We start from the raw sequence: 70140 nt of genomic DNA, 5'->3' as shown, positions 1-70140 counted from the left end.
GCCGTTTTCTTTGATAAGGCCTAAACATAAGTTCATTAACACAAATATAATTTTTAACCAATTTTTTATAACTTTTTCACACACTTGCAGTCTGAATTTGAGTTATATCTATCAAATTAAATGACTAGAAATGCATGTAATGACTTAAATATAGCAAACAAGAACAGGAAAGGCGAATTTTGACATGGAACATGTGATGGTATATATTGATGGTAGAAAAAGTTTCAAGGTCAAACAATGAAGCAACCGACACTTCACAATCAAACCTAACCTGTTCCTTCTCAAAACCACGATTCTTACTTGAACATGCTTCAGTTTCTAAGTAGCGTACATCATTAAATTTACGGAACCTTCTAAATTTTTTTACCACAACCTCTAGGGATCATATAATGACACCATGTTTATGTTTTCAGAATTCGCTTGCATTTTTTAGAATAAAAAAACCGACAAGTTTCATGTTTTGGGTCGAGTCTTGGCACCCTGATATTTGGAATTCCTCTTTTTTTCTTGGATATAATATTTAAACGTAGACTCATTAATGTAAATAATATTTTTGAATACAATTTCCCCAACTTTTTTAATGTTATGCAAAGGAAAAAAGAAAAGACAATAAAAGAGAATAAAATAAGAAATAATTTAAAGAATGAAAATATAGAGAAGGAAAGAAATAATAGAATGAAAATACAAAAAACAAAGTTAAATAAATAAATATAATGAAAACATAAAAAAACGAATTGTTTTGTCGGTGTTTTTTGTTTACCAAGTGTAACACTAGGCAAACCATGAGCTGACCGAGTGTATTTTCCCAAGAACTAGGCAAAGGGTTTGCTTGCCGAGTGCCTGAAAAAAAGACACTCGGCGAACGAGCATGCACTCGGCAAACAGGCCGATTCCGGTAGTGTGGATGCTAAGTCAACCTCTGCTCTGCAAATTGCACTAGCTGATCTCCTGTTTGATGAATTCGTCATTGCTCCATCAACATTAAGTTTGCAGATGCCACCTGCTGGGCGGTTTTGTTTTCACTGGCGAATTACCTACCTTTACATTCTTCTTCAATGTTTTAAATAGCGGGCCATGAAAAATAATGGTGGGCCTCTAAATCAGCTATAGCGGGGCTATAGCGGGCTAAAGCAGGCTATTTATGAAAACGGCCTTTTAACGGCACCCTGCTAAAAAGACTATAGCGGTACTATAGCCGACTATTTAAAACTATGTTCTTCTTTGATAGAAACTTGAGCTCACCGATAAGTCCATTAACAAACCCCATAATTATTACACGGCAACTGAAAATTTGATTTGAGGATTGCTTTACACCTGGCCGATCAGATCGCCCATAAAATAATGAGCACCTTGTGATGAACTCTTCACTAGTTAACGGTATCCTGGAGCTCCATTAGCCATTCCCGTGGGTCACCAGCGGCACTTCTCGAGATATGCTCACTGAACTCTTCATGAGCTAAAGCACATATGCACACACACACCGTGCCATTGTGCAGCTAATCAGCGAGTCTTTCCATTAGTCTTCTCCATCTTCGCAGATGGTGAAAAACATCTAGGCGATTAGATGAGATTGATGGTTGTGAGAAGAAGGAATTATGGAACAACAAAGTCTAAAGATGAGGCATTAGCTCAGGGATCAGGTAACTAATGGTCATATATTATTTGCCAACATAAAGTGGGTAGCTTTTCACAGAGTGCAAACTGCATGCGTCTTTTTTCAGTTCTATGTATATGTAAGTATATACATAGAAGCGCTTTAAATAGCATTAAATAATGAATATTTCCATATATTTTTTATATGTCTCGTGATATAGTTGGTGATTTTGTACAGTAGAGATTACCAAAAAGGTGACCCATGCAAAAATAGAAAATCAGCAGTTATTTGGCAAGTATGGTTATAATGGGGCTGCCATTAATGAGTATAGACTATCAACAGTTTGCTTTTTTTGTCGCCTCTGCCTATCCTCTACTCATACTTTGGGAGGCATTAATTTGTCAATCAACATCCGCTTGAACCTTCTGGATTTACTTAAATGATAAGCAAGCCCGCATACCTTAGTCTTACTACCTTCTTCTTCCCCGTATGTCTTTGTTGATTCAAAACTAGCAACTCTTCTATACACTCCTGTATGCTTGCCACACCTTCCATGGCACCAGATCCACTGAATAATGCTTCAAATTCTTCCAATATGCTACTTCGAGTGTTGTTCTTTCGTTTGGTCCTTGGTCTTCAAGTTGAGTCTTCCCTTTCCATGGAGATAATTGCCTTTTGGTTGTGGCTCCAACAAGGGAATGGCCAAGTTGGTTACCTTCAGCACATATACTCTCTTGGTGACAACCATTTTCGCGCAATTGTTTCTTCTACAAAACGTTTTCTGGAAGTTCTCCATTTTGCGTTCGGTGGTTCAGAGGCCAGATCTATACCAAGAAGTGACTTTCAGAACCAAGCTATTGAAGGAATTTCTCTCTACCTCAATACTATCTGTTATGAGGCCTTAGAAGATCTTCGAGAAAGGATAGAGATGAATTTTGTCCGTAATCAGATGGCATACCTGCGCCAAGAAGCCTATGGACAGTCCAGGACTGATCGGGTTCCTGCTGCAAGCTCGGTAAGACTGGGGTTAATATTTAGTTACGCAAGATCTGATCTGTTAGTAGTAGAAGGTTTTATCTTTTCGTGATTTGCTTTATCATCTATGCAGATGACGGATCTATACCAAGAGGCCTATGGAGAATCATCGCATGAACAGATTCCTAATATCTCAGTAAGACCAGTGTTCATATTTAGTTATTCAAGATCAGATCTGTTACTAGTACAAGGTTTTACCCTTTTGTGATTTGCTTTATCATCTATGCAGATGACAAATCTATACCAAGAGGCCTATGGAGAATCATCGCATGAACAGATTCCTAATATCTCAGTAAGACTAGTGTTCATATTTAGTTATTTAAGATCAGATCTGTTACTAGTACAAGGTTTTACCCTTTTGTGATTTGCTTTATCATCTATGCAGATGACAGAGTTATACCAAGAGGCCAATGGAGAATCATCGCATGAACAGATTCCTAATAGCTCGGTGAGAGTAATGAAAGATCTGTTAATAATTTGTGAAGTATTTTCTACTCCTTTTGATTCACCAAAATCATCTATATGCAGAAACACCTTCTTACCAAGATCAAGGCTTTGTATGCTAACAATCCGAAGCATCATGGAGAAGGCACAAGTTCTAGAAATATCCGTGTTCAAACAAGTCAAATGTGCCATGGAGAAGTCTCAAGTTCAAGAAATATCCATCCTCAAACGAGTCGTATGCTCCACCATGATACAGAGGACGAAGTATATGATTATCAGCCAACCTCCCATTTGGTCACATTGCTGGATAAGTTGAGCTTAAGAGAGAACCATAATGATGCAGTAACTCATCGTCCCTGATCATTCTTTGCATGTTCATTCGTTTATATTCCAATAAGACTCGATAGGTTTCATCCAAATATCTAGTGCAGTTCATAGCTTGAAGAGAAAATAATAATATATTTCTCTGCAGATCACGCAACGCCTATCTGATGTTCCACCTGATGAGAGAACTTTGTTCGTGACATTTTCTAATGGCTATCCACTGACCAAGGATGAACTACACGAATTTTTTATGAGGTATGCCTATCATTTCAGGTTTTATTACATATGTAAATTCACCATTATTTGTTAGGGGAGTGGTATGGTTATTGATTGCAGGTAATAAGGAGTGTAATATAGGAGTCAGCGGGAAATTAGTGAACCAAATTTCTAACATATGCACTCATTCATATACTCACCCCGAGAATTTGATGTGATGCATACAAATACTTTTTAGACAATAGGCTCGTTGAGTCCGACTTTAAATTACTAATTTTCCAAACGGCTATAGTAAAGATACAAAGTGCCGAGGAAACAACTTATAGGGCAGCAAACAAGAGCAAGCTAACAAATGTGAAACAAAAAATGCGGAGCTTGGAGACGTCAAAGTACTCACCAAAGTGAAGATAAAGGAGGAACTTGTGGAAAGTTGAATTGTAGGTCAAGCTCCAAGGTACCTGCTATCATGACCGTCTATTTGACATCATGATCATTGCAGCTGGGAGCACCGCGAGCCTACATCTGACCGTTCTTGCGTCATTACCAGGCGTGGACCAAGCCCCTATTTGGCATCTTCTGTCACCATTCTCACGTGATGAGCTGCCCCACACAACACAAGCAGATGCTCCATGCAAGATTCATGCTTCATGGTGTGTGCGCAATAGAGAGAGAGAGGATGTGAGAGAGAAGGCATGGGGAGGAGAGAGAGAAAGCGAAGAAGTACAAGAAAATGAGAGATAGAGAGAGAGGAGATGAAATGGGACTACGATGTGTGTGTGTGTGTGAGGAAGGGAGAACAAAGGTGAAATGGGACTAGGCTGTGTGTGTGAGAAAGAACATAGGTGAAATGGAAAGAGAGAGAATGCGCCATCCCCTCTCAGCATGTGAGCAGTAGAGATAGAGGTTGTGAGAGAGCAGAAATGGGGGAGAGAGAAGAAGAAGAAGATGTGAGAGATAGAGGAGAGAGGTCAAGCGTGGAGTTGTGGTGTGTGAGGATGGCTCCCTCTCTTGCTCCCCCTCGCCCGACGCCCCTCTCTTTCCCTTCTCCGGTGACCCGCCCCCTCCCCTTCTCTTGTTTGCCCTGCCTCCCCGCTCCGGGATCTCCATGTGGCTCGTCCTCATCCCCTTCTTCACCAGTTCCTTCCGCCCTCCCTGCCCCCTCCCTCGATCTCTGTTCTCTAGTGCGGTCTCTCACCAATCACTTCTGGGCACTGGATCTGGATGTCGACGATGTTTTGAGTGTTGGTAGCTCCCCCTCGCCTTCTCCCATGGTGATAGTGTGACGGCACTGCGTGACCTGGGGGCGCTGGGGTCTGACTCTGCAAGTTCGTACCTGGTGGCCACTCAGTGCTCGTAGCTCTTCGTCTCGGGGGGGGGTCGAGGTTGGGTGGTTGTGACGCCCAGATCTCTCTGCGCTCGTAGGTTACTTCATCCTACTCCTTCCCTTGGTTTGCTTGGCTCTAACCCGGTTTCACATGTGTGCTTCGTCTCGTTGGATCCTAGTGTGGGTATGATCTCGTTGGTAATGTCGATGCGGGATAGGGGGCCAGCGACGCCTTTTGCGCCCGTCTCTGCTTCTTCTACTTATGGGACGGAACCCTAATCCGGTCATCAGCTTGTGAGATGGTGGGCTCGTCTATGAGCTTGGTGGGCTCTGCACAGGGTGGTGGCCCTTTCCAAGGGTTGGATACCGCTTCGGCTATTCTTTCCCCCCTCTCCCTTTTGGGCTTCGACTCATTTCTCCCGTGAGTGGCCCAGAGCAGCCAGTTGGCCCACCTAATCTTGTTGGCCCATGTTGTGGGTATATGTGGCCCCTTCGAGGTTGTGTCGTCCTAATCCTAGGGTTTTCTGTTTCCTGCGCTAAGATTTGCAAGATTAGATCTGGTCACCTCCTTCCTCGCTCCATCTGAATCGTTCCACCCCACCTCTGACCCGCTCCTTCGCCAAGGTGCTGAAGATGGGCTAGTTGGGGGACCACAACACCAACAACAAGAGGGAACTTGATGGATTTGGTGAGGCCACTTGTGGACTCCGTGGCGCCTGAGGCTGAGTTGAGGGCTAAGTTGCAGCATGGGCAGGAGGCTCGCGAGCGTGCTACCAAGGAGCGGGAGGCGTGGGGCACACCGCCGGTTTGGTTTTGGGAATAAGAGTGGTACAAGGAGTAGTGGGCACATCAGGAGGAAAAGATGGCGGCAACTCGCTCCTCTGCTTCCCCCATCCCATCTCAATGGGAGGGCTCAGATTCGTCTGCCCTAGATAACTGGGAGGCGGCAGCATCGGGCGCCGTGCCCACTCCCCCATGCTGTTGCTCCTCGGTCGAGTGCGGATGCTGCTCTGCTTGCTCCTCCTTCTAGTGTTTATGGGTTCCAAGGGCAGTTTCGTCCCAAACCCTGTCTTGGTGTCTTCCACAACGCCTCCTAACAATCGGCCAAAGAAGTTCAATAATTTTTGGTCGAATGACAATTCTGATGGATCTAGTGATGGAATCCTCACCCGCCCCTACCAATCTCTGGATCTGCTCCACTGGTGGGTGGCTCTGGTAATAGCTCGGGTCGTCCTTCTCTCACATGCTTTGCATGTCATAGGCCGGGTCACTCTGAATCCCGTTGTATGTTTCCTCTTTTTCTATCTGATTTACTGTGTCGAAGGCCACCTCACAGTGGGTTGTACTAATCGCTCCAAACCTCCTTCAATTAAGCAATATAGACTAGGCAAGACAGGTTGTGCGTTTTTGGTTTGTATGGTGGTTTGGACATGGTTGTGGTTGCGCCTCAAACATCCTACGTTGCTATCATCTCGGTCCAATCTGCTATGTGACCCTGCAAACGATTGCGGATGAGCTAAGCGAATGGGGTCCGGATGGTTAGGACTGGTAGTTACAGTAGATTTCACAGTCAGAATTTGGGATTGCTTTCCCAGTCTCGGGAAAGTTTAAAGATGTTATCTAAGGGCACTAGTTTTACGCTTCCAATGAACCAGCTTGTATTTTTTGTCAAAAAGGTTGGGACGATGATCGATGCTTTGGCAACTTCGTGGATAACTGTGTTTTGTTAAATGATGTTCATTCGATCATGCGTAACAAGGCGTGTTTGATGGAATTTGGTGAGCTCATTGGAAAACCTATTTGTGTGGATGAAGATTCTTTGGCTAGATTAGCCTAGTTCATACGAGGAATTGGTGTAGTGCGCCAGATTGGGTCCGCGTGGTTTCACCAAGGTATACCCCAAAAGTAAAGCCTTTCAGATCAATGTTTGAGATGAGGGCCAGGTTTCTGCTCACGCTCCCCCTCGTCTTCTAAAGTGTGTACAAAATACATTGCCCCCATTGTTCTTAAGGTGGGCAACAGGGTTATGTCGTGTTGTGGTAGATATAATACAGTTGCTGGAGAAGTTCTCATCACCAACTCTTCTCTTCCCTCTCTCCCTATGTTCTTTATGGGTTTTTATAGGCTACCTAAGGGTACCCACACTGGTCTTTATAAGCATCATAGCAGATTTTGCTAGAATTCGGCTGACAATAAAAAGAAGGATCAGTTAGTCAAGTGGAAAATCATTTGCCAGCCTAAAAGCCACGATGGCCTGGGCATTATTAACACATCGATTATGAATTATTCCTTAATTGTCAAATGGTGGTGGTGCATTCTTCTTCCTTCCACTAGGACCTTTTGGTTTGATATTCTTAAAGCACAATATTTCCTTCCACTAGTGATCTGCTGGCTTCACATGATAATGGATCTCAATTTTGGCAGCTTTGAATAAGGTGAAAGATGTTTGCCGATCTTATGTGAAGTTTATTATTAAAGATGGGAAATACAGTCACTTTTGGCCTGATTGGTGGCACATGCCACCATCTTTGCTCTTCTTTCCTGGTCATTTTCTCTTTTTGTGGTAATCTTGATATTACTATCTTTGATCTTACCAATTCTGGTTGGAATTTAGCCTTTAGCTGCTCCCTATCTCCTGTAGAGTTGGAACAATGGCATAAGCTTGATGCCACTTTCCTCACACTCTCGGAGATTCTGGACTCGGTGGTCTAGCCTCATTCCCCTCGGGATTTTTTCGGTCAAATCGCTTCACCATAGTCTTATTGCTAGGTCCTGTTCTTCTAAGTTCATGGGTGTCCGGAGGGCTCGTGTTCCACTGAAAATTAAGAACTTCCTTTGGCAAGACATCCATGGGAAGCTTCGTGTTGTTGATCAAATTAGGAAGCATAATGCTCACGCTGATTCTACTTGTTATTTATGCTCTAGGCAAGAAGATTCTGACCACATTATGTTTTCATGTGACTTTGGCATTCTCCTGTGAAGTTGTACTCGGTCGTGGCTGGGTTAGCTAGGCTCCGACCGGTTTTTGCTCAATTACTGCCGCTTTTTAGTGCATTATCTGACCCTTTGAGATGCAAATTCTAGTTTGGGTTTGCTGCTGTCAGTTGGGCTCTTTGGACTACTCGTAATAAGTTTACCATCGAGCATGTGTTCCCATCGAAACCAGCTAATGTTATTTTCCAATCCATTACACTAATGCAGTAGTGGAGGCCCCTGGTTAAGAGCTATGACATCGACACCACGGACCTACTCAGCTCTCGCTTCAGGGCTACATCGAACTCGCTATCACCAAGGGTGCAGGCTCTAGCTTAGTGGACATCCGATCATCATTTACTAGTTTTCTTTTGGTACCTGGTTGTTGGCCTATGTGTCATTTTTTTATTGTTCATGTGGGATTTGTTGGTTGTTGGTTGTTCGAAAACTTGTGAGACTTCTTTAATGGTTGTAATCGGTGTTGTGAATCTCCTTTGGCTTTATCTATAAAGTCGGGAAATTGCATTTTCTCTAAAAAATAGATAGATGAGAAATGGGAGGAGGCTCTGAGAGAGAACAAAGGAGAGATAGAGGAGAAGACTAGAGAGAGAAAAGGGAAGGAATAAGAGACAATATTAAAGTTTCTTAAGAGAGGGGAGAGAGAGAATGCAGGGAGACAACATATGTGACAGAGGTACTGCTGCTAATCACAATGAATCACAGGTCATGGTTGAGATATCGAGGGAAGGGAATCTGGTACGAACGAGATAGATAGAAGGTACTATGGAGCTCAACCTTGAACAAATCACTCTCAAGAACTTGGTGTGTGTGTGTGTGGGAAAGCAATATAGGCCCACCTCTATTTCAAAGAAGGCTAAATAACACCGCATACTCATTTGTCCCCATCGTCAAAGAGGAGCCCCTGCACTCTTGCCTTGGCTCTATGGGTGTTATACCATCGGCGTGTAAAGAATCTCTCCCAGAGCATACAGTGAGGAACGGTGACAAAATATAAAGGAGGAGAAAAACAATGGGTTGTTTTGCAAACACCAAAGCAAAGTCCACATTGTGATCACAACTACCACTGACTGCCTCACAACCATGCATAGACCCATAGATTAGGAGCAAAAGTTCGGAGGTCGACGCCTCCAACAATGTAACGAGGCTATAGAGCTGCTCCGACAATCCGGGTTAATGATTTTCACCTGAAAATTGAGGAAGATGAGCATGTAACCTCAATGAGGCCTCTGGGGAAGACATTGATGTCCAAGAACATCGTTGTTATCGGCACTTACCACTGTCAAGAAAAGCTATCTTCATGGCACCGCGACACCAATCCATCTAAAGGCCTATCGCTACACCCTGAAAAGGAGAGAAGGGAACTGCTGGTCAACATGACACCCAAATCTAGGCATCATAGACGCCCCACAAACAATGACCAATCGTCAAGAAAAGCACTATATTGCCTTAGCAGCCAACTAGCACTCCACATTGCAAGATTCACCGTCAGAACACTACAGTGACCATCATCTAGGGCTGTCACCCGGCTTTCAAACCCCACGCCTTCACAAAAAAATAAGGAAGCAACTATACGTTCGCAGCCATGAGACCCAATGTCGACCAGTAGATCTCCAAGTGCGGACCACTAGTTTGCTACAAAAACCGTCTTAGATCTAGACTACCATCCTGGTCCAAAGCACCAAAATTCAACATCGACGTTGGGTGCATACTTACACACACTACTAGCTAGCAGCAGAGAGGAGGGAGATGGTGCTCCATCCAAACTTTCAAAGTGAATTGCCACATTATCGAGTCAAATGTAGGTGCGCCACTCGCTATTGAAATGAGGTGCACATGAAGAGCGTCTCGATGACACCACCTCGAGCTTCGTGAGCTCTCTGGCTGCCACTCGGCGAGGATCAGAGAGTTTTAGTGAAAAGTGTTTGGTGGGCCCGAATGGTCACCTACCATGTCGCCTCGGATGGTGTGATGCGGGAACATTGAACAGTTTACACATAAGGTATGTGATGCATAATTAATAGTAAATTTGGAAAAGTAGAGCTTTCATATAATTTGGTATGAAAAGGTAAAAGCATTAAGTTGTGACCAAACTCCACTCCCCTGTGGTCCATAATGGCATGTGTTTTTTTCATAGTGTGTTGGCAACTTTGGCGAAGGGGATGTGAGTTTAGACGAGGGGGTTAGGGTAATAGAAAATGTTGTGTCATTTCATTTCCTAGTGCTCTGTTTGGTATCTTGTATCTACAGCGAACTATGTGTGGGAATTTAGAGAGTTTGTGGAAATTGATGAGAGATTAAGTAAGAGACGCTGACACTAGTTTGGCTCTTGGAAAAGGTATCTGGTGCAACTCTTTACAACTCGAATCTGATAGTACAGAGGAGGGAATAGACCCACCTCCTCGTGTTTCCGTTGATCTTGATCACATAATATCACCAATCTTTTGCTGAGTTGAAGTAACCCCATTCACCGGTGTTAACATCAATAAGCCCAAACAACACTTTTATCGCATTGTAAATCTGCCTCATGAACCTAAAATTTCTGGGGCCCTTTTGCAAAATTGTAATCTATTAGCTATCCATACCCTTTCTTGCAAGATAAGCCAAGAATGTTTCTTTCTCTTAGACGACAATCTATTTTCCAAAAATCTGGCTTCATTAACTAAACACTTTGTAGACTCGAGTCGAGCGGAATATTCCAATGATGTCGACTACTCTACCGAAGCAGTAAGGTTCCAAACAGTTTAATTCTTGTTGTCATCGCTTGAGTGTCTTGCAAATTGACCCAAAGCAGAAAAAATAATCAATGATGTGTTCCACAAAGAGACCAAAATTTATCTTAATGTTGTTGATCCATAAATCGTACTAAAATAATTCTCTCTCCATGGTTAGGTTCCTATGCATAGAAATTTTAAAATGGATAGTGCAATGTCTTTTCTTTTGCGGACCCCAAGCCAAGTTGCATTTCAAAAGGCTGCAGTTCGGAGTGAAATTTGTGACAGAAAATCCACTTCCCAGTGACCACACTAACACATGCAGGACGAGGAACCAAACCCAAGTATCGTTCGTTAGCAAAGCATTAAATTCGTCAAGCATTGCGTCATGCCAGTGGTGATCTTTGAGAGCAGTTTTGTAAGAGGAGGGAAGAGGAGAAATGGCAGGGGTGGCCGCGAGGAAAAATAAACGGCGTGGTTGAGCGAAGCCCCTCTTGGCTCGGGTTGTCATTTTATGTGAATTAACAGGTGGAGCAACATGGACTACATGACAATGTGGAGGACTAGGCGTGGCTGGCACGGAGGGCGAGGAAGATTTGGTGGGTCGCTTGGCGGGGTGGGCGGTAGATCCGAGGTGAGCAGGCGCGGGCGATTCAAGGGGAGCAGTCGTGGGCGAACCGAGGGGAGCAGGATCAGGTGGGTCGGGCGAATCTGGCGAGGTTGAACCCGGGGAGGGCGCGTGGCATGCGGGAGGTGGGTGGGTCGGCCCAGTCGGCTCGGTGGGGAGACAGGCGGATGCGTGGAAAGAGGTTGGCGGCGGAGCAGATTGCGAGGCGGATCATGTAGGGCCGCAGGCATCTGATGTTGGTTGGTGGGCGTGGATTCCAGAGGGGATCGTGCGTAGGTGAGTGGGAGGGGCGGGATCTGGCGCGGTAGTTGCGCCTGTGACCAGGGTGTGTATGGAAAAACAGTCTCGTCAAAAATGTGTCGAGAAATGATAACGCGACGGGAGTGTAGATCGAAGCAGCGGTACCCTTTGTGCTCTAATGGGTAGCCAAGGAAAACACAACGCATAGAGCGAGGGGCTAATTTGTGAGGGCTGGTGGCATAGAGATAGGGGAAACATAAAAACCAAACACACGGAGGTGGTCATAACGAGGATGCACGCCAATGAGGAGGAAAAATGGGGTGTACGGGGTGGTCTTGTTGGAGGGGCGGCGATTGAGCAGGTGTGTGCCAGTGTGTAGAGCCTCGACCCAAAAGGGAGGTGGTAAGTTTGCGTGAATGAGAAGGGTGCGTATGACGTCGTTGGTGGTGGGAAGCATGCGCTCAGCCTTGCCGTTTTGCGGAGAAGTGTGAGGGCAAGAGAGACGATATACGATACCGTTGGTAGAGAAAAAGTCGCGGAGAGAAGTGTTGATGAAGTCCCCGCCATTGTCACACTGCATACATTTGATGAGAGTATGAAATTGGGTGAGGATATAGGTGAAGAAGCGTTGTAAGGTAGAAGAGGTGTCGGACTTGTGGCGCAAGGGGAAGGACCAAGAGTAATGGGAGTAATCATCGAGAATTATGAGATAGTATTGATAACCAGAGAAACTTACAACCGGGGAGGTCCACAAATCATAATGAATAAGTTGAAAAGGTGCACTAGTACAATTGTGGGAAGATGAAAAAGATAAACAGGGCCGCCGTCCTAATTGACATGCCATACAAGGAGAGCGGGCAGTGTTATTACAATCTAGAAAAAAATCCTTGGAGATAGAGGCAAGTGAAGGTTTGCCCGGATGGTTGAGGTGCTGGTGCCACAAGTCGCCTGGAGTGGTGAAGAAAGCAGCGCCATCGATAGACTTATTTCCATAGAACGTGTAGAGAGGACCAGCGCTACTGGACTTCAGAAGAGCATTCCGGGTTGGAAGTGCCTTCGCAGAGAAACCAGAAGGATTAAATTCAACGGAAACATTATTGTCAGTAGATAACTTTCAAAGAAAGATAAGATCTTTGACAATATGAGGGCAGACAAGAACATCGGCGAGGGAAAGGTTAGAAGGAGGAAGGGTGGTAGAACCCATGCCAATGATAGGGAGACGATCACCATTACCGACGGTAATGCTAGATGAATTATGCTTTGGAAAAGAACGAAACGTAGAGAGGTTACCAGGGTTGCCGGTGACGTGTGTGGCCACGCCGGAGTCGAGGATCCCGTCAGCTCTGTGGTGAGGAAGACTCTGCTGGCTGTAGGCGTGCTGGAACAGGGCGACGTGATCCCAGGAAGGCGGGCCGGTCTGGAACGGTGGTGTAGACAGAGGCGGCGGCGACGGCCCGGACAGCATTAGTGGATACGCTTGAGAGTGAATGCCGGGACAAGGGCCGAGCACACCGGCAGCATTGGGAGGAACCCACCCGGAGCGAGGGGCGGGGAGGGCCATGCCGTACGGAGCGAAGTACCCGGTCCAAGGGGACGGCTGAGGCGGAGCAGACCCGCTACCACCCGGGTCGGATCAGCCGCGCCCACGGCCGCCAGTGCGGCCGCGTCCATGCCCGCGGTCATCGCCGCCACGGTTGCCACTAGAGCCATGGCCCGATGGGGGGCGCGAGCCTTGCGGTCGGCGCGATCGCCGTGGTCACCATGGTCGTTGTTGGAGTGGAGGCCGCCGGAGATGGTGAGAGCAGCAGATCGGGCCTTCGCCCGGAGGTTGATGTTGTACTCGGGAAGATACAGGCGGGAGCGAGCGACGTGGAACGGCGGCAGAGGCACCGTATCGCCGAGGATGGTGCAGATGGTGTCGAAGCGGACATCCAAGCATGGAGGAGCTGCATGGTGAGGTCGTGATCCTTGACCGCGTGACCCGTATCCGCGAGGTCGTCCGCGAGGGCCTTGAGACGGCAAGCATAGTCAGAGACGGAGAGGTCTCCTTGTTTCAGGTTCCGGAACTGGCGCGTCAGGTCGAGGTACTGGGCGCCTTCGTTCGCCAGGAAGTAGTCTCGGATACAGCGCCACGCGGTGAACGCGTTGACGGCGCCGCCCATGACGAGCTCGAGAATGGAGCCAGCCAGGGTGAAGTAGAGCCAAAGGGTGAAGCGATGATCGACCGCGAGCCAGGCCGCACCAAGGTTGGGAGGAGGCGGGCGATCCACGTGATCTTGCACGCGATACTGCATGAGAACGCAGTAGAGGAAAGTTCGCCACTTGATGTAGTTGTTCTCGGCCAGATCTAGTTTGAATTTTATGTGGCTGGAGATATGATCATTGTGGAAGGAGATGAGGAGCGAGTCGGCCGGTGGTACGGCAGGGGGAGCGGGTGCAGACAGGAGGACTGGGGCGAGGTCGGAGGAGAGGGCAGCGGTGGTGCTCTGGGAAAGGGAAGGAGAGGTCCCGGGGGAGGACGAGGGGATGGCCGGAGATGGGGGCTCGCCGAAGATGTCCTCGAAGGCCATGGCGACTGATACCAAACTAAAGGGAGAAAGTGCTCACAGTTCTGTCATATTGATTATGGCAAGAGTTACAGAGATACAAATAGCCGCGGTCACCCAACGTCTCCCATGATACACGGCACGCAGGGCCAACGTGGAGAGTGGTTGTGATCCTCAAAGCTAGGAAGTAGTTACAACAATATACAGAAAACTACGTACATGCAATGACCGGGTTTAACACAATAGTCGTCGTGGTGACATCACAGAAGAGGTCCATATCAATGGCGTCACAAGGGGGTCCCAACCGTATGCCCTATCCGGGTCTTCCATGAAAGCCATGACCAACATCATAGTTTGTGAATTAAGGACTGATAACCAATGTGTTTTTCTTTGCCATGCCATGCAAGTTAATTAATACGCTTGCACGTGATCTTGTACACGCTTTTCAAACGATTCGCTGAGAGAGGAAGACCTAAGTGTGGCAGTTGGAATTGAGTGCAAACATCCCAACAATCAAGAAGGATGCTGTTGAGATCGATGGACGAACAAGGGTAGTTGGCACTAAGAGCTTTTGCAGCACACTGGAAACATGACTGATAACCTCATCGAAGATTGCAAAATGCTCAACAGGTTGCTGCTATCTTCTTTGCTAGGCGCCAGAAAAACCGTTGTGATGTCCACATAAAGGGAGGTGTGAAGAAATACACTCCAACCTCTCAATCTGTGAAGGCGCAAAATCTGAAATCTACTAGTTAAAGTGATAAATTTGATAATACATATAATTGACATAAAAGACATGAAAGGATATAATAAGGAACACAAAATGAATTTCAGGAGAAAATTCAGTAGATTTAATTCATTTCATTAGTTTTGCCTATATATGCAGTTTCTAATTTTGTTTCAAAAATTTCTTCCATGTCACAGGCACTATGGAGATATTGAAGAAATAAGTGTAGAGGAGCCAATCGAAAGTAGGCCACCATTGTACGCGCACGTTACATTTTACTCACAGATGACACTCTTCCGTGTTCTAGACGGGAATATGAGAGTCAAGTTCATGACCAGGGGAAAACATCTATGGGCTCGACAGTTTGTGCCAATGAAGAAGAAGAAAACTGATGTCTGATGACCTAAGCCTGATTTCATATCCATTCAAGAACATTTTATGCCAAGCATTCTGGAAGCATACTTGAATAGAATCTGCACTTGTAAGATTAATAGATTATTCTTGTGCAAATCTAATTCTTGTGCCTTCTGCTCCTTATTACACATTTGTATCACAGATTTATGGACATAGTTCTGATCTTCAGACGCATGACACCGCGAGGACTCAAATTTGTACTTGTTGAGTATTATAAATCCATATTGTTGGTATGAACACAATGATGTTAATCTTTAAATTCGTTCCTGGAACTGGAATGCTAATTATTATTTTGCGGGAATCCTGGAATGCTATTGTACTCTATGGTAGTCATTGTGCGACCCTAGTCAAATGTTAAGCTCCGGTTTTGTATTTTCTTTGGAAAGGATGGTACTACCTCTCGAGTCTTTTATTTTCTTGTTTAAGCTGAGCTGAGCTCCTTACCCACATGGGCCGCTGCCCTTCACCCAGTAACAACCACTGCACGAGCACGACCACGACCGTCATTGATCGCTTCCGTGGCGACGGCGACGTATGCCCCTTCAGAGTCTCCGAGTGCGTGTTAGCCTGCTATAAGCTCATCGTCACGCAGCGTAGGATGCTATACTTTTCTGTTGTAATAAGGTGTGCATGGGCCTGATGCGACAGCCGCATGCACGCACGTAGTGGAGACGTGCACAGTGCACGCACTCCTTTCTCATTGTTTCTCTCCCGGTCAGCACATATCACCGTGTGGAGGAGTCGTGGGATGGCGCGACTTGACCGGATCACAGCGAGCAGGCCGGGAGGTTAGCTAGTAGTTGTTTTCACTCAATGTAACTAAGATAAGAGAAAGAGAAAGATAACAGAAAAGCTGCGAGGTTTGCGCAGAGGAAAAACAACTCTCTCTCACTCGATGTAACTAAGATAAGAGAAAGAGAAAGATAACAGAAAAGCTGCGAGGTTTGCACAGAGGAAAAACCACTCTTTCTCCAGTTCGTGTTCATTGTTCTCGCTCGCATCTCTCTCTCGATCGCTCGTTTCGCAACGACAGTGCGCTCCCTCCCCAGATAGTGACGCTGCATTTAGAGTTTAGACATCGGCGGTCGGCTTTTCTACGGCGTCCTTTCCTTTGCCGGTGCAACCTCCAAAGCTTCTACACTAAGTGCGCTCAGCTTCTCTGTGCCAACCACCAAGATGCGACCGTGATTTCTCCGTGTTGCCGGTGGAGTTTGAGATTGGGCCGTGACTTGGAGATGTTGTAGCGTCCCTCCTGCTGTTTAGATCAACTAGTCATCAACCTGTATTTCTGCACCGGCTAGCATAAGAACGTACTTACTAAGTTTTCAATGTTATGACTACAATATCATATTACAGTTTCCCGCTTATCCATATTAAATAATATAATTTGAGTGAATTCCTCAATTTATTACCAATCTTATGTATTCTAAATTCCTCAATTATTATCAACCTTATGAATTCTAATTTGCTAGCTGCCTTGATGATAAAATAATTTTTTGGCTATCAACATGTCAAATTTATGAGAAGGGGTACAGTACAATGTCTAAGAAGAGCTGCAACTAATTAGCGTCTCTATTCCTACTGAATTTGATAGAATGCGTGGAGGCATCATACCAATAATCCAGTACCCAGAAGAAACGATCACAAATGGATGCATCATTAAGTTTTCAACTGAAACACATTATGTGAACTAATTTGGGTTGGTGGAAAATATAGGCCACCGAGCCTTTCCATCAGCAAGACATTCATTTTAAAAATGTATAATTTGTTGAGCAATATTGATTTCCCTTTTCTAAATATTTCCACATTTGCAGTTCCATTAGTGAAAAAGAATGGAAAATGTACCCAGAATTTGTGGTGTTAAATTTCTAATTTCGATCAGACATCTAATTGGTAACTAAAAGCATGTACTCCCAACGAAGGAGGACAATTTATTGAACTGTAAGCAAACTGCACAACAATAATGTTTATCTCTTCTCACTGAAGCTAGTAAAACCGAACCAATAGCACAATTTATTGAACATTAAGCAAACTGCACAACAATGTTTATTACAAATATTAAATCAAGGTGTATTCAAGAAATCGAAAATAGCTCAAATGGGCACCGAAATTGGGTTAAATAGATATCTGCACGAGATGTTCTGGAAGATAGCCTACTCGGTGAACAATTAGTATTTTTCTTATTTGCATTATTCCCGTAATTTTATCACAAACTACTAAAGCAACATTAGGACTCCTTGCCAACACTAGTAGAAAAGGGGGCTTTGGTCCAGGCCGGGTAAGCCCATTAGTCCCGGTTCAGTCCAGAACCGGGACCAATGGGTGCATTTATCCCGGTTCGTGCGGCTAAGGCATTAGTCCCGGTTCACCTGGGCCCTTTAGTCCCGGTTCGTGCCACAAACCGGGACTAAAGGGTGCGATGACCATTAGTACCAGTTGGTGCCACTAACCGGTACTAATGGACTTTGAGGCATTAGTACCGGTTCATGGCACGGACCGGTACTAAAGGTCCCATTTTCAAACTCCCCCCCCCCTGGACCGCCTTTTCAGTTTTAGAAAAAACAACCTGTTTGCAAATTTGTAGAATCCTCAAATTCCAAAAGGAAAAAAAGTTATGCTCAAATTTCAGTTTTTTTAATTTTCATTAAATCTGGTCAAACTTTGGTCAAACTACTTATTCAAGAAGTATTAATGTTACTAAATAATTATTCAAGAATATTAGTGTTATTAAATAATTATTTCAGTTTTTTTGAATTTTGGTCAAATTTGGTCAAACTATGGTCAAACTATGGTCAAACAATGGTCAAACTACTTATTCAAGAAATATTAGTGTTACTAAAAAATTATTGTTTTTTAGAACAATAGTTTCAAACTCAAACAGTGAAATGTGTGTCTTCATGCTCAAGCTAAACTCCTGAGGGTTAATAGGATTGACATCTTACTATTGTCAGGAAAACAACGAGTGCAGACTTGGAAACGAGGGAGAATAGAACCTGGAAGTTAAGCGTGCTCAGGCTGGGGGAGTGGGAGGATGGGTGACCGTCCGGGAAGTTAGATGATTTGGAATGATGAGGTGTGATTAGAGATTAAATTGAGCAGTGATGAGGGGTGATTAGAGATTAGAGGTTAAAATAATTCAGAAATTTGAAAAATTTAAAAATTTCAAAAAAAATTTCAAAAAAAATCAGAAAATTTCCTTTAGTACCGGTTGGTGTTACCAACCAGGACTAAAGGTGGACCGGCCACGTGAAGGGCCTTTAGTCTCGGTTCTGGTTTGAACCGGGACTAAAGGGTCAGGGCATTAGTACCGACCCTTTAGTCCCGGTTCAGGAACCGGGACAACAGGCCCTTTTTCTACCAGTGCAAGTCCCTGGAGCCGCTGCGCCTGCTGGTTCCTGCAGCGCCCGAGGAGTGTCTTCGTGCGTGATCTCGGGATCGAGCAGAGAGCTCTAGCCCCGTTGACCGCCTGCTCGTCCAGCGCCTCGCTGTGGGTCTCCTATATCAGATCGCTTAGGCCCAGCGCCTCCTAGGCCCAGCCAGACCCGCCGGCCTGCTGCTTCCACTGGACTGGGCCTTGGCCCAGGGTGAGCCACCCCGCCCTCTGTATGCTCCTGTTGTGGCCCAGTCCAGCAGATTTGGCCCGTTATGGGTTTTTTCCTGTTCCAACGATTTTAGCGATTTATCCGTAGATTTTCATAATTACAGAAAACCCCCTAGCCTTCATGCATATCATTCCTCACAAACCGTGCATCGGTTTAAAATGTTCTATATATGTAAAATGCTTCGAATTTTGTGTAGATCAATAATTTGCCACTTTCATCCATGTTTGAGATGTTTAAAATGATGTTTGCTTTAATTTCCTTAAATAACATGCTAAAATGATTTTATTCATAACTAAATAACCGTAGCTCCAAACCTAATAAACTTTATATGTAAATGGGGTAGAAAATTTCCTAGTTTAACATGGTGGCATCACTTTGCATGTTTGATAACTCTAAAATTATGTTTAGGGAAGAACAGTACCAAACCTTAAAATATGCACATGAGGAGTTTCCGGACTTGTTGTTTGTTGTTCCGGCCTCATTTAAACTTGCCTAGATAGGTAGTGTTCATATGCTTCATCCTTGCCATGTTAAACAACATTTAATATTGTTGGGTACATAAACGAGATTGAACTAAATAACTTGAATGTGGATGTTCCGTCAATATGCAGCTCGTTGCATATTGAGCTCCACTTAATTTGTAGTGTTGTTTGTTGCATATTGCCATGCCATGCTTCTTTAAACCGGACATGCATCATACTTGGTTGTGCATCATGCCATGTTTATGTGGTGGTTGTTTACTATGTTGTTTGCTTCTTTCCGGTGTTGCTTCTTCGGGTTAGTTCCGTTAACGTCGCGTTTGTGAGGATTCGTTCGACTACGTCCGCTTGTCTTCTTCATGGACTCGTTCTTCTTCCTTGCGGGATCTCAGGCAAGATGACCATACCCTCGAAATCACTTATATTTTTGCTTGCTAGTTGCTCGCTTTATTGCTATGCCTATGCCGCGATACCTACCACTTGCTATGTCATGTCTCCCATATTGCCATGACAAGCCTCTAACCCACCTTTCCTAGCAAACCGTTGTTTGGCTATGTTACCGCTTTGCTCATCCCCTCTTATAGCGTTGCTAGTTGCAGGTGAAGATGAAGTTTGTTCCATGTTGGAACATGGAAATGTTGGGATATCACAATATATCTTATTTAATTTAATGCATCTATATACTTGGTAAAGGGTGGAAGGCTCGGCCTTATGCCTGGTGTTTTGTTCCACTCTTGCCGCCCTAGTTTTCGTCATACCGGTGTTATGTTCCTTGATTTTGCGTTCCTTACACGGTTGGGTGTTATGGGGACCCCTTGACAGTTCGCTTTGAATAAAACTCCTCCAGCAAGGCCCAACCTTGGTTTTACCATTTGCCTCACCACAACCTACCTTTTCCCTTGGGAGTCGCGCTCCCGAGGGTCATCTTTATTTTAACCCCCCCCCCGGGCCAGTGCTTCTCTAAGTGTTGGTCCAACCTAAGCGATGTCCGGCGCCCCCTGGGCAACCAGGGTCTATGCCAACCCGACGTCTTGCTCATCCGGTGTGCCCTGAGAACGAGATATGTGCAGCTCCTATCGGGATTTGTCGGCACATTCGAGTGGCTTTACTGGTCTTGTTTTACCATTGTCGAAATGTCTTGTAACCGGGATTCCGAGCCTGAACGGGTCGTCCTGGGAGAAGGAATATCCTTCGTTGACCGTGAGAGCTTGTGATGGGCTAAGTTGGGACACCCCTACAGGGTTTTGAACTTTCGAAAGCCGTGCTCGTGGTTATGGGTGGATGGGGATTTGTTAATATCCGGTTGTAGAGAACTTGACACTTAACTTAAATAAAATGCATCAACTGCGTGTGTAGTCGTGATGGTCTCTTTCCGGCGGAGTCCAAGAAGTGAACACGGTTTTGGTGTTATGCTTGAACGTAAGTAGTTTCAGGATCACTTCTTGATCACTTCTAGTTCACGATCGTGGCTTTGCTTCTCTTCTCGCTCTTATTTGCGTATGTTAGCCACCATATATGCTTAGTGCTTGCTGCAGCTCCACCTCACTACCTTTCCCTACCCATAAGCTTAAATAGTCTTGATCTCGCGGGTGTGAGATTGCTGAGTCCTCGTGGCTCACATATTACTTCCAAAACATTTGCAGGTGCCGTTGATACCAGTGCAGATGACGCAGCTGAGCTCAAGTGGGAGCTCGATGAAGATCGTGTTCGTTGTGTTGTTTTCCTTTCCTTTCGATCAGTAGTGGAGCCTAGTTGGGGCGATCGGGGACATATGCATTTGGGGTTGTCTTTATTTTGGTTCCGTAGTCGGACCTTGTTTGTATCTGGATGTTGTAATGCTATATTTATGTATTGTGTGAAGTGGCGATTGTAAGCCAACTCTTTATCCCTTTCTTATTCAGTACATGGGATGTGTAAAGATTACCCCTCTTGCGACATGCCTACTATGCGGTTATGCCTCTAAGTCGTGCTCTGACACGTGGGAGATATAGCCACATCGTGGGTGTTACAAGGAACCAACCCGACGGCAACGCTGCTCGAAAAGAAGGGGAAGAAGGTGCTCCCCTCAGGCTCCGGCTCGTCGGAAGCAAGCCAGAGCTCCGTCTTCCCCCACTCGTTGCTCTCTCCCGCCGTCAGCAGGCGCACGGAGGCAAGGCTCTTCTCCGAGGCGGACGACGCAAGACCTCCTCTGGAGTGGCCTAGCCAGGCAGGCTCACGAGGAGCGGAGATATCAAGGCGAGGCAAACCTCACGAGGCTCTCATGACGTGAGCCATGACGATCGACACGAGACGGGTGCCAGGCGGGCGCCAGCGCGCACAGCTTCCTTGTTTCCTCTTTGGTGCAAAGGGGGCAAGCGCAACTGCGGAGTACTGAGGCCTCAGGCAAAGGTTGCCATTTCGGTGCAACAAGACCAAGACCATGGCCTGCAAGACGGAGGTCATCGTGGAGCCCAGAACAGCGTCACCACCAGAACTTTGTGCAGGCGAAGACTACTTTTGACAGGATAGCTTGTACTAGCTGTCCCCCTTCAAATTAGCCCGCCATTATTGGCTCCCTTCCCACTCGATATTTGGCAAGAGGATCAGTGCCTCTATAAATAGGTCTAGCCACCACCATAGTAGGGGATGAGATGACCTGATGGGATCTTAGCTCGAGAAAGACCACCCCCGCACACACAAGCACACTGAGCTCAAGAACGCATCAACCTCAGGAGGCGGTTCTTCCCTTGTATTGTTCATCATCAGCCCAAGAGGCAATCCACCACCACCACACTGGAGTAGGGTATTACACCACAACGGTGGCCCAAACCAGTATAAATCCCGTGTCTTTCTGTGTTGTGAGTTCGTCGAGTTCGTCCGCAAGATCTTAGAGAGCTAGAGCGTAGATCGGTTGGAGGGAAAGACTTCGCGCGCACCCCAGTGTTCGAACCTTAAGGGTTTGCCGGAACCCCACATCCCGACAGTGGTGAACTTTTGTCAAGGCCAAAATCAAAGGTGGGACTCAGCAGCGGCAATTTTTGCGGAATACATAGACACGCCCCCCCCCCCACACACACAACAAAAAAAACTATGAGATCTTCGGTTTTTCCTTTTCCTTTTCCTTTTTCTATCTATTTTTTCTTCCATTTTCTTTGTTTGTTTCTTTGGTTTTCATGGTTTTCTTTAGCCTTTTTTTCCAACACATGTCTAATTTTTTTTATACACATCTGTACATTATTCAAATGCAACACAAAACATTTCTATATATGTTAAATACTTTCCAAGTACATGATCAAATCCTTTTTTGAATATATGTTTCACTTTTTACCTTTTTGTACACATCTTATATGCCTTTAATGTTTTTCAAATACAGGATCGGCATGTTTTTCAAATATATGTTTTGGTGTACACTTTTTGTGATACAGATCTACATTTGTTGTATACATCATAAGCAGTACACATTTAACAATTTATAAATACATGATTAATATTTTTGATAATATTTGTTTGATATCTACTTTTTTCATAAAATTGTATATTTTTCATATACATCAGGAACAATGTTTCTACATGTTTAGCATTTATCAAATACTTGATCAACACTGTTCAAATATATTTTTTATGTGTACTTTGTTTATGCAAGTTGTGCATTTTCTATAAATAAAAAACATTATGGGTTGGTGTGCTACTTACGTGCACCATCGTCATTTTAAAACACATGAAACGATTTTATAAATTAATGTCCAGGTGTGTTATGTTGGTGTGCTACTTAGGGCATGTACAATGATGCTATTTTAGTACTGCCACGTAGTATAAATGATAAGGTGGAAGAGAGAGAATTCATAAGAAAAGGCTTGTCTTCTCTTATTTAAGAAAGGACAAGAGATGATTTCATAGCACAATATGTCTCATCATATTTTTAGGAATAATAGTTGTTGAAGATAAGGCTAAGAGATGACCATTGTAGACATGTTTTTTTGTCATCTTTAAATTATATTGAAAACTTAAGATAATACCATCTTATCAACCATTGTACATGCCGTTAGAGCATCTCCAACAGGCGCGGCAAAAGACGCGCCCGTGCGGTAAAGTTTGGTTTTAGCGCGTGCCGGCTGGTTCCGCGCGCTCCAGCGTTGGCGGGAACTTACCGTGCGCGGGAAGCGTTTGCGCGCGCGGGAGAAAGCGGCACACAGCGCGGTAGATTTGGCGCGCCGCTTCACGCCCGCCTATAAAATCCCGCGCTCGCCACGCGCACAGAACACATCCACACGCCCTCCCCTCTCAACCTCGCCGCTTCGCCGCTTTCCGCGCCACCATCGCGCCACCATGCCGCCGCGCCGCCGGGATTCTTCGGGCTACCGCGGCGCCCGCGAGCGCCTCAACGGCTGGTACTCCGCCGAGATCCGGTCCGGCGACGTCCGGCTCGGCCTCGGGTCGTTCCGGAGCGCGTACGAGGCGGCCCGCGTGTACGACGCGGCGGCGTGGCGCTTGGAGAGGCCTCGGTCGCAGATGAACTTCCGAAACGTCTTCACGCGCGAGCAGGCGCAGCGCGTCGCCGCTCCGCCGCGTCTCATCACCGACATGGACCGTGCTGACCACGCTCGCGGCAGCGCCGCCTCCTCATTGCCGAGGAGGACGAGCGAGCCATGGCGGAGTGGCGCCGTCGCCACCCGGAGGACGTCGCCGACGAGCGTGCCTACTGGGCAGAGAGGACGGTAAGGCGCCGCGTGGAGCGGGCGGACCGGCGTCGGCGGAAGGCATTGGCAAATGCGCAGTCCAATATTGTTGCAACAGGTGGGAGGTCGATCTTCACGTCAAACGATGAACGTTGGGACGACATGTGGCTCGATACCTCGGACAACACCGACAAGGATGATGATGGTGATGATGGTAGCGACTTGGAGTAGTTTCTATCTATGTATGCCGTAGTAGTTTCTATCTAGTTGCACCGTAGTTCTATCTATCTATAATTTCGAATTATCTATCTAGTTGCATCAATGTATAATACCTTTGTATCATTTTTTATCTATGCAATTTTTATTAAAAAATGTTGTAGAATAAGCGTGCGCTGCATTTTTTGCGCGCTGCTAGAGCAGCGCGTGCGCTGCTTTTTAGCGTGGCTACTGGAGCCAGCGCTGCGCGTGCCGCGCCAAACCAGACGATGGACGCGCGGCAAAGCAGTTTTAGCACGCGGCGCGTTCGGCGCCTGTTAAAGATGCTCTTACGTGCTCACATCCTAAAATTTCCTCGGCTGGGGGACCAAGACGGCAAGTCCTCCCGGGAACAAGTAACGGCGTTAGAAAAGAAAATGACCAAACCTACAGTAACGTACTATTTCTGTCATGCCACCGAGACATAGACGCGTCCGCGAGACAGCTGAGAGCTACAAGTCTCGCCCGCATCAATCGCTCACAAGTGGGTCGCCGCCCATTACGCATGCACTCGAGTGAGTTTCCTTCTCTGAGTTTTCAATTCGCGTATGCTCGCTGGATTTTTCCTTTCATGTGTGAGTTGAGTTCCTCCTTCTACGAGGGTCTTTTATCAGTACTATTATCTATTCCTTTTTTTCATTTTCATTTTTCTTTGTTTCATTCTTGATTCTTTTTCGTTTTTCATCTAGTTTTTCCTTTTTTGTTCCTTTTCATTATTTTTTCTATATATGTCTACTTTTTTCATAAAATTCTACATTTTTCGTATATGGCAGAAAGTTTGTTATACACGTTCAACCTTTCTAGTATCCATGACTAACATTTTCTAAAATATATGCATTCATGTCTAATTTTTTTCATGCACAGTGTACATTTTGAGTATACGTATGGAACATTTTATACATCTATAAAAATGTCAAATAAAGATTAATATTTTTTCAATATACGTTTTGATGTTTATTTTTCAACATATTATAATTATTTTATACATATGAAACATTTTTAAACAAGTTTAACATTTTCAAATACCTGAATAACTTTTTTCAAATATATGTTTTCTTGTCTACTCTTTTCATACACATTTTTTGAGGGGTTGGGGGTTCCTTCAGATGCGTGCCCGCGAGAAAGAGCTTGTGCCTGCCTGACTGCAGCATCTTGTTCATTGAGTGCATATAAATGTTCATCTTGTGTTCTTTCAGGACAGGTCGCTTTGCTTGTCCGTTTGTTTTCTTTTTTATATTTTTGAAATATTATAAATACATATATTCCCTAAAATTAATTTACTTAAAATTTTAAAAGCATTCATCATGGGCGTGTTTGGTTGCCTGCATATGGCCCAATCAGGCCCGCACGGGAAGTGAACGGGTTGTTTGGATGCCTGGTTTTACTATTAGGCCTGCACAACACGAAACTTAAAGTACCTCTGGGCCTGGCTCACTGGGAACGCACGAATCGGCAGCTTCTCCAGGGCCAACCCCGAACGGTGCACGTGGGCGGCGGCGGCTGCACGCGCGCGGGCACGCTCGAGAAGCCGCGTTGCTTCCCGAAGCGCCGGCAGTTATTAGCATCACCGCCCCTCACCGCTCCCTCTCCCCACTCTTCCCTACTCTCCCAACTCTCACCGGCGGCGGCGGATCGGGGCAGAGGAAGAAGACCACCGGACTCCATCACCGGCGAGCGGATCAGCAGTTGGACCGTGGCAATGGCAGTAAGCATTTCTCTCTCTTCGACATGCAAAACTTTATCCCGTTCGATCCGGTGATAGATTCGATCCACAGCGGAGGGGAATGGGGAATAGAGGTAGATAAGCATAGGGGTAGTTCATACTAGTTCATAGCAGTTCATACGAGTTCATAGATGCAAGATCGGAATGCAGAAGGGGGATTGGGGGATTGGGGGATAAGGAGTACACAACAGACACCGGCTGACCGCGGCGGCCGTCACCGGCGTGCGGAGCGGCTGGTCGAGTCGCTGGCCTTCATCTTCTTCCTCATCGCTGTGCGGGCCAACGGGTCGTCGTCGTCGTCCTCGGCGGAGTCGAGGTCGATCTGCCAGCTACGACGGCCTGGCCCCGGCGCCCTCGCTGGCATTCACACCGCTTCTTCTTACTCCTCCTTAGGCTCTCCACCGATGACCGTCGGTGGCGCTGACGAGGACATGCATTGGGGGTAGGGTAACGGTCCGCCCGGTCCGAGTGACGGCCAAACAACAAAAAAATACACGTTCCAGGCGTGAAGAAATTCCGAGTAATCAGTTACTCAATGCAGGACCAGCTCCAAATCACTCCATACAGTCTGGAATCCGTCAAGGCAACATGCGGAGATAAGATCACCGGGCGACCAGAGGGAGTTCATAAGTGCCTCCGTAGCACTCGACTCATCTGGGAATTCACCTCGACTCGACCCGCTCAACCTCGACCGATTCGGGGGCTGCTGACGAGGACATGCATTGGGGGTAGGGTAACAGGCCTGACCTAAAGGCCCTACCCATGGACACCGTATACTCTGTACTGGGCCCCTGGGCCAGATCGCCGTCTAGATGTACCACAACTTGAAAATCACTCGGACGCAGACAACCACTCGGAGCACGACACTTCACTCGACGAGCTCATTCCACTCGACCGTGTAACTCACTCGGATATGCAAAGACCAATAGTCGGCATGACGGTTTGTAGCTAGTGGGCAGGCATTATGGCATTGATGCTCCACCGTGTAACATAAGGGGTGAGGGGGTGGCGCACTCTATATAAGCCACCCCCACCACTAGACCAGGGGGCTCTTTTCTTCCATCTCTCTTTCTTTTTCACCATTAGTCTCAGGACTACAGGGATCTGTTCCCCTCTCATTGTAATCTCCGGATACATACTAAGATAAAACAAAGCCTCTCCGGAGCACGAGACGTAGGGTTGTTATCTCCACCGTGAGAGGCCCGAACTCGCTAAAACCACCGTGTCACCCATATGCATCTCGATAGATCATGCTCCTTTATCCTACCCCTCTTTTATTGTCAGAATCGTTACCACGACAGTTGGCGCCCACCGTGGGGCATGGCATCTATCGAGCCATGATGCCGATGGTTTTTTCATTCATCTATGTTTAGTTTTATGTTCATGCTTCACCTGACGGTTGAAGCATCTCAAAAGAAGGGGAGAAGATACATCTTCACCTGACGCTACATGCGTGCATGACCGTTCACAAACGGATCAATCAGGAGATTTCTTTCTATACTATCGTTTTATGATCTAACAATCGTCGTGGATCTAAACAAGCCCGTTGTTGTCTTCCCTGTACGAGCAGGCACCCATCCGGATCAACAACGAAATATTACGATGAATAGACTAGACAAGAGACGAGAAAGGGACTATGGCACGGTCGCTCTGCGCCAAGGGTTGCAGCCATCGTCCTCACGCACGGTCGCCAGTGCGCCGACCTGCTTCTTCCTCTCCACCGAGCTCGGCCCGCCCGGACTGCAGGCGTTTGGCGGTCCCTCTGGCAGCGCTGTAGCTCGCCTGTGGTCGAGGCGATGTGGGCGCAGGACTGGCGCAACAACGGCCACCTCATCTCTGCGACGGCCTGACATGGCGCGTTGCAGCGGCGTCCCTTGTCAACCGCGCGGCGGCGACCCCCGTGGTCGATGCGCGGGGCTGTCCATGTCAATAAGACGGAAGCTGCCGGATCGACTCGGCAGTCGGCACCACCTCGACCTCCGCCCGCACGCAGACTCTCAGGAGAACGCCGTCCTGCGCTCGGACTTGTCGCCGGCCGCCTCAGCTCGTGCTGGGTCCATGCAAAAGCCGCCGCCGCGGCCATGGCCAACCAGGGAGCTCTGTGCCCCGCCTTTTGATTCTCCTTCTAACCTTAATTCTTTTCCGATTTATTTCTTGCATGCAGGGGATAAATGTCCATGGGGAAGGGAAACTTTCCTTGCATGCATGGACGGCCTTAACTCCTGTCTAATTATCGGTAATTAACGCTTCTTGCATGCAACGTACAGGTTTGGACGTGGGCAACCTCATCAAGAATCGTAACGGCAGACGTTGACGAATTCCTGTGGACTGATGGCCTCCGGCACGACGCCCTGGCGGTTCCTCGGTCCGACGTACGGCAAGAGCTCGCTGATAACCTGTACGATAAAGTCAACAGCACACTGAAGCATCCGATGACGGCAACACCCTCTCAACCGTAAGCTGGCTCCGCCCTCACACACGACAGCGTCTCCCGCGCTGGAGGTACAAACCCGACGCGACGTGGGGACCAGCAGTTGGCCACGCCACCATGCTCAGCAGCTTCTCCCTCCGACCGTCCGACGTCGATGGTTCAGCGGCAGCCTCTGCGGGCGCTCGGCAGCTTCTCCCTCCGACCGTCCGACGTCGATGGTTCAGCGGCAGCCTCTGCGGGCGCTCGGCAGCTTTCCCTTATGTATCGTCTGCCTCCCTCCGGCATCATCCAGTGGGCAGCAACTCTCTCCAGTCGGCATGGTCGCTCGGATGGGACTAGCTCACTCAGACCAAACCGAATCACTGGCGCTCGGCCGCTCGTGTGTCCTCGCTCGGTTGGACATGTCCTTATCGCTCGGCTGCCCTGCACGCGGTGATGAAGCTGCTCGCGTCATTATCAACTTGACCGACTCGGACGTCTCGCGCGTCACCACTCCGCGAGACGCCTCTACTTCACTCAGACACCCCACGCGTCGCCACTCCGCTGGGTACTTCATCATCAACTTGACCGACTCGGCCGTCCTGCGCGTCGTCATCGGTTGGTCACCTCATAACTACTCGGCCACCCCGTGCTTCGCCAATCGGTTGGTCAACTCATAACCACTCGGGCGCTCCGCGCGTCGCCAATCGGTTGGTCACCTCATAACCACTCGGCCGCCCCGCGCGTCGCCATCGGTTGGTCACCTCATAACCAGTCGGCCGCTTCGTGCTTCGCCAATCGGTTGGTCACCTCATAACCACTCGGCCGCTCCGCGCGTCGCCAATCGGTTGGTCACCTCATCACCACTCGGCCGCTCCGCGCGTCACCAATTGGTTGGTCATCTCATAACCACTTGGCCGCCCCGCGCGTCGCCCTCGGTTGGTCACCTCATAACCACTCAGCCGCCCCGCGCGTCGCCCTTGGTTGGTCACCTCATAACCACTCGGCCGCCCCGCGCGTCGCCATCGGTTGGTCACCTCATCACCACTCGGCCGCCCTGCACGTCGTCATCGCCAAAATCCCCCAGTGTGTGACTTAGCTGTGAATCTGTTTCGCCTAAGTTCAAGAAATCTTACCGAGTGGAGAGCAAACCTCCCACTTGGGGGCTTAGCTGCAGTCCAAGGACTCGCCGAAGTTTGAAAAAATCCTACCGAGTGGAGAGCAAACCTCCCACTCGGGGGCTTAGCTGCAGTCCAGTACTCGCCTAAGTTTGAAAAAAATCCTACCGAGTGGAGAGCAAACCTCCCACTCGGGGGCTTAGCTACAGTTCAGTACTCGCCTAAGTTTGAAAAAAAATCATACCGAATGGAGAGCAAACCTCCCATTCGGGGGCTTAGCTGCAATCCAGTACTCGCCTAAGTGTTTGAAATCCTACCGAGTGGAGAGCAAGCCTCCCACTTGGAGGCTTAGCTGCAGTCCAAGGACTCGCCTAAGTAGCCAAAATCTGACTGAGACAAGAGCAAACCTCTAATTCAAGGAGCTGCATCACAAGCATAATGTGCGCTCCATCCCTATCCGCAAGGACACCGAGACGAAGGTCGACTGTCACCATCACCTCATCTCACCACTCGGCCACTCGCTTGCCTTCAAATAGCTAAGTCATTTTACATTCTGTTATTTCCGTCTTTCCGATTGTCCCATAATTCACACATCACGTTCACTCGGAGGCCACGCCACCGAGTGTACCTCTACGCTCTGCTTCTTATTTTCACATACTTGCTTAGTACTGGTTATGAGACTCACGAGTCCATCTTCAATTTTTTCGCATACATCATTCACGAACACCATGTGTCGTTCTTCATTTCGAATTTGCATCGGTCCTCCGGGGCTGCAACTCAGTCAAAACACTACACTTCCACTTTATTTGAGCCAGTATTCCAATGAGTTCAGTCGGATCCGTCGCTTCGACAAGTTCGAACGGATCCTTCGCTCTTTCGGACTCTTGCTGGTTAACCAGCAAGCCCCTTGCACTCCCAGCGGGTGTCTATGGGTGTTATAAACACAAATCATTTCAGCATTCTGACCTCGGGTGTCTATGGGTGTTATAAACACAAATCATTTCAGCACACATCAAATTTCTTCGAGAAATTATTCCGTTGGCTTGCGCCATTTTTTTACACAAGTTACGCGATCACTCGATGGCCTTATGCGCCAACTTCATGCTGCTCGGACTCGGTCACCGTACCGATCCTAGCGCACCACAACACCGACCTTGTCGCTCTGTTGACTTCAAATACATCCAGCCAACCCCTCTGTGGAATCCTCTTCATCGTATTAATGATATAGACCTCGTCAGGCATGAGATAGATAAGTCCCTTTTATAATTAAACTTCACACACTTCACTCTTTTGCGAGTTTTCCTCTTTCGAGCATCACTCGGAAGCTTCTCCTCATCTTTACCTAAGTCCGACTCGATGAATTTCAAATCATCCATTCAAAACTATATTTCTCGTATTCCGACATGTCCGTTTGTCGAAGCCTATAGTACGCTCGGGGGCTACGCCGCACTCGGGGGCTGCATCTCATTTGGAATGACACTCTCCTGAGTAGTCGAGTCCTTCATCACCAGTTAGATCCTTCACTTCAACAAGTACATTTGATCCGCCACTTTGACAAGTTTTATAACCACCCAGACGCTCTGCACGCCATCTTCATTCCTACTCAGACTCAGTTGTCACGCCGGTCTTATTGTGTCGCAACCGCACTACGCCGACCTCATCGCTACATTAGCTTCGAAAGCATCCGGCCAAGTCCTTCGAAGACCATTTCAGCCACTTGGCTGGACACTTAGTCCTTCACTCCGCCACCTCGCGCATCCTCACTCGACCGCCCCGCGCGTCGCCACTCGGTTGTGCACGTCTTCACCACTCGGCCGCCCCGCGCGTTGCCACTCGGTTGTGCACGTCTTCACCACTCGGCCGCCCCGCGCGTTGCCACTCAGTTGTGCGCGTCTTCATCATTCGACCACCTCGCACATCATGACTCGGCCGCTCCGCGCGTCGCCACTCAGTTGTGCACGTCTTCATCATTCGACCACCTCACACATCACGACTCGACCGCTCCGCGCGTCGTCACTCGGTTGTGCACGTCTTCACAACTCGACCGCCTCGCGCGTCGTCACTCGGTTGTACGCATCATCGCCCCTTGGCCACCTCGCGCGTCGCCACTCGGTTGGTCACCTCATTATCACTCGACCGCCCCGCGTGTCGCATATCGATTGGTCACCTCATCACCACTCGGCCGCCCCGCGCGTCGCTACTCGGTTGGTCACCTCATCACCACTCGACCGTCCCCCGCGTCGCCATCGGTTGGTCACCTCATCACCACTCGGCCGCCCCGCGCGTTGCCACTCAGTTGTGCACGTCTTCATCATTCGACCGCCTCGCACATCATGACTCGGCCGCTCCGCGCGTCGCCACTCAGTTGTGCACGTCTTCATCATTCGACCACCTCACACATCATGACTCGACCGCTCCGCGCGTCGTCACTCGGTTGTGCATGTCTTCACCACTCGACCGCCCCGCGCGTCGTCACTCGGTTGTACGCATCATCGCCCCTTGGCCACCTCGCGCGTCGCCTCTCGGTTGGTCACCTCATTATCACTCGGCCGCCCCGCGTGTCGCATATCGATTGGTCACCTCATCACCACTCGGCCGCTCCACGCGTCACCTCTCGGTTGATCACCTCATCACCACTCGGCCGCTCCGCGCGTCGCCTCTCGGTTGGTCACCTCATCACCACTCGGCCATCTCGCACATTGTCTATCAGTTGGTCACATCCTCGCCACTCGGCTGCCCCGTGTGTCACCACTCGGTTGAACACATCTTCACCACTCGGCCACTCGCGCGCCTTCAGACAGCTAAGTTGTTTTATAGCTAAGTCGTTTACACCCCCAGCACAGGAACGACTAAGTTACTCATATGATCAACCTCATATCACACTCTGTAGCAAGCTTACCTCTTTCGAGCATCACTCGGGGGCTGCGCACAGCCGTTGGCCATGTTGCCCTCAGGGGTTATGCCCATTCGATCAACCCATTGATCGCATCAGGAATATCTTTCTGACCATACATGCTCGTTCCGCCGAAAATCTATAATGGTAGTACTGTCCACTCGGACGATCACCCAAATCATTTCTTGAAGTCATCTTCAGACTGCAAAAGGGTGAAAACGACGCTCCTCTACGAATACACCTGGCCCTTATCCTAGGCCCCAAGGCATCAGTTTCACAAACTTGGACTCAGAGATGGCATGTGCTGGTGTTCCCCCAGGATAATGAGTGGAATCTCTCCGGAGAGTCAGCCCACACACTAGCCTCGCCACTCGGGTTTCATGGCATGTCCATGTCAGACCACTAGTCTATCTCCTCCAGGAGACATACGAGTGCCACCAAGTTTTTCCTTGCAGTCAACATACCCCGATCAGTTGGGAAGCACGTCCACTCGGACAAATACCCCTTTCACGCAAAATTTAACGGTCAATATAAGAAGTACTACTGGAATGATTACTCCCTGGAGTGTCCAACTTTTTTCTACAGTCGTCAGTTTCAAAGCCGATTTCATTCACCATGTTGAGAGCACGAAGATTTAGCTACTTGACCGAGTTCCAAGCTGAATTTATTCCATACCGAGTGCATGAAGATCAGTTCCAAGCTGAGCTTACTTACCATGTCAAACGCCTGAAGATGCATCCGATTGACTCAATTTTGGACTAAAAAGATATTTACCGTGTCGACTGCGTGGAGGTTTACCAGGACACTTAAACCCTCTGCCAGGCTCGGAGACTACACCCAGTGGGTGCACTCAGCGTGCCCCCACTGGAAGAGAACTCGGAAAGAAACACTTTTCTCGATGCAAAACCGGCTCCAGAATTACTCGACCTCCGAGTCAGAGAAGAACAAGTTCGATCAGTACCAGCTAAGAAGATTTTTAGTTCTCTTAGACCCCCGCCGACTGCCCGCAGTCGACGGCGGTCTCAGGGACTACACCCAGTGGGTGCACTCTGCGTGCCCCCACTGGAGTAATCTCCACTCGGTACGGCCTGACCAGTCCGAGTGATGAACAACAACAAAAAGGACAGGCTCTAAGACTCCCGCCGACTGCCCGCAGTCGACGGCAGTCTCGGGGACTACACCCAGTGGGTGCACTCAGCGTGCCCCCACTGGAATGGTATCCACTCGGAACGGTCCGCCCGGTCCGAGTGACGGCCAAACAACAAAAAAATACACGTTCCAGGCGTGAAGAAATTTCGAGTAATCAGTTACTCAATGCAGGACCAGCTCCAAATCACTCCATACAGTCTGGAATCCGTCAAGGCAACATGCGGAGATAAGATCACCGGGCGACCAGAGGGAGTTCATAAGTGCCTCCGTAGCACTCGACTCATCTGGGAATTCAACTCGACTCGACCCGCTCAACCTCGACCGATTCGGGGGCTGCTGACGAGGACATGCATTGGGGGTAGGGTAACAGGCCTGACCTAAAGGCCCTACCCATGGACACCGTATACTCTGTACTGGGCCCCTGGGCCAGATCGCCGTCTAGATGAACCACAACTTGAAAATCACTCGGACGACGACAACCACTCGGAGCACGACACTTCACTCGACGAGCTCATTCCACTCGACCGTGTAACTCACTCGGATATGCAAAGACCAATAGTCGGCATGACGGTTTGTAGCTAGTGGGCAGGCATTATGGCATTGATGCTCCACCGTGTAACATAAGGGGTGAGGGGGTGGCGCACTCTATATAAGCCACCCCCACCACTAGACCAGGGGGCTCTTTTCTTCCATCTCTCTTTCTTTTTCACCATTAATCTCAGGACTACAGGGATCTGTTCCCCTCTCATTGTAATCTCCGGATACATACTAAGATAAAACAAAGCCTCTACGGAGCACGAGACGTAGGGTTGTTATCTCCATCGTGAGAGGCCCGAACTCGCTAAAACCACCGTGTCACCCATATGCATCTCGATAGATCATGCTCCTTTATCCTACCCCTCTTTTATTGTCGGAATCGTTACCACGACAGGCGCGATAGCTGTCTCCCAGTACACTGCGGCACGCCGGTCATTAGGAGCCCAGTAGGTCTTGTACTTGCACCACTTCTTTCTCTGTTTAGTGTCGTCGGAGACGGCCTGATTCATGGCCCAGTGAATGATGTCAACTGCCATCGCGCCCTTCGCTGGGTCAGGAACCAGCGCCTTTAGCTCTTCTGCAGTGACCTTCATGAGCACTGCATTAGATTCCTTCTGCATCTCAGGCATGGAGCCGAAGTTCGAGCACACCTCCATGGTGTTCTCGAACTTGGTCCGGTCACCATCCGTCCACTCGAGGAAGAAGGCCCTCCAGCCAATACCCCAAGGGAAGGGGTTGGTGTTGGAGCTGGAGCTAGAGCTCATGGCGATGAGGAGGAGGAAGGTTGATAGTGAGAGAAGAGAGATGGGGTGGGTAAGTAGTGGTGGGCAAGGTGAGTAAATATAGGGGGAATGGAGAGGGGGAGAAGAGTGACAGTCATGCTGTTTTAACTACATGCTCTTCAATTAGCCATGAAATCTGTGATGTGCTTGACTCCATGAATTATGTGTAGATTGAGGAGAGCAATGAGATGGGCGCGGAGGTGCTCCCGACCGTTGACAACAAGGGCAAGCAACCCCTTCACCCAATGCCCGACGAGGTTGTGTTGCCGCCCACCGCCGAGGAAGACCCGAAGACACCTGAGGGTGGCGACGACGAGGGCATGAAGGAGCCCCCCAGCAACAAGCGCCGCAACTATGGCCACTACCATCAGGAGGATGGCCCAACTCACTTCTGCAAGGTCATCCTGCACCGAAGCTTGAGTGCATCCCCATGCCCTTGGACTTCACTAAGCACTTCGTCACGGTACCGAAGGAGTTCAAGCTCAGGAACAACACCGGCTGCTCCTGGAAGGTGATGGTGAAGTTGATGAACGGCAGGGTGACCCTGGATCAGGGTTGGGCCACCTAGCAGTCGTTCATCAGATCAAGATCGGCTAAATGGTAACGTTCAAGCTCCTCACTCCCGACAACCTGAAGGTCATCATCTTCGACGACGATGTCATTGAGGTCGTCAACAAGTGCAGGAAGCACGACGAAGCCTTCGCCGCCAAGGAGTAGGGCCGGGGCCTCCTAAGTACTATCGAGTCTGCTTTGAACTGTTTATGTTTATGGTTTATGCGTAGAACTGTTATGAAGTGTGGTACTGCTTATCTGAAATATGCTTTTAAGTAGTTGATCCTTTGTTTATACTCTGCTCTGCTTATGATATGTGCTACTGGTTGTGCCGAAGTGTGTTGGTAACCTCACCAACTAGCTAAAGAGATTACCACACACCAGGTGTTGCATACAACCAAACACCATGCCTTGGGTTTGTCCACTAACATGCAGGCAACCAAACACCAAGCAATGTGGTTCTGCCCATGCAGGCAACCAAACAACATGCAGATGGTGCATTTGAGGCTGCATTTGCTTAGTCAGGTTGGGTGGAGAAGTGTATGCAATGCGGGTACTATAGCGCACGGCAACCAAACACGCCCCATGCATATAAATGTCCATGCAGTATAAAATTGTTTTTTCATAACTTTTATAACATGTTGATAGCATTCAATAAAATGTACTTAGCATTTTAAAATGTTGCATGTTTCAAAAATATGTTAGTTTCATTTAAACAATGTTAAGACAATATGAAAAATATGTGTGTGATTTTAGAAAACGTTCATCACATTTTGAAAATACAGCCCTGTAAGTTAAAATAAAACTCGTACCATTCAAGAATAATCTGTGATATTTGTAGAAATGTTCACACGTTTCAAAAAGATATACATGACATTGAAAAAGTATTAATATAATGTGGAACAAATGTTAGCGTAACATAAAAATGTTTCATACAATTCAAAATAATGTTCAAAGTTTGTATTTGAAAATGTTTACATTTATTAAAAAAATGGTCAAATATGTATTTGAAAAACTTTCAATGTATATTAAAAAAAAGTTATGTGTGTCTACGAAAAATATACAACATGTATTGAAAAAGGTAGACATGTACCTCGAAAAAGAAGAAAAAGGAAACCACCTAGAAGGTTCTAAAACTAGCCGGAATTTGTCCATTGAACCTTCCTAAAACCTCTTTGATCGGCCGACCTACTAAGGCGAGGACGCACCGACCGCTAGAGGCGAAACTGATACTCTTCTCGCTGCAGGTAAGATATAGCCATGGCGCCAGTAGGGACGGTGCCGACTGCCGGTGGCTGGTGGGCTGGGGTGCTAGGGAATGCCATTGGGAGAGAGGCATAATCACCCACATGCCCCAATTTTGGCCGGCCCAACATAAGGAGGAAGTTGGTCAAAGGAAACGGTAACGAGGGGCTGACCTAACGACAGCTCATGGAGACAGCAAACATGGGCATGCGGCTAATTTCTTCGTAAACTTTAGTAGACATCCACAATTCATGAAATTTTGGTGGTAATCATTGAATATTCAAACTAGGTAGAGGCACAAACCCAATTTTACCATTGGAAAATGATGTCATAGTTGGGCTAAAAGGAACCATTTTTTACCAATTTGTTCTTAACCTTCCTATAAATCATGCGAGATTTTATGACAAGCTGATGTACAAATATTAGGACATCGTGCTAAGTTTTACTCTTTTTTGATAATTTTTTCTTCTAAAATACTTGAAAAATGCTAACTAAATATTTTTTACGTAACAAATGGTGATTTTAGTTCATGTTATTACAAATATTAAATCAAGGTGTATTCAAGAAATGGAAAATAGCTCAAATGACCACCGAGATTCGGTTAAATAGATATTTGCACGAGATGTTATGGGAGATAGCCCACTTGGTGAACAATTAGTACTTTTCTTATTTTCATCCTTCCATAACTTTATCACAAGCTACTAAATAGCTAGAAAAATGCTAAAATATTTTTTTACATAAAAATTGAGATTTTAATTCACTTTCCTTATTACAAACCTTGAGTCAAGATGTAGTCAAATTTTTAAGTGGAAAAGAGCCAATTGGTTTATGTGGCTATTTGCATGGGTTGCTATGTGAGATAGTCCACTTGGTGAACAATTAATGTTTATCTTACTTGCATTATTCTAGGATTTTTATCATAAGCTATTGAATCAATATTGCAATTCGTTGCCAAATTGTTCATATTTTTTACAACATTAAGATATTTTTTCATTTTTATTTCCTATAAAATAGCTAGAGAAGATTCTAAACATTAAAATGGTGATTTTAATTCACATTCATTATTACAAATGTTAAACCAAGAGGTAGAGAATTTTGAAGTGAAAAAGAGCTCAATTGGTCATTGAAATTGGTTATGTGGTATAAAGTTGAAGATGTGTTGTGAATGTTATGAAATAATATTTGAGATAGTCCATTTTGTGGACAAGCTTGTATTTAAATTTTGTGTATTGTTCCCAAATGTATCTGACCAACTCATGTACCAATATTAGTACGTCACACCAAGTTTTAGTAAAAGCAACTACAATTTTTGTGTGTGTAAACACACACAAAATCTTACTTTCACTTTCCCCCAAATAATTGAATATTTTATCCATTCCCTGCACATGGTCCACAATTGTATATGTGTACTTGTTTATATTGTTTCTGTGATTTTAACTGTTCATTTCGTATACGTATAGTTCAAAATTGAGTTTATTTCACCCACAAAAAGGAATTGAGTTTATTTCAACAAGTGGGAAAAATATTAAAATAGAAGTCAATGACATGTGGGGAACCTTTCTTTGCTCCTACACACAAACTCTACCACTCAACTTGGATCCTCTCACTCAAGGGATACGACTTTGGGCTCGCAGACATTTGGGACCTGCAACTTGCTTGCCCACATGTCAACCACCAAAGATAATCTATCTCAAGTCACTCAAAAATCTTTGTCCCCAATAGTAAACCCACCCAAAACTCTCTTCTGCCCCAATGCTCTAGTACCACTCCCGCATGGCCGGCCGACGCAACCCCGACAACCTTGCGAACACCCATGCGGGGTGGTACTTGGGCATGGAAGAGCCCAACATGCCCCCCTCCGCCTCTTCGTGAATGGAGTCTCCTCCTACTCGCCTGCTCCAAGTCGCAATGCCAAACCTCACATCGGTGGTCGAACCCAAATTGGAAACCAACTAGTCATTGTAGAGTTTAACATCACCATCACCAAGTTTAGAAAAACATATGATCGCTTGTGTGGCCGTCTTTGGAATCCAAGGACGGTGACGTTGAACTAACGATCACTATAAAGTTCAACATCATCTGAGAATCATATCCATGAAACATACTTGTGTGACTGTCCTTGAATCTGCGAAAACGATCCTTGGCATCACCAGTGCAAACTGTATCACAAGCCTCATAAAAGGTGGCATTCACCTCCACCTACAACCATAACCACATCGGAAATATGATCCTCACCTTGCGAGCCCGTTTCGTCGTCTACTGCTCTGCTGGTCCCATTGCCAGTGGAGGCGGGACTGGGAGGCAGCGGCGGACCGGTGGCAGAAAACATTGTAATGGACTGGATGGTAGCGGCAGACCCGTTGCGTACGAGATAGAATGGAATGGACAAGATGATATTTTTTAGATTGATTCCGTTTTTGTGTGATACCACTTAGTAGGTGGGGCCCAAAGCTGAAGTGGGTCAAACGAGTCTCCTCTTCGTTGTTGATGACATCAACTATTTGTTGCCTTCCCTAAACTTATAAACAAACTAATAAGACCGATAAATCACAAACTAAAAATAAAATAAGTGAAAACTTAGCATCACCACCATGAAATCTAGACAACAAGCATCCTAGTTATTATAGGTTGAGACTAGATTCAATTGATTCTACACTTCTTTGACACCCCCCCCCCCCCCAATGACCCAATCTCCACACATAAAGGTTGTAGTAGACGAGGTGAGAGGCAACATGAACTTTAGAAACTAGAATTCATCACAATCCATGGCACTGGTTACCAATTGGCGCACAGATTCTCCTCGACGAGGAAACTTCAACTTGTCATTACGTCATCGCCCACTTGATAATCTCACAGGTAACCTTGGTGGTGCGGAAGCAGGCACCACTGACATTTCCTCCACATAATTCCGCCCCAAAAATGTACTCCTCGCATGACCCTCTTTGAAACCCAACAAACACTCTACTCACGCATCTCTGGCATGAACCACAACACAAGCCTCACAAAAGGTGGCAATCATATCTTGATGCATCCATGTCCACATCGACAACATGAGCCTCACATCGCGAGCCTGTAAATCCCTCTCCCACTCGACTGGTTCAATTGCCGGAGAAGGCAAGGGAAGGAGGTTACAGACCGGCAAGGAACATGTGGATTGGACGGTTGTGGCATACCAGATGCAATGAAGTGGGCTAGTTATTGTTTCTATGAATCATGTTATTTTCCTTTGACATACCTGGGTCTAAATGGTCAAATGAGTCCCCTCTATGTTGCTGATGACATGGCAAAGTGATAGATACCAAAGAGTCAAATGAATCTCCTCTCCGTTACTGATGAGATGACAAAGAGGTGGTTACCAGAAAGAAGGAAACATGTCAAAGGAGATGACAACAAGGGCTCATCTAATGACAAGTCATGGAGATGGCGCAAATGGATTGTGAAAAATTTCTTCACTAGTGTTCGTGGCACAACCACAACTCATGGAAATCTTGTGGCAACAAAGAATATCGGCTCTGGATAGTGCCACCGACCGAATTTTCCCTAAATATAAACATGTTTGTGTGCGCGTCTGTGTGTGTGTACAACATTGCAATATTTATGGTAAAATCACAAATGTCATCATGACATATAGGCAGTACATCAATGTATCTATAGTCTGCTATCCAGCCGATAATTAAAAATGGTGCCTAGGCTCATCTACACTCGATGAATAGTAAATTCAAAAATAGTAAAAACTTCAAAATAATCTGAATTTTTTAGGCATCCAAGATGCTCATGTACGCCAGGTGCGTGCAAAATTAAGATTGTTTGGACATATGAGGAGCTCGTGCAAAAATAAAACCAAAATTGGCTATAAATAGTGTTCTTTTTCAAAGTTTCTCCGACACCCAAAATTTGATGTTTTTTACACGAGCTCCTCGGATGTCCAAACACCACGAATTTTGCACACATCTTGCGCACATGAGTATCTTGGATGCCTAAATTTTTCAGATTTTTTGAATAGTTTTTTAAAATAAATTTACTGTTCATGCCCGACTGCAAATGAGCTTGTGTGCAGAATAGCTGCTCTCGCTATCTAGCATGCATCGATAGCTATACTCCACCCTCCAACTGAGAGACCTCTGCATCTTCATGCCATATCATGTGTTGCAATTTATTTTGCCGTGAGAAAGCTTATAAGAAACCAAAATAAAACACTATGTTTGTCAAGTTATGTATATTTTCCACTACAATATCATGTTTCTTTATTCCATTTTTTATAGTCATGGTGTAGTGGAAAAATATGATATTATAGTGATGCTGGACTAATTTTATGTCTACTACAATGCGCGCGTCGAGGTAAAGCTTAGTATGATACACAATAGAAACAAGTATGGTGTGGTCATGCAAAAGCAATATGCTTTTTAATGCATTGCAACACATGGCCATTTGGTTATTGTCTAAATTGATGCTTATGTTGTTAAGTGTAGACCTTTTAGCTAAAGATGATTGGCGGCTAAAAAAACAAAGTAGTATTAAACCTTGTCCCGGATAACCGATGGACTTTTGTTTTTGAACTTATCATTGTCGCTTATTTCTGCTGAACTTAAGAGCTCTCATTTATGTGATGGAACCTTGTTGGGATTGCTAGCAGGTATCTGCGGCAGGTGAGATCCTTGTCCTCGAGCATCTTGTATCGGCATGGACTGACCGAGCCAGCCAGCGTTGTGAGGAAGATGTCGGATCTTTACCAAGACGATCAGGATCAGCCATCTCCTTCATGGTCTCAGGCGACCGCATCTTGGGCAGGGACCAATCATGGTTGCCCGCCGATGATATTTGTAGATGTTGCTGCTGCAGCAGCTGTAGGTGCATGTTCTGTTTAGGCCTGTTTGGCAATAGTTCAAGTTAATGACATGTTATATCAACAAAACGTTGTTGCATGGCAAAATTCACTCATGTTTCTTCCTTCAAAAAGAAAAGAAAAAAAAATCCAACCATCTCCACTAGCCAGCTACAAACTGAAGCTGCCAATGGAGAATGGACCATGGACAAGGAATTCCATATGCAACACAACATTGTAGCTTGTAATAGTGAACATTTTCTTGCAGTCAATGCCCGATGCTCATAATAGGGTGGAAGTATACTACATGTGTCACTTGAGCTTGTCATATTGCCATAACTTGTTATAAAACTCAAGTTCAGTTTATCATTTTTTGCAATAATATAAGACATTTGTGTACTCACATGCATTTTTCATGTTGCTTACTAATCCCTCCACTCACTATTATAAGATATTTTGGATATTTCAATATAAACTACATACGGACTAAAGTGAGCGAACAAACACACTATAACATGTCTACACATATATTCGATTTAGTAAGAACATCTTATAATACTGAATGAAGGAAGTATTTTTTATCTTAGAACTTGTGGAGATGGTTGGCAAGTATTTGAGGCAAGTATCTTATTTAGTAAGAACATATATTCAAACATATTATTTGTGAACATCTTATTTAGTAAGAACATATATTCGAAGCTATAGCACGCTATTTAAAATCATGGTGGTTTCCCTCCTTCCACCGAGATTTGAGGCAAGTATTTATCTACGCGAAGGATTCTTATAGTAATTGCAAGACGGGCTGGTTTAAAGATTTTTTTTTAAATTGTGGACTTGTTTAAAGTATTAGCACAAAATGGCAATTTGTTGATTCAGTTGAAACAAATTTTCTATTTTCTAGATTAACATGAATACGTTCCAAGTTCTGCCTATGCATAAGCACATTTTTCTTGTCAGTCATCCACACTCAATACACATTGCAGGCAATGCTCTTATGAGAATATCATGCACGTGTTTTTTTTTTCGGGAAAGGAACTTTTCATTCATCAGTCATTATGTTTACATTCAGAGATGACAATGCTACCTATTTCCACAGGGGAGTTCGGAAGCCAACAGGTTGTGTGCTATTGCGAGTGTGAGGCGCTACATTTGCATGTCTGCTGATTTTAGCTAGACTAATCTTCCTTTCATGAGCCAGAATCCTTCTGATCTCATTGATCCGGTTCACATACCTTGAGCGCTCAACATCTTTACACTGCACCATCTTCAACAACTCAGTGCAATCCGTCTCCACAACCAATGACAAATTGGACCAGTGGAGCGCAAGTCGAAGCCCTTCATCCATGGCCGCCATCTCCGCTTCCAGAGGATCACCACAATTAAAGAGCACCCGTGTCGCAGCGAAGATGACCGCTCCTTCATGATCCCGCAAGATGATCCCAGCCCCGGCTGTACCATCCTCTTTCAAAAAAGCACCAACTATAGTCAACTAAGCATAGTTCACATCAGGGGCCTTCCATTGCGGCGTTACTGTTGTTTCATGTGTGTTCTTTGACATGCTTCCCAGGTAATCGATCACCTGCTTGCCCTTCGTAACGCCCGCTTCGGGATACTGCCGTATTGCGATTAGGGAAGTGATATAACTCGAGAGGAAATGGCGCGAGGCCTCAATCGAGATCGGGGTTTATAATGTGTGATCTCATTTCTTGCATAGCAAATCCTCCACATGATCATCAATGAAGCAAGCTTCTGCCCTTCCGGCAATTTATCAAGCAGGCGGAACAGCCACTCTGGCTCAGCATCACGCAGGTCAGCAGGGCTCGGTAATGCCCAGTGCCCTCGCATAGCCTCCCAGAGCGCCGCTGCGTGAGGGCAGATGACAAGGGCGTGGTGTTATATATCATGCACGTGTTGAATATGCACAAATAGTTTCTATCCCCTGGGTTCACACATGTGTTTCAATTTTTTACGAACTTCTAAAATTTTGTTGTATGAAATATATAACCTCTGTTGGAAAAGGCAATGCCTAGGAGGCGCTTAGGCACGCCTAGGCGCTAGGCAGTGGCCAAACGCCTCGCCTAGGGTATAAATGGAGGTCTAGGCAGGGCAAGCAAGGAACTATCTACCCAAGTAAGAAATCATGCCACATACTGCACTAATATGCCAAACGGGTTATATTCCAATGGCATTAGATGGTAATTAACTTATTTATATGCCCTAAAGTAATATCAACACCCATATAATAATCACAAAGACACTATGAGTAAAAATTATATTACCGCCTAGGCCACGCCAAGGGCGCTTAGGCACTTCCTAGGCACTAGGCGAAGGCCAACCGCCTCGCTTACGCCTACCGCTTTTTCCAACCTTGTATATAACAACACATATGTGAACTGAGAACTACATATGACAATTGTAGAAATTTAAGGAGAAAATTTAAAATTTATATCTAGGCGATTAGATGGGATCGATGGTTGTGATTGTGAAGAAGGAATTCTGGAACAACCAATTCTAACTATGAGGCATTAGCTAAAAAAAGTTATATGAACTAATGAGGCTACGTCTTTTCCTTCCCCTCTTGCCAAAGTGATGCCTAGGGCGAAGAACTCATCCCCTCCAGGCTCCGCAAGCGAGCCCGTGGATTCACCTCCTCTCCACCTATCGCCCCAGTGACCAGTGGCTGGGAGGGGAATCTCGGTGCCTCGGCTCCAACTATAGTTTAGGTTAGGTGTTTTCAGTCCTCGCATTGGCGGCACTTGGTTGGATGGCGACACTTCATCTTTGAACTGGTCTTCCGGGCTTCGATCCTCCTCAAGTTTGTCCTCGGGTGGAGTTGATGGAACTCCCATCTAGATTCCGATCGTCTCATTGGAACAACAAGGTTAGGATTACTTGTGGTCGTGCTTGATGGCGAGAGATCTGGTGTGGGGCACTTCAGATTGATCCAAGGTTCAACCATGACAATTGTGGCTCTAGGACGCCGGTCCTTAGGGACATATGCATGAATACTTCCCGACCGTCATCGACAACTTCAGGTCAGCTCCGGGAGGGGAGCGGTGCATCGGTGACTCGTTCTAGCAGCACAGTGGTCATTCAGTGGTCTAAGGACGTCGATGTAAGTTTTATGATGTTTGAGTTTCTTTCTACTTTTGGTGAAATTTGACGGTCGTTCTGACTCCTTTCCGAAAAAACAACTAATGAAAATATATTATTTGCCAACATAAAGTGGGTAGATTTTTTATAAGGTACCCTTTAAATAGCATTTAATAATAAATATTTTCTATACAATTTTAAATTCTATTCTATACTGTTTCCAGATATGCTTTGTTTTGTATAGTAATATGATATTACCATAAAGGTGGTGCATGGCGCATGCAAATATTTCAGCAGTTATTTGGCAAGTATGCCTATAATGGGACCGTCATTAATGAGTATAGGCTGTCCACAGTTTGCTCTATTTGTCACGTCTGCCTATCCTCCACTCATACTTTTTGGGAGGTATTAGACTCTTAGCATCTTTGTTTGAACCTTTATTCATTTGCTTAAATGATAAGCATACCCGACATACCTTCTTCTTCCTGCTTTCTTCTTCCTCATATGAATCTGTCGATTCAAAACTAGCTACTCTTCTATCCTCCCCTAAAAAAAAGAAGAAGCAACTCATCCTGCTGTATGCCTTCCACACCTTCCATGGCACCCGATCTAGTGAATGCTTCAAATTCTTACTATATGCTTCTTCGAGAGTTGTTCTTCCGTTTGGTCTTTGGTCTTCAAGTTGAGTCTTCCCTTTCCATGGAGATAATTGCCTTTTGGTTGTGGCTCCAAGGGAATGGCCAAGTTGATTTCCTTCGGCACATATACTCTTTTGGTGACAACCATTTTTGTGCCCTTGTTTCTTCTGTAAAACGTTTTCTGGAACTTCTCCATTTCGGATTTGATGATTTAGCGAGAAGATCTATACCAAGAAGTGACTTTAAGAAGGAAGCTGTTGAAGGAATTTCTTTCTACCTCAATGGTATCTGTTACGAGGCCTTGGAAGATCTTCGAGAAAGAATAGAGATGGATTTTATCCATAATCAGAGGACATATCTGCGCCATGATGCCTATGGACAGTCCATGACTGATCGGGTTCCTGTAGGCTCGGTAAGACTAGGTAGGATTATTATTTAGTTACCGATATTCTAGAAAAAAAAATTAGTTACCGAGGATCGGATCTGTTACTAGTTGAAGGTTTTACCCTTTTGTGATTTACCTTATCATCCATGCAGATGACTGATCTATACCTACAAATAATGAAATTGTTGGCCTTGATCCCTGTACACTGATGCTAGGTGTAGATCGATTGATCTCGCCGGGACACACGCACACGACGAGCGTGTCACTCTTGTAGTTTATTGCTTTGATCTTGTGTTACAGGGGTAGGTTATAGGTATATATAATGCAGCCATAGCTAGCTATATATACTCTCCTAATCCTATACGGTGATTGATTCTTGTCCTAGCCGGACTACAACAGCGTGGTTAATTCCAACAAACATCAGTAGTATTTTAGTTTTTGATTGTTGGTTTTAATAAGATAGTTAACTGCTCATGCGGAGTAGTAAGATCTGTTAGAGTTTGTGAAGTATTTTCTGCCTTTTTCTGATCACAAAGTTCCTTTGTAGCCTTGCTTTGAGATCCGTACTCTCCAACTAACTTATAACAAGCAGATTTCTCTTTTTTGTTTCTCTAAAAATGAAATTTCTGATTTACCAAGTCATCTATGCAGGAGCACCTTCTCAGCAAGATCAAAGCTTTGTATGTCAACACTCCAAATCATGATGGAGAAGACACAAGTTCTAGAAATATCCATGTTCAAACAAGTCATATAAATGACGAAGTACACGATTATCATTCAACTTCCCGTTTGGTGACATCATTGGATAGCTTGAGCTTAAGAGAGAAGCATAATGATGCAGTAAGAACGCCATAAATTCTATGCATCGTGATTATATGTCACTAATAATTATTTGCATGTTCATTCTTTTATTTTCTGATGAGACTTGATAGCTTTCATCCAATACTTTGCAGATCATGCAACAATCATCTGATGTTCCTAAAAGCTCGGTGAGAGTAGTTCAAATCTGCAATAATGAAATATCTGTTAATAGTTTGTGAAGTATTTTCTACTTTTTCTGATTCACCAAGTCATCTATGCAGAATCACCTTCTTACCAAGATCAAGGCTTTGTATGCTAACACTCCAAAGCATCCTGGAGAAGGCACAAGTTCTAGAAATATCCATGTTCAAACAAGTCAAATGCATCATGGAGAAGGCTCAAGTTCAAGAAATATGCATGCTCAAACAAGTCATATGTTCCACCATGATTATCAATCAACCTCCCGTTTGGCAGCATTGCTGGATAAGTTGAGCTTAAGAGAAAACCATAACGATGCGGTAAGAAAGCCATCATCACTGATCATTCTTTGCATGTTCATTTGTTTATTTTCCAATAAGACTTTATAGCTTTCTTCCAAATACTTAGTGCAGTTCCTTGCCTGAAGAGAAAATAATAATATATTTCTTTGCAGATCACGCAACAACTATCTGATGTTCCACCTGATGAGAGAACTTTGTTCATGACATTTTCCAATGGTTACCCACTGACCAAAGATGAACTGTATGATTTTTTTATGAGGTATATGCCTTTCATTTCAGTTCATTACATACGTAATAGGGACAGCCTGCATGCAAGTTGAATGATTTTTCTATTTTGGTCAGTCGACTGATCTAAAAATTCTGTTTGTCGATTTGCTCCATATCTTTCATCACCCAGCTCCTTAGCAGTACACAGCTGTAGCAGCTTACTTCATCACCCAGCTGTAGCTGCTTTATCACTAGTTGATTTTTATATTTGCATGTGTGTTCCTACGTACTAGCAGAGATGCTTTCATCCCCTCGCAAAAAAAAAATGAAAAAGAAAGAGATGCTTTCATCATCCAGCTGTAGCAAACATGCATAGGGCCGCTAGTTCTTTCAGGCGTAGGTCAGCGAGAGATCGGTCATTTTTATGTAGCCGGGCTGCTTTAAAACAGACGAAAAGATTGACTAACTAAAAAAGATTTCATGTGACAGAAGAATAGCAAAAACGATTAACATATAAATTCCATTTAAGTTCGTGACACAAAATTGTGCACAAATAGAAAACCGGTTTTTTTTCTCGAATATCCACGAGTGTGCATATTATATATTAAAGAAGAAAGGCAAAGAGTGCATCGAAAGCAAAATACAAAGCATTAACCAGATAATAATCAAAAGAAGAAAAGGGCCAGTCGTATGAAATTCTAATACTTGTGGTAAATCCGATTTTGCACCATCCAATGGACAAATGAAAGCGCATCAAAATAAAAATTGACATGCGCCAAATTTGTTCTCAGCTGATTTTTGAGAGGAGCAGTCGGCCCTATGCAACCGTAAAGCAGAAGCCCACTAGATACTTGGGCTTGGTTTTGAACATAAGTTTAGTTTCCTGCCCCCGAGTGGAGCTTCAGAACTAGTTCTTTCTTACTAACAGCAGCTGGCTCCTGTCGTAGGAGGTCTGGTCGTTTTGCTATTTCGATGCTTTTATGAACAGCGTTTGGTGCTTGTATCCAGTGCCATTTTGGTTTAATTAATATAATCGGGTTCGGGAGCTCCTCCCTGTTTGTCTAAAAAAGCTGTCCCAATACTTGGTAAGACACAAGACAAAAAATGAACAAAAAAACAAAGTATTTTCTAAGAAAAATCGAATTAGTGCCATTTGTATTACCCTTTAAAAATAAAGAAAATGAAAACTAAAGTAAAAAATAATAAAAAAATATTTTTTATAACATGCAAGTATAAATATATAATAGAGGAAATTTTGCTAAAATAAGTTTTCTCAGAAGGATTGAATTAGTGGCATCCATATTACCCAAAAAGAATAAAATAAAAACAAAAAATATGATGACAAAATTTGCGCACAATTTACACAGAAATTGTGCTTTGTTACAATGTGCAAGAATAAATAAACTTATTATAGTGGACTTAGTTGCATTGGCATTACCGTTAAAGAAGAAATAAAAACTAAAAAAATCAAAATGATGAAGATTTGTAATGAAGAATGAATTAGTGTATTACTTTTAACATTTAATAAGAAAGGAAAGAAAAAATAAATGAAAAAAATGAAAAAAAATGTACACAATTTACGCAAAAATTACACTTTTTTAAAATATGCAAGAATAAGCAAATTATAGAAGAATTTTAAAAAAATCCCTAAGAAGGAATGAATTAGTGGCACTGGTATTTCTTTTAAATAAGAAATAAAATTAAATAATAACCAGAAAATCATACAGATTAGGTTTTCTGAAATGAATGAATCAGTGGCATTCATATTACCCTTCAAGTGGAAAAACTGAAAAATAATAAACAAAACATGACGAAATTTGCTTACAATTTACACAAAAATTGCACTTTTTAAAATATGCAAGAATAAACATATAATATTGTAATTTCTACAAAATATAGAAGTAAGAAGGAATGAATTAGTGGCATTGGTAGTATCATAAAAGAATAAAGAAAGTGAAATAAAAACTAAGACAAAATCGAAATAATGGATTCTACAAAAGAATGAATTAGTGACTTTAGTATCACCCTTTAAGAATAGAGAAAATAAATAAAGAATTAAATTATGGGATTTCTAAGGAAGAGTGAATTAATTCCATTGGTATTACCCTTTAAGAAGAAAGAAAATAAAAAAGCTAAAACACACAATGACAAAATTTGCATACAATATACATAATTTTTATTTTTTAATATGAAAGAATAATCATATAATAGTGTGAATTGATCAAAAAAATGTTTCCTAACAAGGAATGAATTAGTGACATTGATATTAACCTTAAGGAGGAAATAAAATGAAATGATCACTAAATCAAATTAATAAAATTTAATAAGAAACAATGAATTAGCGACATTGGTATAAATCTTGAAGAAAATAGATAATGATTTTTCAAAGAAAACTTGCACACAACTTTGCACTAAAATTGAACTTTTTATTGCATGCAAACGACAATCATATAATAGTGTAATTTTTGTACTATTGCATAGTATTTATGTGTATACATTTACACTCACCCAAGATCCCAAAAATACCTACAAAGAAACAATTTATTAATAAAGAAAAACAAAAAACAAAAGAAGAAACATATCAAAATAGAAAAGGCAAAAAAGAAACAAAGGGAGAGAAGGGAGGGCAGGGTGGCATAGGTAATGGGTTTCAACCCACTAGCCAATCGACTGACCCAAATATGTGGCGAGTCAATAAAAAACAAGACACACCGCAAACCAGCTCACATGATAGCCCACAGGAAAAGGCAGGTATCTCAAAGTAGAAATCAATGGTCAAAAAATCAATTAACTCAAAATTAACTTTTAGGTGATTTACATATAGCTAAAGTGTACGTAACAACACAATTATGTGCCTGGAGAATGGCTTGGTAATAAACATTCCAATATTAGAGTCGTGGGAAATTAGTGAACCAAATTTCAAATGTAAGCACATATTCACCCTACACTCTCGCTCTAGTTCGATGGGTGTCGTGCGGTTGACGAGTAGAGAATCTCACCTAAAGCATAGCGTTAGGAATGATGAGAAACCTGCCAAGGAGAAGAAAGACAAATGGCCATGTCATAGATCACAACTACTGTTGACTGCCTCACAACAACATATCAATATGCGGATCAGGGCCCAAGGTTCCATGGCCGAAGCCTTTTTATTGGTAATGACATTGTAGTACTTCCCGAATTGATAATCCGGGCAAAGGATTTTCACTCAGAACTCAAGAAAGATGAGTGTGGACCCTCAATGATGCGTCCAAGGAGGAAAGCGACATCCAAGAACGTCATCATTGGCTACGTGGACCACCATCACACAAAGGTATGACATGGGTACCAAGACAGGGCATTGGAGGTCAAGAAGATGCCACCCAGATCTGGAAGGGGACGGGGGCGGGCATAACAAACGTGTCGTGAACCATGACCGATCACCAGTAGACCACTCTGATGCCTAGCAAACAAGAAAGAAAACTAGCCCTCCATGTCACAATTCTTAGTCAGGAGACCATCATGATCACCATCCAAGGCTCTCCTCGGCTTCCAAACCTCCCACGCCTCCACGAAGGAACAAGGAAGATACCTTCTCATCTGAGAGGCCCAACACTAACTAGTATATCTCCATGTGTGGACCACCAGAATGCAATGAAAAACCTCTCAGACTTGTCCAATAACCAAATACAACTCACACAATTTTGTATACTCTCTCTCTCTCTCCCACACACACACACACACACACACACACACACACAAGCTCGCGTGCACGTAGCTGGCAGCGGAGAGGACGAAGAGGCTGCTCCTTGCAAACTCCTAGAGCTGCCATGCCATTGTATCACTAGAGCTCCCTCACCATCCACCCCTTCCACACCGCGAGAGGCATTAGGTCCAGATCCACAAAGTGTCAGCAGTTTAGGAAGATGCAAAATGCGTCGTTGGCTCTTGGTTGTCAGGATCGAGGACCCCCGACTAACCCAACGTCAAACATGGTTGCACCACCCATTACTAAATGAGTTGCACATAGAGAGTGGCTCGCTATTGTCATCCTCGAGCTTCGCGAGCTTGCTAGCTGCCACTTGGCCATGATCTGTAAGTGGGAAGGAAAAGTGTTTGAGGGCTCTGCTTGGTCGCCTATGATATCAGTCTGGATGGAGTGACACATGGAAGTGAGACGTTTCCCAACAAGGTATTGTGGGGCCTAAATTGTTGAAAATGGAAAAGGTAGAGCTTTCGTATAATTTGGTATTAAAGGTAACAATATTAAGTTGTGACAAAACTCCATTCTCCACGCAGTTCAAAAATACTTGTCTTTTTTATCCCAGTGTGTTTGGCAATTTTTGCGAAGGGGAATGGAAGTTAAGATGCAGGGGCTTATGTGAAAGAGAAATGACGAGTCACATTATTCCTGAGACCATTGTTTTGGTATCTACAATGAATTATGTGTCAAAATTTGAGAGAGTTTGTGGGAATTAAATGAGAGCTTAAGTAAGAGATGATAACAATGGTCTGGCTCTTTGCAAGTCGAATGCTATAATATGGAGGTTACTAAAGCATTCCCGGGAGGAAACATGGTGGAATAAACTTGTTGCCTATCTATGCCATGTTTCAAATTTGTACTATGATATTGGCATGGTGGACTTTATGCATTGTCACCAGGAAGCGAATGTGGCAACACAATTATTTTGTCCAATGTATCAGTTGTAAATATGGGTCGGTGATCCTCCATTATTTTGAACTCTCATGCGGATGATGTAACTATTGGTTGGTTATCAATGAAGTGAACCATGGTGACGATCCCTCAAAGAAAAGTAAGAGATGATTACATAAGTTACGATGATGCCTCAAGATGCTCTTTTTAAAGCAACCCGTTCCCAATTCCCACCCCTTTTTCTATTATTAAAATGGTGGGAGGTGAACTCTAAATTCCTATGTTTAGTCTCTACTAAAAATCTCATTCATTCCGGCAAACAAGTTAGTTTGTATCTAAATACCCCAAATTCCCATTCCCTTCCAACCAAACTACTAGGTGTAGTCAAACTTTAGCTACTTTAACTAGATAAGTAAAATTCATATACTTAAATTTGTGCAAAATGTAGTTCATAATATTTTATCTTCTTGTGCTCCACGAACATCATATAATAGTTTGTGGTAAAATATGCATTTGAAGAACTTGGTGATATCCATAATGACACGCTTTTCCTCTTTTGAAATGGATGCAATTGCCTCATTCATTAGTTAAGAAGAGTTCTACAACAATTAGAAGTTAGCCAAAGTATGGCACATAAACATCTAACCTACTCCCGTAGCATGATCAATCTCAAATCTTCTGCACTTGCCACTCCCAAAGTGTGGCCTCCATTTTTACCTTGCGATGATGATACTAGACATGGCTGAAAGGTTCATAAAAATACTCGCACTCAACTCATTCCAAATTTCCCACGAATTAATAATAAGGAGGGAAGTGACCCCCTCATCATTTTTATATTGTTGTTGATCATAGAGTACGAATAATCTTTGACCATGTTGAAGTAGCTCCAATCGTCGGTGTTATAACATCAATAAGCCCAAGAAACACTTTATTCTCATTCCAAACACACCTCGTGAATCTACACTTCAATAACAACCGACTCTGGCTCCCTTCCGCATGATTGACATAAACCGTGCTCTATGGTGTAGTTTCTCAACTGCCCACGCCTAGTCTTCGAAGATAAGCCATGCAAAAAATTGTCGCTAGGAAACAACCAATAGTTCAAAAAGGCGGCTTCACGAACTAAAAGTTCCTGGAGTCGTGTTGAGCGGAATATGTTGATGATGCCGAGTACTCTACTGAAAGGTTCCAAACAATTTCACCCTGGTTGTCATCGCTTGTGTCATGCAAACTGACCCAAATCTCAAAAACAATAATCAATTATGTGTTGCATAGAGAGACCTAAATTTATCTTAATGTTTGTGATCCATTGGTCATGCTTCAAAGCTCTCTCAAGCATTAAGTTCTTGCACTTGGAGATTGCAGAAGTGGATTGATCAATGTGTTTTGACTTGTGCCCCCCATGCCAAGGTGCATGCCAAAAGGTAGCAATTTTACCATGTCCAATAGTGGTTGTGGTCACATTATAGAAGACGTCCATGTTGATGGCACCAAATACGTGTCAAACCCTACCCATTATCCAGGTCTTTTCATGCAAGCCATGGCCAACAGAGTAGCCTCTCTAGAATTTCTCTAGATGAAGGATGCCAACCCACCCATAGATGGCAGCCAACAGACAAGTTCCCACTTGATTTTACACTTCCCTCTGGACTACTTCTCGGACCCGACCCGAAAAAGCACACTGTAACTTAACTTTAGTATTCATGATTGCTTAAGGACAAGGGGAGCAAGGGGTAGTTGGCTTGTGAATTAAGGACCGATTAAATCAACGTGTTTCTCCTCACCATTCCATACTTGTCAATGAGCTTGCATGTGATCTTCTACACACTTCGCAAGCAACGCGCTGATGAAGGAAATTAAGAAGAATATCATTGAGATCGATGCATAAGGGGACACATAGATTTTTTCCACACTGGTAACGAAACCGGTAACCTTACCAATGCTTTGCACAACGCTTGACATGTTACTGACATCTTCTTTGATAGCGACCACAAAAACCGAAGCGTGGTCTGCATAAAGGGAGGTGTGAAGACATGCAACCCGACCTCTGAATCCATGGAAGGCAACCGTTAGCCATCGCCAAATCCAAAACCTACCACAACGGCTTAATAGTGATGACAAACAAGAATGGGGAAAATGGCTTCCCCTAACGATGGCATCTCCGGTATTGTGTAGGCTACCCTAGATGTTATTAAGAAGAAAATCAGAGGATGACATGCGCAACAGATCGATCAAACTAGCCACAAAACCTCGAAGGGAACTCTCTTTTCTGCAAAAGGTCCAATAAATATTCTTGTTGCATAGAGTGAAAAGGCTTTTTTATGTCCAACTTGAGAAGCAGAGACGGTTTGTTTGTTATTTGCATTAACAAGATGACCCCCCACGCATTTCTGCGAGAATTAGCTGCAATATATTTTAATGAAAATGGTTGAAACATGAATATTTGGATTAATAATATATGAAATAAAACTGAAAACACATAGTATATATTATATTTGACTACAAATATAGCTAAGAAAATATTTATTGAATGTAATAGCATAATAAATGAAAAAAATCACATGCATGTTGTCGTTGATCTTTGATAAGGTGACATGTGTGGTTAGAATATATATGTGTATTTTGAGATAAATACAAGTAATGGGGATCAAGTAATAATGGAAAACTTTTCCTAGACATGTTGAGGTAGGCCTTTCATGAGGTTTCATGTATGCATGTTGAGATCAATAGAAGTAGTGATGATCAACTACTTAGATATAGAGGATATAGGTTTGGATTGGGAGTGTGTAAGCGGAAAAGTGACGAGAAATAAATGTTATAGCTTTTTTAGTATGCATTGTGTAAGCTTCTGCATCCCTAATTTATTTATATAGATGAAAGGCTACTAGAAGAATCAACATGTTGAAGTTGATTATTTTGTATATCACTGAACCCTGAAAATGGCTAACATATATTGTTGTAATTATACCAATTTACTAATGTATACTGGGAACATGTTACATATAACGAAGACTATATATATGTTACTCGTACATATATAGTCGGATTTTTTTGAAAGGATATATAGTTTGATCGGTGAAACAATGTTGAGATGACTGTTTCGATTGAATATGACCAGTGAGGTAACTTTTAAAGGTAATTAACAAGATATTGCTCAACATTGCCAGACAAATTAGTAGGTTTGTATGATGCCTTGGCAAGTGATAAGCAAAAAGATGTAGATATATAACTAGTTAATTAAGCGGTTAATTTGACTTTCACAAAAAAGAAAGTGGTAAATTTGACAGTTAGATATTATGACATAAAAACAGGAAAACTATCATAAGGAAGAAGAAATTGATATAAGGAGAATTCATTGCATTAGTTTTCCCTATATATGCAGTTGCTAATTATGTTGCATTAATTCCTTCCATGTCACAGCCACTATGGAGATATTGAAGAAATAAGTATAGAGGTGCCAATCGAAGACAGGCTACCTTTATACGCACACGTTACATTTTACTCGCAGTTGACACTCTTCCGTGTTCTAGATGGGAACATTAGAGTCAAGTTCATGACCAGCAGTGGAAAACATATACGGGCTCGACAGTTCGTCCCCAAGAAGAAGAAATAAACTGAAGTGTGATGACCTACTCCTTGCATAAACATTCAAGAATATTCTATGTATGCCAAGCATTCTGGAGGCGTACTCGAATATAATCTGCACTTCTAAGATTACTCTTGTGCCTACTGCACCTTAATTACCCATTTGTGACCTATATTTATTGGTATTGTTCTGAACTTCCGATGTATGCCACTGTGAGGACTAAAATTTCTACTTGTTAAGGATTACAAATTCGTATTGTTGGTATGTATAATGGTCATATCAACATTAACATTCGGTCCTTGAAACCTATTTTCATCTATGGTAGTTATTGTGTGAAGTCAGTTAAATGTTACCCTCTATTTTTTCCTTTTTATTGGAACGGAAGATGCATCATCAGGTGGCTCCAAGAGCCAAGTATTTCGGTAACAACATAGAGATTGCAAGTTTTGCTAGCCTATCTTCCACCTTATTTGAATTTCTACTCTCAAATTTAAACAAAATTTTTTCAAAGAAAGCTCAGCGTGAAGAGTGTTCCCAGAGGCTAGCTCTATATACGCAAGGGGGATGTGCTGCAAGGCGATTAAGTTGGGTAACGCCAGGGTTTTCCCAGTCACGACGTTGTAAAACGACGGCCAGTGAATTGTAATACGACTCACTATAGGGCGAATTCGAGCTCGGTACCCGGGGATCATTATTGGATGATGCAAGGTGGAGATGGCGAAGTTGCGAGCCGTCATCAAGGTGTACACATGAGTTCTTGCAAGGTGCGTCCAAGAGCTCAGATGTATGAGTCTTCTGCTACAGTTGAGATGCGTCACTGGCGGAGGAGAATTGCGAGCGAGAGCGGGCGGAAAAAGGAATATGTGCCTTGCGTTTCCGTTCATGATCATGAAGTTCCGGCGAGTTCATATACGGTGAAGATGAGTTGCACGTATATGGCGAGTTGTGTTGCTACTGGACATGAGGTGTCGTTTGATATGATGTGGCATCGGCGACATTGAGAAGAAGAAAAAATATGGCGGGTGAAAAGATGTGTTTCCCCGTGCACAAGCAACCGATGAGAAGACGAAGATCAATGTGAAGATGGACGAGCACCAGTTAAGTTGAGTTCCAGCATGAGGCTATGCGTTTAGTCTGCATGTAGCACGCTAAGATGTGACAGCGTGGCTGATAGTCCGGATAATCGTTGGTTAATGTCTATGAGTCGGTATGCAAACGAAGTTACGGTGACGATGAAGTGGTGGCCATCGTTGCAAGAAGAGAGAGGTTGCGGTCCGATAAGTCGCGTCACCGGAGGCAACCGGCAGAACAAGATGAAGAGACGATCGTCTGCGTGTCTTATCAAGTAAGAAGTTCAATGTTTGAATTAGGGGATAAATGTTGGAATAATTCAAACATATAGTAGTTATGATTAGTAAAAGATGATCAACGTTGCCGGTTGATACGGAATAGGTAAGTCTGAGTTTGGTATTAGTCCTATACGTGTGAGTCTAATAGTACTTGGCTGCGTCCGATTACTTTATTGGTTTCATAGTCGGTTTAGGTATTAGCCGGTTACGTGGTAGGTTTAGTTTAGGCTGAGTCCTAGTCGGTTCCTGTTTAGGTTTGCTTCGATCGAGCGTGTATATATATACATACGATCTGGGCTGAAAGATTGTATCGTGATGAGTAACATCAGAGAGAAAACAGAAAAGCAATAAAGAGAGGGATTAGAGGGTGCGAGACGCACCCTTGGCTATCAGTTTTGTGTGCGCGTGTTCATCGTGTGATTTGATGTGATTGATCCTGAGGATGAATTTTCAACGGCTAGCTCTGTATACACATTTGCTTCCTTTATTTATATCTTCTGCCACCAATTGATAATCTGAAGGGACCTGAAGAAGGTGCACGTACGTTCAGGTCAAGTGCAAGACCTAGTCCTCTCGGCAGGCCATCACCTCAACGATACGGTCTATTGTCAATCGAGTGATTTTCCTAGTGATAGGGACACCTGACAAAGTCTACGCCGAGTGTTACAGTCGGCAAACCGCACTCAGTAGACACCCTGCCAACAAAGTGCTCTTTGCGGAGTTCTTTCCATAGCGCACTCAGCGAAGCCTTTGCCGAGTGTCAAAAAACAGGTATTCGGCAAAACAAACTAGCATATACTCTGCCAAGCAAGGGGTTCGGCCCCTTCGGAAAATACCAGCAAGAAAAGGACCTAGAAATGCACTCAATGTATTAAATTCCTAGAGATGTGCTTAATGTATTAAATATAGCAAATGAACCCAAAAAAAGGCCAAATTTTAACATGTAATGGTGTATGTTGAGCATAGGAGAAAAACTCTAGGTCAAACAATGAAGAAATGATCATTACCTTCAAAAACTTTACATATTCTCTCCCGAACCACGATTCTTTCTCAAAGATATGAAATTTGGCGAAACCTTCTAACATATTTACCACAGCCTCCAAGTGTCAGGTAATAACACCATGCCAAGTTTCATGTTTCTCACACTTCATTTGCATTTTTTGAAATTAAAAACCAACAAGATCCAGGTTTGAGATCGAGTTGGCTTCCCCGGATGTTTGGAATTCCTGCCGTTTTCTTTGATAAGGCCTAAACATAAGTTCAGTAACACAAATATAATTTTTAACCAATTTTTTATAACTTTTTCACACACTTGCAGTCTAAATTTGAGTTATATATATCAAATTAAATGACTAGGAATGCATGTAATGACTTAAATATAGCAAACGAGAACAGGAAAGGCGAATTTTGACATGGAACATGTGATGGTATATATTGATGGTAGAAAAAATTTCAAGGTCAAACAATGAAGCAACCGACACTTCACAATCAAACCTAACCTGTTCCTTCTCAAAACCACGATTCTTACTTGAACATGCTTCAGTTTCTAAGTAGTGTACATCATAAAATTTACGGAACCTTCTAAATTTTTTTACCACAACCTCTAGGGATCATATAATGACACCATGTTTATGTTTTCAGAATTCGCTTGCATTTTTAAAAATAAAAAACCCGACAAGTTTCATGTTTTGGGTCGAGGCTTGGCACCCTGATATTTGGAATTCCTCTTTTTTTCTTGGATATAATATTTAAACATAGACTCATTAATATAAATAATATTTGTGAATACAATTTCCCCAACTTTTTTCATGTTATGCAAAGGAAAAAAGAAAAGACAATAAAAGAGAATAACATAAGAAATAATTTAAAGAATGAAAATATAGAGAAGGAAAGAAATAATAGAATGAAAATACAAAAAAACAAAGTTAAATAAATAAAGATAATGAAAACATAAAAAAACGAATTGTTTTGTCGGTGTTTTTTGTTTGCCAAATGTAACACTAGGCAAACCATGAGCTGACCGAGTGCATTTTCCCAAAAACTAGGCAAAGGGTTTGCTTGCCGAGTGCCCGAAAAAAAGACACTCGGCGAACGAGCATGCACTCGGCTAACAGGCCGATTCCGGTAGTGTGGATGCTAGTCATCCTCTGCTCTGCAAATTGCACTAGCTGATCTCCTGTTTGATGAATTCGTCATTGCTCCATCAACATTAAGTTTGCAGATGCCACCTGCTGAGCGGTTTTGTTTTCACTGGTGAATTACCTACCTTTACATTCTTCTTCAATGTTTTAAATAGCGGGCCATGAAAAATAACGGTGGGCCTCTAAATCAGCTATAGCGGGGCTATAGCGGGCTAAAAGAGGCTATTTATGAAGACGGCCTTTTAGCGGCACCCTGCTAAAAAGGCTATAGCGGGCTAATAGCTTTGTTATAGCCGGCTATTTAAAACTATATTCTTCTTTGATAGAAACTTGAGCTCATCGATAAGTCCATTAGCAAACCCCGTAATTATTACACGGCAACTGAAAATTTGATTCGAGGATTGCTTTACACTTGGCCGATCAGATTGCCCATAAAATAATGAGCACCTTGTGATGAACTCTTCACTAGTTAACGGTATCCTGGAACTCCATTAGCCATTCCCGTGGGTCACCAGCGGCACTTCTCGAGATATGCTCACTGAACTCTTCATGAGCTAAAGCACATATGCACACACACACACCGTGCCATTGTGCAGCTAATCAACGAGTGTTTCCATTAGTCTTCTCCATCTTCGCAGATGGTGAAAAACATCTAGGCGATTAGATGGGATTGATGGCTGTGAGAAGAAGGAATTATGGAACAACAAAGTCTAAAGATGAGGCATTAGCTCAGGGATCAGAGAACTAATGATCATATATTATTTGCCAACATAAAGTGGGTAGCTTTTCACAAAGTGCAAACTGCATGCGTCTTTTTTCAGTTCTATGTATATGTAAGTATATACATAGAAGCGCTTTAAATAGCATTAAATAATGAATATTTCCATATATATTTTATATATCTCGTGATATAGTTGGTGATTTTGTACAGTAGAGATTACCAGAAAGGTGACCCATGCAAAAAAAGAAAATCAGCAGTTATTTGGCAAGTATGGCTATAATGGGGCTGCCATTAATTAGTATAGACTGTCAACAGTTTGCTTTTTTTGTCGCCTCTGCCTATCCTCTACGCATACTTTGGGAGGCATTAATTTGTCAATTAACATCCGCTTGAACCTTCTGGATTTACTTAAATGATAAGCAAGCCCGCATACCTTAGTCTTCCTACCTTCTTCTTCCCCGTATGTCTTTCTTGATTCAAAACTAGCAACTCTTCTATAGACTCCTGTATGCTTGCCACACCTTCCATGGCACCAGATCCACTGAATAATGCTTCAAATTCTTCCTATATGCTACTTCGAGTGTTGTTCTTTCGTTTGGTCCTTGGTCTTCAAGTTGAGTCTTCCCTTTCCATGGAGATAATTGCCTTTTGGTTGTGGCTCCAACAAGGGAATGGCCAAGTTGGTTACCTTCAGCACATATACTCTCTTGGTGACAACCATTTTCGCGCAATTGTTTCTTCTGCAAAACGTTTTCTGGAAGTTCTCCATTTTGCGTTCGGTGGTTCAGAGGTCAGATTTATACCAAGAAGTGACTTTCAGAACCAAGCTATTGAAGGAATTTCTCTCTACCTCAATACTATCTGTTATGAGGCCTTAGAAGATCTTCGAGAAATGATAGAGATGAATTTTGTCCGTAATCAGATGACATACCTGCGCCAAGAAGCCTATGGACAGTCCAGGACTGATCGGGTTCCTGCTGCAAGCTCGGTAAGACTGGGGTTAATATTTAGTTATCCAAGATTTGATCTGTTAGTAGTAGAAGATTTTATCCTTTTGTGATTTGCTTTATCATCTATGCAGATGACGGATCTATACCAAGAGGCCTATGGAGAATCATCGCATGAACAAATTCCTAATATCTTAGTAAGACAAGTGTTCATATTTAGTTATTCAAGATCAGATCTGTTACTAGTACAAGGTTTTACCCTTTTGTAATTTGCTTTATCATCTATGCAGATGACAGATCTATACCAAGAGTCCTATGGACAATCATCGCATGAACAGATTCCTAATATCTCAGTAAGACCAGTGTTCATATTCAGTTATTCAAGATCAGATCTGTTACTAGTACAAGGTTTTACCCTTTTGTGATTTGCTTTATCATCTATGCAGATGACAGATCTATACCAAGAGGCCTACGGAGAATCATTGCATGAACAGATTCCTAATATCTCAGTAAGACTAGTGTTCATATTTAGTTATTCAAGATCAGATCTGTTACTAGTACAAGGTTTTATCCTTTTGTGATTTGCTTTATCATCTATGCAGATGACAGATCTATACCAAGAGGCCAATGGAGAATCATCACATGAACAGATTCCTAATAGCTCGGTGAGAGTAATGAAAGATCTGTTAATAATTTGTGAAGTATTTTCTACTCCTTCTGATTCAGCAAAATCATCTATATGCAGAAACACCTTCTTACCAAGATCAAGGCTTTGTATGCTAACAATTCGAAGCATCATGGAGAAGGCACAAGTTCTAGAAATATCCGTGTTCAAACAAGTCAAATGTGCCATGGAGAAGTCTCAAGTTCAAGAAATATCCATCCTCAAACGAGTCGTATGCTCCACCATGATACAGAGGACGAAGTACATGATTATCAGCCAACCTCCCATTTGGTCACATTGCTGGATAAGTTGAGCTTAAGAGAGAACCATAATGATGCAGTAACTTATCGTCCCTGATCATTCTTTGCATGTTCATTCATTTATATTCCAATAAGACTTGATAGGTTTCATCAAAATATCTAGTGCAGTTCATAGCTTGCAGAGAAAATAATAATATATTTCTCTGCAGATCACGCAACACCTATCTGATGTTCCACCTAATGAGAGAACTTTGTTCGTGACATTTTCTAATGGCTATCCACTGACCAAGGATGAACTACACGAATTTTTTATGAGGTATGCCTATCATTTCAGGTTTTATTACATATGTAAATTCACCATTATTTGTTAGGGGAGTGGTATGGTTATTGATTGCGGGTAATAAGCAGTGTAATATAGGAGTCAGCGGGAAAATAGTGAACCAAATTTCTAACGTATGCACTCATTCATATACACCCCGAGAATTTGATGTGATGCATACAAATACTTTTTAGACAATAGGCTGGTTGAGTCTGACTTTAAATTACTAATTTTCCAAACGGCTATAGTAAAGATACAAAGTGCCGAGGAAACAACTTATAGGGCAGCAAACAAGAGCAAGCTAACAAATGTAAAACAAGAAAATGCGGAGCTTGGAGACGTCGAAGCACTCACCAAAGTGAAGATGAAGGAGGAACTTGTGGAAAGTTGAATTGTAGGTCAAGCTCCACGGTACCTGCTATCATGGCTGTCTATTTGACATCATGATCGTTGCAGCTGGGAGCACCGCGAGCCCACGTCTGACCGCTCTTGCGTCATTACCAGGCATTGACCAAGCCCCTATTTGGCATCTTCTGTCACTATTCTCACGTGATGAGCTTCCCCACACAACACAAGCAGATGCTCCATGCAAGATTCCTGCTTCATGGCGTGTGTGCAACAGAGAGAGAAAGAGAAGAAGGACAAGAAAATGAGAGATAGAGAGAGAGGAGATGAAATGGGACTATGATGTGTGTGTGTGTGTGAGGAAGGGAGAACAACGGTGAAATGGGACTAGGTTGTGTGTGTGAGAAAGAACATAGGTGAAATGGAAGGAGAGAGAATGCGCCATCCCCTCTCAGCATGTGAGCAGTCGAGATAGAGGTTGTGAGAGAGCAGAAATGGGGGAGAGAAGAAGAAGAAGAAGATGTGAGATAGAGGAGAGAGGTCAAGCGTGGAGTTGTGGTGTGTGAGGATGGCTCCCTCTCTTGCTCCCCCTCGCCTGACGCCCCTCTCTTTCCCTACTCCGGTGACCCGCCCCCTCCCCTTCTCTTGTTTTCCCTGCCTCCCCGCTCCGGGATCTCCTTGTGGCTCGTCCTCCTCCCCTTCTTCACCGGTTCCTTCCGCCCTCCCTGCCCCCTCCCTCGCTCTCTGTTCTCTAGTGCAGTCTCTCACAAATCGCTTCTAGGCACTGGATCTGGATGTTGACGATGTTTTGAATGCTGGTAGCTCCCCCTCGCCTTTTCCCATGACAGTGCGACGGCACTGCGTGACCTGGGGGGCGCTGCGATCTGACTCTGCAAGTTCGTACCTGGTGGCCACTCAGTGCTCGTAGCTCTTCGTCTCGGCGGGGAGGGGGTTGAGGTTGGGTGGTTGTGACGCCCAGATCTCGCCGCGCTCGTAGGTTACTTCATCCTACTCCTTCCCCTGGTTTGCTTGGCTCTAACCCGGTTTCACATGTGTGCTTCGTCTCATTGGATCCTAGTGTGGGTATCACCTCGTTGGCAATGTCGATGCGGGATAGGGGGCCAGCGACGCCTTTTGCGTCCGTCTCTGCTACTTATGGGACGGAACCCTAATCCGGTCGTCAGCTTGTGAGATGGTGGGCTCGTCTAGGAGCTTGGTGGGCTCTACGCAGGGTGGTGACCCTGTCCAAGGGTTGGATACTGCTTCGGCTATTCTTCCCCCCTCCCTTTTGGGCTTCGACTAATTTCTCCCGTGAGTGGCCCAGAGCAGCCAATTGTCCCACCTAATCTTGTTGGCCCATGGTGTGGGTATATGTGGCCCCGTCGAGCTTGTGTCGTCCTAATCCTAGGGTTTTCTGTTTCCTGCGCTAAGATTTGCAAGATTAGATCTGGTTACCTCCTTCCTCGCTCCATCCAAATCGTTCCACCCCCACCTCTGACCGCTCCTTCGCCGAGGTGCTAAAGATGGGCTAGTTGGGGGACCGCAACACCAACAGCAAGAGGGAACTTGATGGATTTGGTGAGGCCACTTGTGGACTCCGTGGTGCCTGAGGCGGAGTTGAGGGCTAAGTTGCAGCATGGGAAGGAGGCTCGCGAGCGTGCTACCAAGGAGCGGGAGGCGTGGGGCACACCGCCGGTTTGGTTTCAGGAATAAGAGTGGTACAAGGAGTACTGGGCACATCAGGAGGAAAATATGGCGGCAACTCGCTCCTCTTCTTCACCCATCCCATCTCAACGGGTGGGCTCAGATTCGTCTGCCCTAGATAACTGGGAGGCGGCAGCATCGGGCGCCGTGCCCCCCCTCCCCCATGCTGATGCTTCTCGGTCGACTACGGATGCCGCTCTGCTTGCTCCTCCTTCCAGTGTTTATGGGTTCCAAGGGCAGTTCCATCCCAAATCCCACCTTGCTGGCTTGCACAATGCCCTCCTAACAATCGGCCAAAGAAGTTCAGTAAATTTTGGTCGAATGACAATTCTGATGGCTATGGTGATGGAATCCTCACCCGCCTCTACCAATCTCTGGATCTGCTCCACCGGTGGGTGGCTCTGGTAATAGCTCTGGTTGTCCTTCTCTCACATGCTTTGCATGTCATAGGCCGGGTCACTCCGAATCCCGTTGTATGTTTCCTCTTTTTCTGCCTTATTTGCTATGTCGAAGGCCACCTCACAGTGGGTTGTACTAATCGCTCCAAACCTCCTTTAATTAAGCAATATAGACTAGGCCTGCCAGGTTGTGCGTTTTTTGTTTGGATGGTGGTTTGGACATGGTTGTGGTTGCGCCTCATACATCCTACGTTGCTCTCATCTCGGTCCAATCTGCTATGTGACCCTGCAGACGATTGCGGATGAGCTAAGCGAATGGGGTCCGGATGGTTAGGACTGGTAGTTAAAGTAGATTTCACAATCAGAATTTGGGATTGATTTCCCAGTCTCAGGAAAGTTTAAAGATATTATCTAAGAGCACTAGTTTTACGCTTCCAGTGAACTAGCTTATATATTTTTTTCAAAAAGGTTGGGACGATGATCGATGCTTTGGCAACTTCGTGGATAACTGTGTTTTGTTAAATGATGTTCCTTCGATCGTGCATAACAAGGCGTGTTTGATGCCATTTGGTGAGATCATTGGAAAAATTATTTATGTGGATGAAGATTCTTTGTCTAGATTGGCCTAGTTCATACGAGGAATTGGTGTAGTGCGCCAGATTGGGTCCGCGTGGTTTCACTGAGGTATACCCCAAAAGTAAAGCCTTTCAGACCAATGTTCGAGATGAGGGCCAAGTTTCTGCTCACGCTCCCCCTCATCTTCTAAAGTGTGTACGAAAGACATTGCCCCCATTGTTCTTAAGGTGGGCAACAGGGTTATGTCATGTTGTGGTAGATATAATACAGTTGTTGGAGAAGTTCTCATCACCAACTCTTCTCTTCCCTCTCTCCCTATGTTCTTTATGGGTTTTTATAGGCTACCTAAGGGTACACACGCTGGTCTTTATAAGCATCATAGCAGAATCTACTAGAATTCAGCTGACAATAAAAAGAAGGATCAATTAGTCAGGTGGAAAATCATTTGCCAGCCTAAAAGCCACGATGGCCTGGGCATTATTAACATATCTATTATGAATTGTTCCTTAATTGTCAAATGGTGGTGGTGCATTCTTCTTGCTTTCGCTAGGACCTTTTGGTTTGATATTCTTAAAGCACAATATTTCCCTCCACTAGTGATCTGTTGGCTTCACATGATAATGGATCTCAATTTTGGCAGCTTTGAATAAGATCAAAGATGTTCGCCAATCTCATGTGAAGTTTATTGTTAAAGATGGGAAATCCAGTCACTTTTGGTCTGATTGGTGGCACGGGCCACCATCTTTGCTCTTCTTTCCTGGTCATTTCCTCTTTTTGTGGTAATCTTGATATTACTATATTTGATCTTACTAATTCTGGTTGGAATTTGGCCTTTAGCTGCTCCCTATCTCCTGTAGAGTTGGAACAATGGCATAAGCTTGATGCCACTTTCCTCACACTCTCGGAGATTTTGGACTCACTGGTCTAGCCTCATTCCCCCCTCAGGATTTTTTCGGTCAAATCTCTTTACCATAGTCTTATTGCTAGGTCCTGTTCTTCTAAGTTCATGGGTGTCCAGAGGGCTCGTGTTCCACTGAAAATTAAGACCTTTCTTTGGCAAGACATCCATGGGAAGCTTGGTGTTGTTGATAAAATTAGGAAGCATAATGCTCAAGCTGATTCTACTTGTTATTTATGCTCTAGGCAAGAAGATTCTGACCATATTATGTTTCCATGTGACTTTGTCATTCTCTTGTGAAGTTGTACTCGGTCGTGGCTGGGTTAGCTGGGCTCCAACCGGTTTCTACTCAATTACTGCCGCTTTTTAGTGCATTATCTGCCCATTGAGATGCATATTCTAGTTTGGGTTTGCTGCTGTCAGTTGGGCTCTTTGGACTACTCGTAATAAGTTTACCATCGAGCATGTGTTCCCGTCGAAACCAGCTAATGTTATTTTCAGATCCATTACACTAATGCAGTAGTGGAGGCACCTGGTTAAGAGCTACGACATCGACGCCACGGACCTACTCAGCTCTCGCTTCAGGGCTACATCGAACTCGCTATCACCAGGGGTGCAGGCTCTAGCTTAGTGGACATCCGATCATCATTTACTAGTTTTCTTTTGGTACCTGGTTGTTGGCCTATGTGTCGTTTTTGAATTGTTCATGTGGGATTTGTTGGTTGTTGGTTGTTCGACAACTTGTGAGACTTCTTTAATGGTTGTAATCGGTGTTGTGAATCTCCTTTGGCTTTATCTATAAAGTCGGGAAATTGCATTTTCTCTAAAAAAAGAGATAGATGAGAAATGGGAGGAGGCTCTGAGAGAGAACAAAGGAGAGATAGAGGAGAAGACTAGAGAGAGAAAAGGGAAGGAATAAGAGACAATCTTGAAGTTTCTTAAGAGAGGGGGAGAGAGAGAATGCAGGGAGACAACATATGTGACAGAGGTACTGCTGCTAATCACAATAGATCGCAGGTCATGGTTGAGATCTCGAGGGAAAGGAATCTGGTACGAACAAGATAGATAGAAGGTACTATCGAGCTCAACCTTGAAAAATCACTCTCAAGAACTTGGTGTGTGTGTGTGTGTGTGTAGGAAAGCAATATAGGCCCACCTCTATTTCAAAGAAGGCTAAATCACACTGCATACTCATTCGTCCCCATCGCCGAAGAGGAGACCCTGCACTCTTGCCTTGGCTCTATGGGTGTCATACCATCGGCGTGTAGAGAATATCGCCCAAACCATACGGTGAGGAATGGTGACAAAATATAAAGGAGGAGAAAAACAATGGGTTGTTTTGCAAACACCAAAGGAAAGTCCACATTGTGATCACAACTACCACTAACTGCCTCACAGCCACACATAGACCCATAGATTAGGAGCAAAAGTTCGAAGGTCGACGCCTCCAACAATGTAACGAGGCTGTAGCGCTGCTCCGACAATCCGGGTTAATATTTTTCACCCGAAAATTGAGGAAGATGATCATGTAACCTCAATGAGGCCTCCGGGGAAGACACTGATGTCCAAGAACATCGTCGTTATCTGCACTTACCACTATCAAGCAAAGCTATCTTCAGGGCACCGCGACACCCATCCATCTAAAGGCCTATCGCTACACCCTGAAAAGGAGAGAAGGGGACTGCTGGTAAACATGACACCCAAATCTAGGCATCATAGACGGCCCACAAACAACGACCAATCGTCAAGAAGACCACTATATTGCCTTAGCAGCCAACTAGCACTCCACATTGCAAGATTCGCCATCAGAACACTACAGTGACCACCATCCAGGGCTGTCACCCGGCTTTCAAACCCCACGCCTTCACAACAAAATAAGGAAGCAACTATACCTTTGCAACCATGAGACCCAATGTCGACCAGTAAATCTCCAAGTGCGGACCTCTAGTTTGCTACAAAAACCGTCTTAGATCTAGACTACCATCCTGGTCGAAAGCACCAAAATTCAACATCGACGTTGGGTGCATACTTACACACACTACTAGCTAGCAGCCGAGAGGAGTGAGATGGTGCTCCATCCAAACTTTCAAAGTTAATTGCCACATTATCGTGTCGCTAGAGCTCCACCCGCGAGAGGTGTCAACTTAAGATCCACAAAGCACCACTAGCATAGGAGGGCACCGGACGCGGCGCTGGCACTTGGTCGTCCGGAACTAGGACCTCCTTGTCGCCCAGCTGCCAAATGTAGGTGCGCCACTCGCTATTGAAATGAGGTGCACATGAAGAGCGTTGATGACACCGTACTCGAGCTTCGTGAGCTCTCTGGCTGCCACTCAGCGAGGATCAGAGAGTTGTAGTGAAAAGTGTTTGGTGGGCCGGAATGGTCACCTACCATGTCGCCTCGGATGGTGCGATGCACGAACATTGAACAGTTTACGCATAGGTATGTGATGCATAATTAATAGTAAATTTGGAAAAGTAGAGCTTTCATATAATTTGGTATGAAAAGGTAAAAGCATTAAGTTGTGACCAAACTCCACTCCCCATGTGGTCCATAATGGCATGTATTTTGTCATAGTGTGTTTCTTTCTCTTAGACGACAATCTATTTTTCCAAAAATCTGGCTTCATTAACTAAACACTTTGTGGAGTCGAGTCGAGCGGAATATTCCAATGATGTCGACTACTCTACCGGAGCAGTAAGGTTCCAAACATTTTAATTCTTGTTGTCATCGCTTGAGTGTCTTGCAAATTGACCCAAAGCAGAAAAAAATAATCAATGATGTGTTCCACAAAGAGACCAAAATTTATCTTAATGTTGTTGATCCGTCAATGTACTAAAAAATTCTCTCTCCATGGTTAGGTTCCTATGCATAGAAATTTTTTAAATGGATAGTGCAATGTCTTTTCTTTTGCGGACCCCAAGCCAAGTTGCATTTCAAAAGGCTGCAGTTCGGAGTGAAATTTGTGACAGAAAATCCACTTCCCGGTGACCACATTAACACCTGCAGGACGAGGAATCAAACTCCAAGTATCGTTCGTTAGCAAAGCATTAAATTCGTTAATCATTTGCGTCGTGCCAGTGGTGATCTTTGAGAGCAGTTTTGTAAGAGGAGGGAAGAGGAGAAATGGCAGGGGTGACCGCGAGGGAAAATAAACGGCATGGTTGAGATAAGCCCCGCTTGGCTCGGGTTGTCATGTTATGTGAATTAACAGGTGGAGCAACAGGGACTACAGGACAACGTGGAGGACTAGGAGTGGCTGGCACGGAGGGCGAGGAAGATTTGGTGGGTCGCTGGGCGGGGTGGGCGGCAGATCCGAGGTAAGCAAGCGCGAGCGATCCGAGGGGAGCAGGCGTGGGCGACCCAAGGGGAGCAGGATCAGGTGGGTCAGGAAAATCTAGTGAGGGTGAACCCGGGGAGGGCGCGTGGCATGCGGGAGGTGGGTGGGCCGTCCCAGTCAGCTCGGTGGGGAGACGGGCGGACGCGTGGGAAGAGGCGGGCAGTGAAGCAGATTGTGAGGCGGATCGCGTGGAGCCGCTGGCGTCCGAGGTTGGTGGGTGGGCGTGGATCCCGGAGGGGATCATGCACAGGTGAGTGGGAGGGGCGATATCTGGTGCGGTAGTTGCTCCTGTGACCGGGGGTGTGTATGGAAAAACAGTCTCATCAAAAGTAATGTGTCGAGAAACGATAACGTGACGAGAGTGTAGATCGAAGCAGCGGTACCCTTTGTGCTCTAATGGGTAGCCAAGGAAAACACAACGCGTAGAGCGAGGGGCTAATTTGTGAGGGCTGGTGGCATAGAGATAGGGGAAACACAAACAACCAAACACACGGAGGTGGTCATAACGAGGATGCACGCCGGTGAGGAGGAAAAATGGGGTGTACGGGGTGGTCTTGATGGAGGGGCGGCGATTGAGCAGGTGTGTGGTAGTGTGTAGGGCCTCAACCCAAAAGGGAGGTGGTAAGTTTGCGTGAATGAGAAGGGTACGTATGACGTTGTTGGTGGTGGGAAGCATGCGCTCAGGCTTGCCGTTTTGCGGAGAAGTGTGAGGGCAAGAGATACGATATACGATACCGTTGGTCGAGAAGAAGTCGCGGAGAGAAGTGTTGATAAACTCCCCGCCATTGTCACACTGCATACATTTGATGAGAGTATGAAATTGGGTGAGGATATAGGTGAAGAAGCGTTGTAAGGTAGAAGAGGTGTCGGACTTGTGGCGCAAGGGGAAGGACCAAGAGTAATGGGAGTAATCATCGAGAATTATGAGATAGTATTGATAACCAGAGAAACTTACAACTGGGGAGGTCCACAAATCACAATGAATAAGTTGAAATGGTGGACTAGTACAATTGTGGGAAGATGAAAAAGATAAACGGGGCTGCCGTCCTAATTGACATGCCATACAAGGAGAGTCGGCAGTGTTATTACAATCTGGAAGAAAATCCTTGGAGATAGAGGCAAGTGAAGCTTTGCCCGGATGGTTGAGGCGCTGGTGCCACAAGTCACCTGGAGTGGTGAAGAAAGCAGCGCCATCGACAGACTTATTGCCATAGAACG

The 70140-nt window shown here is 44.6% G+C and overlaps 1 protein-coding gene and 1 pseudogene across 1 annotated transcript in view; both read left to right on the top strand.

The window, feature by feature from the left end:
* The first annotated feature begins 23583 nt into the window (after positions 1 to 23583).
* On the top strand, positions 23584 to 24164 carry LOC125532690 (annotated as a pseudogene).
* A 35798-nt stretch (positions 24165 to 59962) lies between these two features.
* LOC125532689 overlaps positions 59963 to 70140 on the top strand; it is a 13346-nt gene continuing 3168 nt past the window's right edge. The window contains exons 1-7 of the mRNA XM_048696648.1: positions 59963 to 60458; positions 60552 to 60614; positions 60708 to 60770; positions 60864 to 60926; positions 61020 to 61088; positions 61163 to 61420; positions 61551 to 61657. Coding sequence (XP_048552605.1) covers positions 59979 to 60458; positions 60552 to 60614; positions 60708 to 60770; positions 60864 to 60926; positions 61020 to 61088; positions 61163 to 61420; positions 61551 to 61657 — 1103 coding nt within the window. The 5' untranslated portion in view covers positions 59963 to 59978. The remainder of the gene's footprint in view (positions 60459 to 60551; positions 60615 to 60707; positions 60771 to 60863; positions 60927 to 61019; positions 61089 to 61162; positions 61421 to 61550; positions 61658 to 70140) is intronic.

The sequence above is a fragment of the Triticum urartu genome, chromosome 1, assembly GCF_003073215.2.
Source record: "Triticum urartu cultivar G1812 chromosome 1, Tu2.1, whole genome shotgun sequence".
NCBI lineage: Eukaryota > Viridiplantae > Streptophyta > Magnoliopsida > Poales > Poaceae > Triticum > Triticum urartu.
This window is presented reverse-complemented; position numbering and strand designations above follow the sequence as displayed.